The 72,089-nt window shown below is 41.5% G+C and overlaps 1 long non-coding RNA gene across 1 annotated transcript; it reads left to right on the forward strand.

Moving 5' to 3' along the window:
* Positions 1-15,651: 15,651 nt before the first annotated feature.
* On the forward strand, positions 15,652-30,132 carry LOC115467060. Its single transcript, XR_003941637.1, has 3 exons — positions 15,652-15,663; positions 23,943-23,947; positions 30,048-30,132. It is a non-coding gene; the product is annotated as an uncharacterized LOC115467060 (long non-coding RNA).
* Positions 30,133-72,089: the final 41,957 nt, after the last annotated feature.

Raw genomic sequence — 72,089 nt, forward strand, 5'->3', positions numbered from 1 at the left:
TTTTTAACGAGAATTTAGGGCACTTTTCCTGGACCCTGTTTTTCCACGAATAAGGCCCCAAAAAGTGCCCTAAATGACCAGATGACCACTGGAGGGAATCGGGGATGACCTCCCCTGACTCCCCCAGTGGTCACGAACCCCCTCCCACCACAAAATATGCCGTTTCACAACTTTTTATTTTCACCCTCAAATGTCATACCCACCTCCCTGGCAGCAGTATACAGATCACTGGAGCAGTGGACTTCAGGCAGGTGGACCCAGGCTCATCCCCCCCCCCCCTGTTACACTTGTGCTGGTAAATGGGAGCCCTCCAAACCGCCCCCCAAACCCACTGTACCCACGTGTAGGTGCCCCCCTTCACCCCTTAGGGCTATAGTAATAGTGTAGACTTGTGGGCAGTGGGTTTTGAGGGGGATTTTGGGGGCTCAACACCCAAGGGAAGGGTGCTATGCACCTGGGAGCTGTTTTACCTTTTTTTTTTTTTTGTAAAAGTGCCCCCTAGGGTGCCCGGTTGGTGTCCTGGCATGTGAGGTGGACCGGTGCAGTACGAATCCTGGCCCCTCCCACGAATAAATGTCTTGGAGTTATTCGTTTTTGAGCTGGGCGTTTTCGGTTTCCATTATCGCTGAAAAACAAAAACGCCCAGCTCAAAAAAAGATAAACGTCCATGTTTTTTTGAAAATACGATTCGGTCCGCCCCTTCACGGACCCGTTCTCGGAGATAAACGCCCATGGAGATAGGCGTTTCTGTTCGATTATGCCCCTCTATGAGAGCCAAACGTGCACCAAATTGGAGTTACCACCCAGTTACCGCGTGGCCCTTGCGGTAATTTCAATTTTGGTGCACATCCGCTATGAGCGTCTGAAAACTAATTTTTATTTTCTGGCGCACGTAACGGACCCGTGCCGAGTGCCATTTGGTGTGCGTAGGTCATTACCACCCAGGTTCTTTACCACTAGGTCTATGGCTGGTGGTAAGGTCCCAGACCCAAAAAGGAAACGTGACAATTTTGATTTTGCTGCACATCCATTTTTGGCAAAAAAAAGAGGCCTTTTTCACAGGCACGCTGAAAAATAGATTGGCGCGTGCCCAAAACCCACGCCTACACTACCGCAAGCCATTTTCAGTGCTCCTTTGTAAAAAGACCCCTTAGAGAACAAGGCATGCCACTAGAAAGGGTCCCATAAGACACAGAGAACTGGACATGTGCTCTCAAAGAGCTTATTACAGGGAACTACAGGATTACAGGGATTTGTAGTCTTATTATATATCATATCATCTGTCTCCATGCAAATGTAGGGTAGAACAGTATCGCTTTGGCTTGATCCACCTGTTGCCTCCCCAAACACTTCTGTCTAGAGAGAAAGAAGCCCTAATACAGGCCATGTTTATATAGTTACTTTAAATGACACCCATCTGATTTTCATAGCATCACTAGGCCCATTATTAATTTGCTTCTGGTTTCCAGCAAACTTCCTTTTGAAAGAATGTATCATGATGTGGTAAAGATGGTCTGTGCCCTGAAGAGCATAGGTACAAATCAAAGTAGGGTATACACAAAAAGTAGCACATATGAGTTGTCTTGTTGGGCAGACTGGATGGACCGTGCAGGTCTTTTTCTGCCGTCACCTACTATGTTACTATGTATGTTACTATCCAGCTTATAATCGAAAAAGAAAAACGCCTATATTGCGACCCAAATCGGGAGATAGACGTTTATCTCACAAAAACGAATAAAGCGGTATAATCGAAAGCCGAATTTGGACGTTTTCAACTGCACTCCGTCGCGGATGTGGACAAAGTTGATGGGGGCGTGTCGAAGGCGTGGTGAAGGCGGAACTGGGGCGTGGTTATCGGCCGATCAGAGATGGGCGCCTTTCGCCGATAATAGAAGAAAAATATGCGTTTTTAGCGAGAATTTAGGGCACTTTTCCTGGACCCTGTTTTTCCACGAATAAGGCCCCAAAAAGTGCCCTAAATGACCAGATGACCACTGGAGGGAATCGGGGATGACCTCCCCTGACTCCCCCAGTGGTCACAAACCCCCTCCCACCACAAAATATGCCGTTTCACAACTTTTTATTTTCACCCTCAAATGTCATACCCACCTCCCTGGCAGCAGTATGCAGGTCTCTGGAGCAGTTGTTAGGGGGTGCAGTGGACTTCAGGCAGGTGGACCCAGGCCCATCCCCCCCCCACCTGTTACACTTGTGCTGGTAAATGGGAGCCCTCCAAACCGCCCCCCAAACCCACTGTACCCACATGTAGGTGCCCCCCTTCACCCCTTAGGGCTATAGTAATGGTGTAGAATTGTGGGCAGTGGGTTTTGAGGGGGATTTGGGGGGCTCAACACCCAAGGGAAGGGTGCTATGCACCTGGGAGCTGTTTTACCTTTTTATTTATTTTTTTTTTGTAAAAGTGCCCCCTAGGGTGCCCGATTGGTGTCCTGGCATGTGAGGGGGACCAGTGCACTACGAATCCTGGCCCTCCCACAAATAAATGTCTTGGAGTTATTCGTTTTTTAGCTGGGCGCTTTCGGTTTCCATTATCGCTGAAAAACAAAAACGCCCAGCTCAAAAAAAGATAAACATCCATGTTTTTCGAAAATACGGTTCGGTCTGCCCCTTCACGGACCCGTTCTCGGAGATAAACGCCCATAGAGATAGGCGTTTCCATTCGATTATGCCCCTTCACGTGTCTTTGACATTTAGAGTTGAATTCAATAAGAACAACATGATTTTGAAGTTAAGTTGCCTTTTCAGTTGTACTGATAAAAATGGACAAAATAATTGAATATATGGAAAAGTTTTAGAAAAATCGAACCCCCCTGTTAGTGGCTGCCGTGCGGCAATGTCGACAAAGTCCATTTGAAGTGAATGTGTCTGCATTATTGCACTGGCAGCCACTAGCACAGCTTTGAAAACAGGGGGGGGGGGGGGGGGGGTAAGAAATTTAAGAAACTAAAAAGTTATCATTACATATAAAGACAGGGAGGTTTTTCTGACTTACAGCTAAGCTGCTCAGTAATAAGATTTCTGTATTTAAACATTTCAAAATCTGGCTAAGCTTCTGAAGTCTTTTCCTCCCTCTCCTTAAATAAGTATGTTAATAAAAGACTCTGCACTGACAATTTAAGTTCTAGCTTGCACATTTATAGGGCGGTGAAAGTTTCTTTCAACAGCACAATTGCTAGAATTAATTTTATGTAATGTCAAAACAACTGTTTATATCCAGCAAATATAAGGTAACTAACAGTAATATATTATTTTTCATAGTAACTTAGCGTATTACTTGTTAAACTAGTAACTAATATACTACTTCTTTCCTGCAGAAACCAGTAACTTTAATTTTACAAAGCAACTTACCTCAACCCTGAATTCTATCCACAGAACAAACTAATCTTCAAAGACAGTTCATATAGATACCTTGTGTTTGAAAATTGGTTGGGAATGTGCAGGTTGAAAAGAACACTTCTACTGTTCAATTTAGTCATAAGTACTACTACTACTTAACATTTCTAGAGCGCTACTAGGGTTATGCAGCGCTGTACAATTTAACAAAGAGAGACAGTCCCTGCTCAAAGAGCTTACAATCTAATAGACAAGTGAACGGTCGGTCCGATAGGGGCAGTCAAATTGGGGCAGTCTGGATTCACTGAATGGTAAGGGTTAGGTGCCGAACGCAGCATTGAAGAGGTGGGCTTTAAGCAAAGACTTGAAGACAGGCAGGGAGGGGGCTTGGCGTAAGGGCTCAGGAAGGTTGTTCCAAGCATAGGGTGAGGCGAGGCAGAATGAGCGGAGCCTGGAGTTGGCGGTGGTGGAGAAGGGTACTGAGAGGAGGGATTTGTCCTGTGAACGAAGGTTTCGGGCGGGAACATAAGGGGAGATGAGGTAGAAAGATAGTGAGGGGCAGCAGACTGAGTGCATTTGTAGGTAAGAAGGAGAAGCTTGAATTGAATGCGGTATCTGATCGGAAGCCAGTGAAGTGACCTGAGGAGAGGGGTGATATGAGTATATCGGTTCTGGCGGAATATGAGACGTGCAGCAGAGTTCTGAACAGATTGAAGGGGGGATAGATGGCTAAGTGGGAGGCCGGTGAGGAGTAAGTTGCAGTAGTCCAGGCGAGAGGTAATGAGAGCGTGGACGAGAGCTGTTTAATGGTTCCATACTACCAGTAAATATTTATAATCTGCTACAGACCTTAAATTAACCACTGATTCACACAGTATTAGCTATCAGAAAACAGTTTGTGAAAACCATGGAGGAATTCTAGCTACTGCAGCAGAATAGGATCTATAAAGTATGGAAAAAAAATGGGGGGGGGGGGGGGGAGGAGAGAGCAAGAAGAGAAGGCCTGAAAGGGGAGAGGGCGGGAGACAGCAGAGGAAAGTGAAATATGCCTCATCATCTGAATTTTAGACCGAAGACCAACTGTCGAGCTTTCATGAGGCAGAACTAATCTGCAGTATTACTTGAGCTCGAACCAAACTTATAGTCTTATGAACATTTAAAAATGATATCAATCTAATGCCATACCTGGTCTTGACAAATTCCTAAACTTATATTTTCTTGCCTCTGGGGCTTTTCAAAATACTGTGGGGTAAATATTGAGCTTGTTTTTATACTTCAGCTGCCACAGGCTGACCTCACCTGGATCCTGACAACGAAAATCTGAGTGTAAACAGGGTGCCAGCATTTATCCAGATACCAGCGATACTCAGATAATTAACCAAAAAGTACATAGCCTAAGGGACACTCAATGAAGATACATGGTAATATTTTTAAAATGAATAGGAGGAAATATTTTTTCACTCAATAAATAGTTAAGCTTTGGAACTCGTTGTCAGGGGATGTGGTTACAGCAGTTAGCATATCTGGGTTTTAAAAAGGTTTGGACAACTTCCTGGAGGAAAAGTCCAGAATCTGCTATTGAAATAGACATGGGGGAAGCCACTGCTTGCCCTGGGATTGGTAATATGGAATGTTGCTACTAATTGGGTTTCTGCCAGGTACTTGTGACCTGAATTGGCCACTGTTGGAAGCTGAAGCGGCTTGGGCTGTTCAGCTTGGAGAAAAGATGGCTGAGGAGAGATATGATGGAGGTCTATAAAGTCATGAGTGGAGTGGAACAGGTAGACATGAATCGTTTGTTTACTCTTTCCAAAAATACTAGGACTAGGAGGCATGCTATGAAGCTACAAATTAGTAATTTTAAAACAAATCGGAGCAAATATTTCTTCACAAAACGTGTAACTACACTCTGGAATTCGTTGCCAGAGAATGTTGTAAAAGCAGTTGACTTAGTGGGGTTTTAAAAAGTTTTGGACAATTTCCTGAAAGAAAAGTCCATAAGCCATTATTAACATGCCCTTGGGGAAAATACATTGCTTATTTCTAGGATGAGCACCATAAAATGTATTGTACTGTTTTGAGATCTTGCCAGGTACTTGTAGCCTGGGTTGGCAACTGTTGGAAATGGGATACTAGGCTTGATTGACCATCGGTGTATCCCATTACGGCAAACGCTTATGTTCTAGATGGACCATTGGTATGACCCAGTATGGCTATTCTTATGTTCTTAACTAAACACAAGGTCATGTTTACTAAAGGACGTTAGGATTTGGAGTTAACAAGGGTTTTAGTGCAAGGGTTTCTAATGCTTTTCTTTTAAGGGTATATTTATGCAGGTTGTGTGCCAACATAGTCATTAACATACAGTAACTGCAGGGATTTAACATGGGAGTAGTTAGTTACCCCTGTGTAGGAAGTGCTAAGTGATCCAGTGTTAACTCATTTATATCCAGTTAATACCACTGTTCCATAGGCGGTCGGTGGCCCAACTGTTTGGGGAGGCTAAAGGGGGTGGGGTTGGGGGCGGAGCTTAAACCCATAATTGTCACCCACCATCAAGCATCCCTTCCTCCCACCCACCTAGCACCAGGCACCCCTCCCACCCAGCATCAGGCAGGCAGGCAGGCACCCCTCCCTCCCTTCCTCCCTCCCACCCAGCATCAAGCACCAGGCACCCCACCCAGCACCAGGCCTGCCTGCCTGCCTGCCTTTCTTCCTTCCTTCCTCCCACCCAGCAGCATCAGGCCTTCCTCCTTCCCACCCACCCAGCATCAGACCTTCCTCCTTCCCTCCCTCCCACCGAGCACCAGGTCCAGTTCCCGCCCCCCTCCGAAATTTAAAACTTGATACCTGCTCGGGGTTAAGGGAAGGCGGTGTCGGCAGCGACACAGCACGTCAGCACCAGTGAAACGCGTGCTGGCTCGGCGCGCCTTCAGCTTCCCTTTGTTCTGTCTCTCAAGCGCTGGTCCCGCCCTCAAGGGCCCAGCGCTTGAGAGACAGAACGAAGGGAAGCTGAAGGTGCACCGAGCCAGCACGCATTTCACTGGTGCTGATGTACTGTGTCGCTGCCGACGCCGCCTTCCCTTAACCCCGAGCAGGTATCAAGTTTTAAATTTCGGAGGGGGGGGGGCGGGAGGCAGGCGGCAAAGGTCACAACTGGGCTGGGGAGGCTTAGGCTTAGGCTTAGGCTTATACGGGGGCGCTTATGCACTGTTCCCTATAAGATGAATAGTTCTCCAACTGCATTGCTGCCAGTGTGTGTGTGTGTGTATGGGGGGGGGGGGGGGGGGTCAATATTATGTTTTCAATTGCTAGAGACAGGCAGGTTACCTGGAGCATGGATTAATGATGCAAAGCCAACATGGATTTAGTGAAGGGAAATCTTGCTTCACCAATCTACTGCATTTATTTGAAGGGGTGAACATAAGTAAAAGAGAAATTATGCTGCTGATGTACAATGTCTGTTCGTGTTAATTTTGGGAATGAAAAGAGATTGTGACTGAAGCTGATATGGAAGTGCCCTGAGTGTACATATCAATTTATGGGTTTGGACCTTTTTCAAGTTATTGTTAAGTAAAAACTGGTTTGGAGTTTAATCCAATGGCTGCTAGTTGTTTTCTTCTGAGAGTATCCAGAGGGAGGTAACTCCATGGCTTACGCCTCACTCAACATCTAAACTCTGTTTGTATATCCTGGTGCCAGGTGCCGGACCCAAGGAGCTTATCCAATGCCTGTGAACCAAGTGAGTAGGATGAGGGTTACAAAACTGACACCCGAATGTGGGGTTTGATGAGGTTAAGTCTGGAGAGTCTGACTGTACAGAGATTATGATTTTGAGTGTTCCATGCTTGGACAAACTGAGTTACTACTCAGCCAGGAGGTAACCTCAGAGGGCAATTGACCCAACAGAGTCATGAGAGATCATAGAGGCCATTTGGCTGGGAAAGAAAGTGTTGACATTGGAAAAACTGTGAGTACTTGGGGCCAAATAGCGGGAGGAGACTCCATAGTCAATATGGCCGCCAATCCCGCTCTTGTGGCGAGGAGATAGAAGAAGACACATTATACCCTGAATATGTGTGCAGAGTTCTGGGAGCAGTTTTGCATTGGTGAAGAAATATGATTGACGTTGGATGCACATGAATAGGGCAGAGGAGAAGCACGAGGAATGGGGGCGGAGCACCATGTGAAGTTAGAGACTATGACAGAGTGAAGCAAGTGTGGGAGAGGTACAAAGAGACCTAGATATGGGAGGAGATATTTCATCACATGAGACCCGATCTGACATACCCAGTCCCTGGGCCTGAGGATCCATGATGCAAGAACATATCAATGCACAATATTGCTAAAATCAGTCATTTCTATCTCCACAACATCACCAAAATTTGTCCCTTCCTTTCTGAGCACAGTGCCAAAACCCTTATCCACACTCTCATCACCTCTCGCATGTAAGTTCCAATTAAATTGCAGACGCAAATTGGGCATGCGCACAAATTTATAAAAGTACAGTTACATGCATATCGTTTGTGAATAACTTTACCCAGACAAGTGGAGGCATTCCTGTGGATGGGGTTGGAGAAGAGTTTATATTATTTACAAAATTTAACCTTAAAAATTCATATGTGGTCAAGAGCAGGTGGAAATATAAGTGTATAAATTCCTTACTTGGATTTTCAAATCACATTTTCACATATTTTCATTATGAAAATTCATGGAAACCCACGCAAAGAAAAGTATGCTCCACTAGGTGTATATTCATAAGGTACATAATCCTATATAATAATTTGCACCTCCAACATTCTATGTCTGGATGCCTGGGTTCGTAACATCCATTCCCACTCATTGCCTTACCCTCGCGTCAAAACGTAATGACGTCAGAGGGCAGAACAATGAGGGGGAAAGGAACATTGGAGGCAAGATGATGTCAGGAGGAGAGAATCATGGGACATCGAGGGGAGGAAGGGAAGGGAAGGGCAGGGCAGAGGAGAATTGATGAACACGGATGGGATGGGAGGACAGTCATTGGCGCCCCGTATAAGAGGCTTGGTGAGGCTAAGCCTCCCCAGCCCAACCGTGACCTTCCCCTGGCTGCTGCCCCCCCAAAAGCAGGGCTGCCTTGCACAGCAGCGCTGCAGCCAGGCAGCTCTCGGATGGTCCCTCTGCTCCTTCCCGCCCTCAGCTCCCTGATCGACAGCCCTCATCTCTGTTCCTCCCCCCCTTGCGCGTGTTTAACCCTTTTACTTTCAGGCACAGCAACGGCAGTGAAGAGGACAACACAGCAGGCTCACCTCCAGCTTCTCCCTTCCCTCACACAGTGTCCCGCCTTTTGCGATGATGCATTTCCTGTTTCTGCAAGGGCAGGACACTGTGTGAGGGAAGGGAGAAGCTGTGTTGTCCTCTTCACTGCCGTCGCTGCACCTGAAAGTAAAAGGGTTTAATGAGCGGGGGGGGGGGGGGAAGGAACAGAGAGGAGGGCTGTCGGGGAGCTGAGGGAGGGCAGGGAGAATCACTGGACAAGGATGGGAGGGCAGGGGGAGATAAGAGATGGCTGGAATTGGAGAGGAGGACAGGGGGAGAAGAGATCGTTGGGCAGGAGAGGAGGGCAGGGGAGAATGGAGAGTTCCTGGACGGATGGAGGGGAGGGCAGGGGAGAGAGGAGAATTGCTGAACATGGATGGATGAATGGAGGGGGCAGGGGAGAGAGGAAATTTGATGGATATGGGTGGATGGAGGAGAGGGCAGGGGAGAATGGAGAGTTGCTGGACATGAATGATTGGAGGGGAGGGAAGACAGGAAGGAGATGCACATGGATGGAGGGGAGGGAAGAAAGGAGAAATGCTGGACATGAATTGAGGGGAGGGAAGAGAGGAGAAATGCTGGACATGGATGGAGTCTGCGTACGCTTTATCTTTTAAAAAATACTATAAATAAAAATCACAAAAAAAGAAAGATTAAAACAAAAAAAACCATAGATAAAACAATCCATATCTCATACCCCTGGAGCATATTACTCATTATACACCCTTCCCAATTATTACTTATCATGACAGAACATTTCTCGTAACGGTTCCCTTAAAAACATAATCGCCATTACATGATAACCTTGCTAGCGCCCGTTTCATTTGTGTGACAAACAGGCCTTTTTTTACTAGTCAGAGATAATCAGCATCAATAAATTTATGGAGTAAAAATGTAATATAATTTTGATTCTCTCACATTAGAGTGTTTCTCTCAAAGGAGACAATTTACATTTCCAGTGAGATGCGTAGCATAGCAAATAGCAGCTTTTGCGCAGTGTGTTACCTAGTTTACAAACAAGTGAAGCTCTAAAGAGTCACATTCACAGATTCTAGTTTTTCAGTTTTAAATTATAAGGATTAACTTGCTTTTTTCTTAGCTTTTTTTTATTTATTTATGTTGCAACTTTAAAAACAATCAAGTTCCATATCTGGCTTCTAAGTCAACTAGTGAATATTGCAGAATGCTAATTTTTACAATTTGATTCAATGGTAGTTCATGCTTTAAAACAAGATAAAAGCCAGAATAAGAACAATACCAATTCTTTCAAAAAGCTTTGCTATAAATACTTAAAGAGGCGTTTCTGAGCTTTTATTATTCAAATATATTTCTGCCTGCATCTTCTACTTACCGGCTTGCAAAATTACGTTAATTTTGTGAAAATTGAAACTACACTGTGAAACCCCATCTTTTTCACAAAGCTGAAGACTTTGTTACTTTGTCAAATGTATAAAAAGCAATGCTTAAAATAAGTTATGATGCTATTATGTTGTATTACTGCTCACTCCATCATAGTGAAATCCATTATGGGGGAAATTCTATATAAGTGGGTGCCTCCTTTTAGAAAGTCCAATGCCATGTGTTGAGAACCTGTTCTATAATGGAACATACATGCCCTGATTCCTTTGTACAGTACTAGCATAATTTGCTATTGGCAGGCCTTACATTGAGGTCCCCGCAGTTACACCAGCCATAGCCCTGGTGTAATTACGGGCATCCAAATATAGCGAAGGTACACGTATCATACAGTGTTCTTTCCTGCCGATATTCAGCCAATGGGAGGCAGGCTGGCTAAGTGCTGCTATCAACGATGAGCCTGGATTTTCAATGATGTGCTATTTCCTGTGACCAGCATCGAATATCCGATTTCTTTTCGGCAGGTTTAAACTTAACCGGTTAATATTCAGTGCTGGTCAGTTACGTTTATTGTGGGCAAAGATACTACTATTACTACTACTACTACTTCTTATCATTTCTATAGTGCTACTATACGTACGCAGTGCTGTACACTGGACATAAAGCGACTGTCCCTGTTTGACAGAGCTTACAATCTAATTAGGACAAATAAGGGATAAGAGAATTACTAAGGTGGGAATGATAAAACTTGGCTACTGAACAAGTGAGTAAAAACAGCATCAAAAAGGTGGGCTTTTAGCCTGGATTTGATGATGGCCAGAGATGGAGCTTGACCTACCAGCTCAGGAAGTCTATTCGAGGCATATGGTGCAGCAAGATAAAAGGAACGGAGTCTGGATTTAGCGGTGGAGAAGAAGGGTGGAAATAAGAGAGATTTACCCAGTGAACGGAGTTCCTGGGAAGGAGTTTAGGGAGAGATGAGAGTGGAGAGATACTGAGGAGCTGCAGAGTGAATGCACTTGTAAGTCAATAAGAGGAGTTTGAACTATATGCGGAAACAGATAGGACTGCTTAGCTGGCAAAACACTGAATATTCGCACCTAGCTGGTTATATCGTGCGATATAGCTGGTTAGTTGCTAGGTACTAAGCACTAATATTCATCAAAGAGCCGGTTAAGTGCTGTTTAACCAGCAAGGAGCCGTTTCTGGCTGATTAAATAGCGCTGAATATCAGCCGATGTAATTTCATTGCTTCACCCATGCCCCTCCAATGTTCCACTCATGTGATCATCCCTTTGCGATTACACACAATGGCAGTTATTTTTGAAACACTACTCATGTTTTACATGTGGATGTCCCGGCACGTCCATGATGAACCATCTAAACCATATTGAACTAGATTAATTAAATGGCACCCAAATTTGGGCACTGGGTAAAAAAAATGGCCACTAAGCACTATTCTATAAACGGTACTCCAAGTTGGGCTCCATTTGTAGACTAGCCTTTAGCACCAGGATCTGCGCCCAGTTTTGTATGTGAGGATTTATACCAACTGAAACCTGGTATAAATGCTAGTGCCTAAATTAGACACACATCTCCTGTATTCTATAATACTGCATTCATCTTTAATGAATACCCCTGACCCACCATTTTTACATTTTTAGCACTCTAAAGAGTGTGGGGCTATGGGAGAGGCATACACATTTTTATAGAATAGCATCTAACAAGATGCACATGTAAATTAAAATTGTTCCTATATAGCATCAATAATTGATTGTTAACGCCCAACTGTTGGCGCTAATTGGCTCGTTACTCAATTAAATTGTACACCCAAATTTTTGAGTGCAATTTTGAGCACCATTTATAGAATTTAGGGATTATGTGCTATTCTACAACATGGAGTAAAACATTTATGGTTAATTACAAAAAAGTTGAAAAAGGGAGGAGTCATGTTGGAGGCATATTGAGGGCATGTCATAGGTAATGTGCCATTTCTGATGTGTATCAATGATTTTGGGTAGTACAATGACGTTCAGGGAATCTAAGGAAAATACACCCCTGTATTGCTTTGGTATTGCAGCCTGCTCACTTGATCACCACAGACTATTCACAGAACAAAATACTGCAGATTCTTTTGGATTCATATTGGATAAATGAAACTCTTCATTAATACTTCAAAAGGAGAGTGTATAAGTCATTATTGCTTCAATCTACACAATGATTAAGAAATATAAACACTAAGTCAAATTAGGAGATATGCACACTGATTAAACCATCTAACTAAAAGAAAGCTATAAAACAGATATATATATATTTTAGTTACATTTGAACCCTGCACTTTCCACACTCATGGCAGGCTCAATGCGGCAGGCAACAGAGGGTTAAGTGACTTGCCCAGAGTCACAAGGAGCTGACTGTGGCAGGAATTGAACTCAGTTCCTCAGGACCAAAGTCCACCACCCTAACCACTAGGCCATTCCTCCACTCATGTATATATATATACACACACACATACAACATCACTGGTTCTGGAATCTCAAGCCCTTATCTCAGCCGGGAGGTCCGTTGCAGTGACGGCTCAAAGTCTCCTTACGACCAGGAACAAATCCTCTGCGCAGCACGTCTGTCCACAGAAGAACCCCAAAGCCTCACTGCAAGAGATCCCCCTTTTTATTAAGCTACAGCTTATTTTCAGAGCGAAGGAAATTTACAGGAATGTAGATGAGGTCACAGTTGCATGCCCTTGGTTCAGGCAAAGAAATCACTGGCCAGGTGGCTTATCTCCTGAACTTTGAGTGCACCTTGCCTCCCTCCTGAACAGATTGGCTCTTAAGACATTCCAATCTGTTTTTGAGATGTGCCTTATTTTAGACATTCCAATCTGTTTTTGCATGTACAAGGAAAAAGTTACTTTTGGTCAAAGACAGACGATTTTAAAGGGTATTATAGGGTATTATCGATTAAAGTAAAACTGAAAAGCAATTTTTAAACCATCCATCACAACCCCTATAAAGCACAAATAAGTGCAGTCAGAGCTTGTTTTTGACTCCTTGTGTTGGTGCTGACTGAAGGAGAGCTGATATGAGAGTCGGTGAGACCCATTGCCATCTCTGTGCACCCAGGGCTGTCTGTGTTTCATTCTTAGTGATTCTACTCCTGCTGCAATCTCTCTGGAACCCATCTCTCAACCCTCTGCGCTGCCTGTATGAACACCTCCCCTGTACCTTGTTCCCAGCCACTTGTGAGCCCCTTCAACATCTAACACTGACCCAGGCCCAAATGAATATCTTTCTGTTTCTGTCTGTCCTGCCGCAATACAGTCCCTAGCTCCACATGCTGTCTGTGTCTGTTCTTGCATGTTTCTGACTGGCTGTGAGTAGTGAGGTGGTGTCTGTCAGTGTCTTTGCTGCCGCACTATGTGTGAGTCTGGGTGTTGGTGATGGGAAGCATTCTGGATAGTGGTCATGGTGAGAGTTTGGGCCATAAGCTACCAGAAAGTTTGGGCTATGGAGGCCCTGCTCCACAAAGCACACCAGAAGGAGAGGAGGGCCAACAGGTCACATTCTTATCATATTATATAGAGTCTCAGGACACAGTTCCTTGACCTCACTGAGAAGCAGTGTATAGGGTGCATCTGCTTTGACAAGGCAGCCATTCTGCATCTTTGACAAAGGTTGGAGCTCCTCCTCTGCACCACCACTCAGAGGGGTAGCCCATGCCCATGCACCTCAAAGTCACCCCTGCACTTGCCTTTCTGGCAATTTCTAGACTGTCCTGGTAGCCACTGCAGGCCTAATCCAGTCAGCCATATCCCAGTGCATCACACAGTTCCTCTTGACCTTTCTTATATACACCACTGACAATATTGCATTCCCCCAGACCCAGCTGCAGAAACAACACAGGATGATCCAACTCTATAAGGTTGCCCACTTCCCCTCTGTACTCAATGTCATTGACTATACCCATGTGGCCCTCTGCCCCCCCCCCCAAAGTGAGAGAGAGCCCATCTACCACAAGAAAAAGGCCTTCCACTCCCTCAGTATGCAAGTAGTGCACAATGCACAGGGGGAGATCACTGACATCTTCCCATATTTCCCTGGATCCTGCCACATCTCACACATCCTGGCACATTTGGGGATACATGATTATTTTGAGAGTAGAGAGATCACTGGCAGCTAGCTCATAGGTAAGAAGCACATATACTAATACACAGACAGACACCACCAGATCCTCAGACATCAGTGTACCGGAGTCTAGCTCACAGCAGCAATGTGCAGGCCACTGGGACAGTAACCAACATCCCTGGTCACCTTCTCACCCCATGCCCATTCTTTTGCTCTCCCAATCTCACACAGGTGATCCAGACTCTAGAGAAGGTGGCTAATGACCCCTATCATCAGACCCAGTGGTGAGGCAGAGGAGAGCTACAAAAGGGCACACCATTAAACCAGGGCCATCATCAAATTCAGCTCTGGACAGCTCAAAACATAATTCATGTGCCTTGATAGATTTGGAGGGGAGCTGTTCTACACACTGATAAGGTATGCCAGATATTCATAGTCTGCTGTATCCTGCACAACCTTGCACTAAAGTAAGAGACTGGAGCCACAGGATAGCGACATAGAGGAGAAGGAACAGGCCCAGAGCATTCTTACACCAGCAAGACATTGCAGCAAGGAATGAACTCACAAACCTCTCATTTCCTTGAAGGTATATTTCCCATATCAGAACAAGTGAGGCATTTGTACAGTAGGTCATCAATATCACCCAAACAGTAACTATTCAACATCCCATCAATGAGAGTCTCCACCACCACTCATGCATGCCACTTATTGCCACTCCACTATAACTTTCTCCATCCTACTTCACCCTCATAAATGCTTCCATTCCTCCTCTCCCACCCTATACAACCACTACCTCCCTCTTCACCTTCCTGCTGCCCATTTACTTTTTCCTCCTCCCCTTCTGCTTCCCCTTCCCTTCTGAGATCTATCTTCCTCCTATTTAGACACACTCTTGCTGCCATGGGTTTCAAGACTCTAGGAGAAGCTGTCACTGCTGTCTGAGCTAGATGATGATTCATTAGCATCCATTCCAGCCTGCTGCAACAAGAAGACCAAGGGTGATTGTGGGGCATGACACTGTGCCAGTTGCTGCTGCATAGCAAGTAGTAGGTAATGCCTATCCCCTGGAACCTTTGGTATGGGCCCTGACAAGATGGCAGTCAAAGTTCTCCTGGTGACAGCTCTTGGAGCTTGCTGTTTCCCAGCCCCCATTGGTATGCCTGTCATTGAAGGCTCGCTGGTGAACAGAATGGGCTGGGTTGTTGGGATATCTCTCATAGGCCTGGGTCATATGATCTGTACTCTCATACGTTATTTCCATTCTGCAGGTCATTGTTCTGCAATAGGCTTTCCTGAATCAACGTTGAAGAGCCCGAGTTGTGTCATGGCCGCACACGCATAAATAGCAGACCACTTGCACTTACCTCGAAACAGTGGACAGAGTAAGAGTAAAAGTGAGAGTTCTAAATCAAATCTCTGGGTGGACTCCCTGCTCTCAGTCCCACATGACCGGACATGGCGAGTACCAGGGAAGCATCAACAACCACAAAGTGAGGAAGAGAGTGATAGCGCACTTATCACCAAGCACTGGAAAGTGAAAAACAGGACCCCTAGTGCGACCAAGCGAAATGACTGGTGAGTCATATTCTGCATGCTAACTAGGCACAGTGATTAAACTTATGTTGCATGCTAACATAAAGCTAAAGTTTTAGGTGTAATCTTGGAGTCATCTTTGAATATGGAATTACAGGTCAATAGTCTGATAAGAAAAGCTTATTTTAAACTGAAACAACTGTGATTGTTAAGTTCTTATTTTTTACAAGACCATTTCAGGGTTTTTGTACAACTTACCATTTTATCTCTGTTAGACTATGGTAACTCATGTGGGTTTGTCCTCTAGACAACTCTTAAGAATTCAAATGATTCAAAATTCTGCTGCCAGGCTAATATTTCAGAAATAGCAAATGGATCATATTACCCCATTATTGAAGACTTTGAATTGGCTACCAGTTCAAGCTCGAATTATGTTTAAGATCCTTTGTTTTGTTTTAAAGTCTTTGAATGGTATTGATCCTGTAGGTGGGCCTCAATCTTTTAGTTTGTTAAAATTTAGAGATAGATGTCAGAGTTGTAATTACTTAATGTAAGCATTCCCATCGATTAAAAATATACAGCTGAAAGTCATATTTTCCCATTCTTTCTTCTCAGTTGTTCATCATTGGACTGCTCTTCTTCTAGAGTTACTTTTTTTGTATAATTATTTCAAAAGGTTTTGAAAACATATTTGTTTTCTTAAGAAATGGAGTTGTGAATTATTTTTATTTGTATTTCACAGTTTTTCCTTGTTATTTCCTGAACAATTGTCAGTCTTGTTTTCTCTTAGTTGTTGTAACTTGCCTTGAATTTTGAATTAGAGAGTTGGCAAGTAATAACTTTCTCATAGCATAGCATCACAGAACATATTATGCCTGAGATATTGAAGCTATTAATACTCTGGTTTAGCCTAAATCCAGCAATAGGTGAAAATAGGGCCTTGTGCTAAGATAAGTACATAAGTGCATAAGTACATAAGTATTGCCATACTAGGAAAGACCAAAGGCCCAGCATCCTGTTTCCAACAGCGGCCAATCCAGATCACAAATACCTGGCAAGATCCCAAAAAAGTACAAAACATTTTATACTGCTTATCCCAGAAATAGTGGATTTCCCCAAGATGAAAGACCTGACTCCTCCATCCAGATCTGGAAAGGCAGAAGACCCCCAGATACATACATGCAACGAACCACTGGGGAGTTAACCCCCAAAATCTAATTGACTGCACCAATATAAACCCACCAATACAGGTCAACACAATGAGAAGGCCGAGTAGGATTCAAATATACACCAAACACAAACACTTTTAGACATACTTAAAACCGGTTATAATATCAGCTCAAAAGAAAGAGAATGTACACCTAGCACCTAACAAGTCTTCCAACTCCATTGTTTACTTCAATGCCAGGTCTGTTAGGAACAAATATGATATCATTAGAGATTTTATACAAGACAAAGACTTTGACCTAATTTGCATTGTAGATACATGGCTGATTAAGGAGGACACAATTATACAAAAATTGACTTGTCCCCATGACTACCTGATACACTCAATTTTCAGACCAGACAAAAAAGGAGGGGGAGTATCGGTCATATATCATGCAACCCTGTGAGTAGAACTGGCCAACTTAATAACACACAAATGCCTAGAGGGCATGTTCCTAAAAACTCAAACAATATCCCCAACAACTGTTCACGGAATGATGTTGCTCTACTGTCCTCCAGGACCATGGCAGGAAGTAATGGAGAACCTCAAAACATTTATTATTCAATGTTTACATCTAACCCAGAGACCATAAACATTGGAGAAAAATACACCTAGAAGACAAGGAATCCCATGAAGTTCAATCACTTCTAAGCTTTATGCAAGACCTTGACCTAAGACTAATCAGTGATGGACCTACACACTAACATGGTCACCATATTGATGCGATCTTTGTCCCTTCCCTTATATATATATATATATTTTGTTACATTTGTACCCCGCGCTTTCCCACTCATAGCAGGCTCAATGCGGCTTACATGGGGCAATGGAGGGTTAAGTGACTTGACCAGGGTCACAAGGAGCTGCCTGTGCCTGAAGTGGGAATTGAACTCAGTTCTTCAGTTCCCCAGGACCAGTGTCCACCACCCTAACCACTAGGCCACTCCTCCACTCCACACAACTCAGCACAGCAATCATGGCAATCATCCACACTCATTTGGTCTGACCACAAACTACAAGAATTTAACCTCCCCCTAATACGCTGTAGGCAAAGAATCAGAGAGGTAAGATAGATGCCATGCAACTGTGGGAAAATGAGTCTGAAAGACTAAACAAAGACCAGACTCCACAACCAAAGAACTATTGTGAATTGGAACCTGACTATCCAATCAACATTAGCACTGTGGAAAGAAAGAAAGGTCCCATGATCAACCACAAATCCATGGTACACCCAAGAATTAAAGGCATTGAAAAAATCCTGTAGGCAATTGGAACGATCCTGGATGAATACCCAAACACCACAGGAAAAAGACCTTTGTAGAACGCATATCAGAAAGTATAAAAACATGATTCAAATAGAGAAACAAAACTACGTCTCCCAAAGGATTATTAGCAGTGGTAACTCTTCCCAGGTGTTTTTTCAACTAGTGAATTCACTAACAAACCATACACAGCCTGAAGAAAATACAAATCTTTCTTCAGATGCCTTTGCTGATTACTTCCACATCAAAGTGGATAACATCTATACCACAGTTGGTGAATCAGCATAACTATTTTTATTTTCAAAAATATTATGAACAACATTGTGGGGTAGCTTTGGGGCAACAATGGTGCCCTCTATTTCCACACTACCAGTAGCTGAATTGGAAGAACAATTTATTTATCCATTTCATTGGTTTAAATTGTAACATGGAGGGGCATAATCGAACGTCGCCGGCGAAATAGACCGTAGAAGTCTGCCCAGCACTGGCTTTGCCTCCCAATTACTGCTGTTGCCACCCAATCTCTGCTAAGCTACTGTGGATCCATTCCTTCTCTTACCATTTTCATCTCCACCACCTCCCACAGGAGGTCATTCCAGGTATCTACTACCATCTCCATAAAAAATTCTTCCTGACATTATTCCTGAGTCTGCCCCCCCCCCCCTTCAACCTCAATTCATGTCCTCTAGTTCTACTGCCTTCCCGTTTCTGGAAAAGGTTTGTTTGCAGATTAATACCTTTTAAGTATTTGAATGTCTGTATCATATCACTCCTGTTTCTCCTTTCCTCCAGGGTATACATGTTCAGGTCAGTAGTCTCTCCTCGTACGTCTTGCAACACAAATCCCATACCACTTTTATAGTTTTTCTTTGCACCATTTCAAGTCTTTTTACATCCTTAGCAAGAAACAGCCTCCAAAAATGAACACAATACTCCAAGTGGGGCTTCACTAATGACTTGTAGAGGGCATCAACACTTTTCTTCTGCTGGTTATACCCCTCTCTATGCAGCCTAGTATCCTTCTATCCATGGCCACCACCTTGTTGCATTGTTTCTTTACCTTCAGATCCTTGGACACCATCACCTCAAGGTCCCTCTCCTGAGTTGAGCTTACCAATCTCTCCCCTCCTATCCAGTATCTCTCTTTTGGGTATCTGCACCCGAAGTGCATCACTCTGCACTTTTTGGCATTACATTTTAACTACAGTGGGGGAAATAAGTATTTGATCCCTTGCTGATTTTGTAAGTTTGCCCACTGACAAAGACATGAGCAGCCCATAATTGAAGGGTAGGTTATTGGTAACAGTGAGAGATAGCACATCACAAATTAAATCCGGAAAATCACATTGTGGAAAGTATATGAATTTATTTGCATTCTGCAGAGGGAAATAAGTATTTGATCCCCCACCAACCAGTAAGAGATCTGGCCCCTACAGACCAGGTAGATGCTCCAAATCAACTCGTTACCTGCATGACAGACAGCTGTCGGCAATGGTCACCTGTATGAAAGACACCTGTCCACAGACTCAGTGAATCAGTCAGACTCTAACCTCTACAAAATGGCCAAGAGCAAGGAGCTGTCTAAGGATGTCAGGGACAAGATCATACACCTGCACAAGGCTGGAATGGGCTACAAAACCATCAGTAAGACGCTGGGCGAGAAGGAGACAACTGTTGGTGCCATAGTAAGAAAATGGAAGAAGTACAAAATGACTGTCAATCGACAAAGATCTGGGGCTCCACGCAAAATCTCACCTCGTGGGGTATCCTTGATCATGAGGAAGGTTAGAAATCAGCCTACAACTACAAGGGGGGAACTTGTCAATGATCTCAAGGCAGCTGGGACCACTGTCACCACGAAAACCATTGGTAACACATTACGACATAACGGATTGCAATCCTGCAGTGCCCGCAAGGTCCCCCTGCTCCGGAAGGCACATGTGACGGCCCGTCTGAAGTTTGCCAGTGAACACCTGGATGATGCCGAGAGTGATTGGGAGAAGGTGCTGTGGTCAGATGAGACAAAAATTGAGCTCTTTGGCATGAACTCAACTCGCCGTGTTTGGAGGAAGAGAAATGCTGCCTATGACCCAAAGAACACCGTCCCCACTGTCAAGCATGGAGGTGGAAATGTTATGTTTTGGGGGTGTTTCTCTGCTAAGGGCACAGGACTACTTCACCGCATCAATGGGAGAATGGATGGGGCCATGTACCGTACAATTCTGAGTGACAACCTCCTTCCCTCCGCCAGGGCCTTAAAAATGGGTCGTGGCTGGGTCTTCCAGCACGACAATGACCCAAAACATACAGCCAAGGCAACAAAGGAGTGGCTCAGGAAGAAGCACATTAGGGTCATGGAGTGGCCTAGCCAGTCACCAGACCTTAATCCCATTGAAAACTTATGGAGGGAGCTGAAGCTGCGAGTTGCCAAGCGACAGCCCAGAACTCTTAATGATTTAGAGATGATCTGCAAAGAGGAGTGGACCAAAATTCCTCCTGACATGTGTGCAAACCTCATCATCAACTACAGAAGACGTCTGACCGCTGTGCTTGCCAACAAGGGTTTTGCCACCAAGTATTAGGTCTTGTTTGCCAGAGGGATTAAATACTTATTTCCCTCTGCAGAATGCAAATAAATTCATATACTTTCCACAATGTGATTTTCCGGATTTAATTTGTGATGTGCTATCTCTCACTGTTACCAATAACCTACCCTTCAATTATGGGCTGCTCATGTCTTTGTCAGTGGGCAAACTTACAAAATCAGCAAGGGATCAAATACTTATTTCCCCCACTGTATATCAAATATTTTTTATTTATTACAAATCATTAATCATGGATACATAAAACCATTCATTCATCTCCAGCCACAGGTTTTTCATTAATAGTGAATCAATGCTTTTTACAACAACTTAGTTAGCCCTCTAAACAGGCCAGACCACAACTTACTAAGGGCCCCTTAGTGTTCATTGAACTTTCCTTAATCAGCAACAAATATCAATTTACACTTACATTGCAGCTGAAGATTATTTCATGCTGTTATTTAAAGTTCAGTCATTCACACATCTATTGACACTGGATTTACAGTTTTTTGTGATGAAGCTTTGATTGGGGATACACAACAAGGCTGGCAGCTTGCTGAAGTGAATTGGAACTGTTTCACATTCTTCCCTGCAGTGAAAAAGAAAGAGATGTAAAGAATGAGCTGTGGCCCAACAGCCTGAGGACATGCAGAGGGGAAGTAAAGTGATATTTGTTGCAGATTAAGGAAAGTTCAGTGAGCACTAAGCAAGTTGTGGTCTGGCTTGTTTAGAGGGCTAACTAAGTTGTTGTAAAAAGCATTGATTCAATATTAATGAAAAACCTGTGTGTGGGTGGCTGGTGATGAATGACTGGTTTTATGTGTCCATGTTTAATGATTTGTAATAAATAAAAAATATTTGATATGATTATCTAGAGTTTAATCAATAGGCTTCAAATAAGTGACTCTAGTTTTAATTTAAATAACCCCAAATTTTTGATTAATTAAATTGTAATGAATTCCAGAGTTTAATTACACATTGAGTGAAGAAAAATTTCTCTAATTCGTTGTAATTTACTACTCTGCAGCTTCATTGCGTTCCCCCTAGTCCTAGTATTTTTGGAAAGAATAAACAAGTGATTCACGTCTACCCGTTCCACTCCACTCATTATTTTATAGATCTCTATCATATCTCCTCTCAGCCGTCTTTTCTCCAAGCGGAACAGCCCTAGCCGCTTTAGCCTTTCCTTATAGGGAAGTTGTCCCATTCCCTTATATCAATTTCATCACCCTTCTCTATACCTTTTCTAATTCCACTATATCTTTTTTGAGATGCTGTGACCAGAATTGAACACAATATTCGAGGTGCAGCCACACCATGGAGCGATACAAAAGGATTATAATGTCCTCATTTTTGTTTTCCATTCCTTTCCTAATAATACCTAACATTGAATTTGCTTTCTTAGCCGCCGCCGCACACTCAGGAGAGAGTTTCAACATATCATCAATGATGACACCTAAATCCCTTTCCTGGTCGGTGGCTCCTAACGTGGAACCTTGCATCATGTAGCTATAATTTGGGTTCCTCTTTCCCACATGCATCACTTTGCCCTTGCTCACATTAAACGTCACCTGCCATTTAGATGCCCAGTCTCTCAGGCTCGTAAGGTCCTCTTGTAATTTTTCACAATCCTCTTGCGATTTAAAAACTTTGAATAGCTTTGTGTCATCAGCAAATTTAATTACCTCACTCGTTACTCCCATCTCTAGTTCATTTATAAATATGTTAAAAAGCAGCGGTTCCAGCACAGACCCCTGTGGAACCCCACTATCTACCCTCTCCATTGAGAATACTGACCATTTAACCTTACTCTCTGTTTTCTATCTTTTAACCAGTTTTTAATCCATAATAGGACACTACTTCCTATCCAATTTCCTCTAGAGTCTTTCATGAGGTACTTTGCCAAAGGCAAAGTACACTTGAACTGTTTTCCTAAATTAATGCCTCTGATAATTTTTTTAGTTACATTTGTACCCCACGCTTTCCCACTCATGGCAGGCTCAATGTGGCTTACATATACAGGTACTTATTTGTACCTGGGGCAATGGAGGGTTAAGTGACTTGCCCAGAGTCACAAGGAGCTGTGCCTGAAGTGGGAATTGAACTCAGTTCCTCAAGACCAGAGTCTACCATCCTAATCACTAGGCCACTCCTCCACTCTGAGTCTCTTCTCAATAAGAATGTTTTGCTTTGCACCAATCTGTCATTGTTTGAGGGATTTTTCTTGGATTGTGCTACCTTCCTTGCCTCTGGTTTCATCTCAGCACTTCTTTTCTCAGCATTTAAATATGTGAAGTAATGGCGTAGATTTTTGGATGACATTTTCTTCATTTGGGAAGGGGATACCAAGATTTTACAGAAGTTTTTGGCTTGATTTCAGTTTACAGCTTTTTATAATAAGAACCGTATTAAGGTTTTCAATGTCTGTCTCTACAAAGCAGGTATGAAAATTTGTACCACTTTGTACCGTGAACTTGTGACCAAAAATACATTGTTGCATTTTTCTAGTTTTCATCTTTACTCTTTGTGGGCAAGTTTGCCAGTAAGTCAATTTATACATATTTGGACGATTTGTTCTACCGATGAGGACTTTGAGAATCATGTCCAAGCCTTATGGCAGTGTATTTTGGATCATGGATATCCATGTTCAGTAATCAAGAGGGCCTATTATCAGGCTAAGTTTGCTTCTAGAGATGTTTTGCTAAGCTATCAGAGTTCTCAGCATCTTGAGAAACTAGTAGCTGTGTTTCCGTATATGATGCACATTTCATTGGTCACAGCGTTATTGTATAAGTTTTGGCATATATTGTCGATTCATTCTTGCTTTATAGAAAAGTCTTTAATAGCATACCAGAGGGGCCAGACGTTGGGTGAAATCCTGACATAAAAATGTATTGATTATGGAGTCAACTTGTTGGACACGGTGGGTCGCACTACTTGTGGTAAATGCCAATGGTGTAATACTGCATTGGTGGGGCTTACGTATATGATCCTGAAAATTAATAGGTTATTAACAATGTGGGCTGACACTGTAAGTCTACCAACTTAGTTTACATGATAGTGTGCCCCTGTGATCTACTTTATGTTGGTAGAATGAAGCAACAGATTAAGGTATGATTGACTGAGCATAAATCTAGAATCTTGTGTAAGAATTTACAAGCCCCTCTGGTATCTCACTGGGTGGAGAAAAGACATGACTGGAGTGATATATGGTGGCACATTCTTGAAAAAGTGCAGGTGGGTTTTGAGGGGTGAGACATTGATAGGTTGTTGAATTATAAGGAACAGAAGTGGATTTTTTCATTGGGTACAGTCTCCCTGGGGGGGAGGGGGGGAGGTTGAATTTAGAATTGAATGTCTCTCATATGATCTGGACAATGATTAGAGTAGCTTACTTTTGATGTCGGGTGGGTTGGGCTTTTAAATGGATGTGATGGTGTTTAGTTGCCGTCTTGTAAATGAGATGTAACACTGAAGACTAGCAGCATTTTGGAACAGGTATGTTGAGATCTCTAAGTGTTTTTAGATTTGTAGTATTGTACATTGGGATTGTTGATATTATAATATAAGCATTGTGTTGCTTTTTCAGGTCCGTTGTCCTGATGCAGCTATGGTGAAATGTGGTCATGTTGACATAGGTCCTGAGTGCAAAATGAATTTGTGAAGCAATTGAGAAGTTTTGTACAAAGTTTTTCAATAAGTGATTCAGAGTGATGGGACTGTGTACCTGTGACATGCTGGGATTGAGTTTACATATATTGGAAGCCCCTGCCAGGTTAAAATTGAAACTTGTTTGATGCTTTAAATCCATACTGCTGGCAGTGCCCATGGAGAGGAAGAAACATTTTGTACCAGAGAGCATCAGCTCAGCAGACTGTCCCTGGGCCATGGAGAGGAAGAATAATCCTATCCCGGAGAACAGTATCCCAGTATAGCACCACTGGGTCTCTTTTCAACACTTTAGACTTTCAGGGATTTAGATCTGCATTGCACATATTCTCCAAGTGTTCCTATATCCTAGACCCCTACAAAACATAATTGTTTAAAGAAGCCCCTCAATCAATAATAGAACATGTCAAATGATGATACAGAACATCCTAAGTAAAGGAATCTTTCCTAGAGAGATGGGAGGCATTGTCCTATCCCTACTCCTATAGGGTAAATCTCTTGAACCACTTAATCTCTTGAACACTTCAAAATAATTATCACCCAGTGGCAAATATTCCCACATTGATGAAAATAATGGAGGCACTAGTGGCCACACAATTCCAGAACTTTCTAGGTCAGCACAGTCTTTTAGACTACTCGCAATCAAGCTTCCGCCTCTGCTACAGCACAGAAACAGTAATAGCCGGCCTCTTATCATAATCCCACCTATTGCTTGAGAAGAGCCAGCAAATCTATCATAGTACAGTTGAATCTATCGGCTGGGTTTGATCTGGTGAACCACACTTGATGTTAGTAGAAGGAGGAATCACAGACACAGGTCTTAGGTAGTACACATGGTTCCTGCGACACAATTCAGTCCAAGTAAAATGACATCATTCATTATCTTATCCTCGGACTATAAAGTGTGGAGTCCCACAAGGATCACCTTTGTCTCCAATTCTCTTTAACTTCTACTTAAAAGACATAGAAGAAGTGTTGGAGCCATTCAGGATCAAATATTTCTCCTATGTGGACAACATCATTCTTCTTCCCATGGATTGATCTACATTCTGTCTATGTGCTGATGAATGAGGTTTTCAACTCGCTGTTTAGATGGCTCTGGGAACAAAGTCTGAAGATAAACCCAGATAAAACCAGTATACTATGGTTAGGAAAGGAGATCCACGGACCACCAACCCTACTACCCAAGTTAGCAGGATCCATGATCGCCATAAAAAAAGGAAATAAAGCTATAAGAGGTCTACATAGATTCATAACTAACCATGTCTGTGCAAATAAATAATGTTGTATGCAAATGCTTCTATAAACTGAGGCTACTTTGCCATATCAAACATCTACTGAATACAAAACACTTCCAGATTATCATCTAAGCACTAGTTACAACGGTCCTAGACTACTGTAACTTAATGTATCTAGGCCTGCCAGATAAAATAATGAAGAAGTTACAGATTGTCCAAAATGCAGCAGCCAAACTAATAAGAGGAGGAAACTGGAGAGAACATACCATTCCATTCCTGTACAAATTGCACTGGCTTTCTTGCAAGGCAAGGGTTGGGTTTAAATTACTCACCATAATCTTCAAATGCCTTTACGAGATTGCCTCAAACTATTTGCAAAAACTCGTGCAAGTGTATCAGCCCAAAAGAATGCTCAGATCCTTAACTGACATCCGATTGGTTCCCCCAAATAAACAATTATGCTGCCTTAAAAGAACATCCAATACAACATTGATAGGCAAAGGAGCAGAACTGTGGAACTCATTACCACTAAAGATCAGATGAATACCAAACTATCTGAGCTTCCATAGAAAATTAAAAACATGGCTTTTTAGAAATACTATGGGCCACAAACAAAAGGGAAAGGGACTTGATATACCACCTTTCTGTGGATTTTTGTAATTACATTCAAAGCGGATTACATAGTATTTAGGTAATTATTTGTACCTGGGGCAATAGAAGGTTAAGTGACTTGCCCAGAGTCACAAAGAGCTGTGATGGGAATTGAACCCAGGTCCCTAGGATCAAAGCCTGCTGCACTAATAAGCTACTCCTCCACTCAAACTCAAGCTAGAAACCACACAAATCTCTAACATGCACTCAGTGACTCCAAAAGGGAGTTGATGGAAGGATACATACAAACTTGTCTAAGTAATGACATGGCTATCACATCAACTTGCATTTACTTTTCGACTACCTGTTCTGACAAGCACACACTTTGCTCTAATTATAACAATTTCTCTCCTTTGTTTTATGTAACAATATTTAAGTCTGTTTTAATGTAAAATGTTTTCCGGTTATTCGAGTTTCAGTGTAAAATATCTTTCTAACTGGATTTGTCCTTCACCTAGAACTTAAAGGTTAAGTGGACTATAAATGCCAAAATTGTTCGCATCACCTCACCATCACCTGGCTGAGCTGCATCTGTTCATCCACCTGTGACATATACTGCTCCATCATCACCTAAAGGATATATAGTCCCACAAATTTCCATTGAGCCTGCCATGAGTGGGAAAGCGTGAGGTACAAATGTAACAAAAATAAATAAAATATACGTGGATCTTCAGATGGTGAGCTCAGCAAAACTAATTATTTACTAACATAACACCCACTTCTTCAATGATTCATTTTCATTTACTTTTTGTATATAAATTGTTCACATTTTTAAATGTCCTTTCTAACTCATAAGTACATAAGTACATAATTATTGCCATACTGGGACAGACTACACATTCCTGTGGTTCTATGGTGTTTAATCGATGGATCCATCGATGAGAAAACAGCTAAAAAAGTTAAAAACAGTTGCAAAACAGAGAGAAAAGAACTCCTTCTGAAAAGACAAACACCCGCCTCTTATGTTTCCTATGATATTTAATTTGGCAGCATATGCTCTCAAAATGGCGCCTAGTATTCAATCCCTGTGGTTCTATGGTGGATCTATCAATTAAACACCATAGAACTACAGGGATTGAATACCAAGATACAGTGGACAGCATTTTTATAGATTGTCATTGTAAGAGTGGAGGTCTCCGGACGAAGCTACGGCGAACCTACCCAGGAGTTGCAGTGTTCACAGCATGTAGATACAAAAGAGCAGTTGACAATCACTTCGAGTTATGCTAAAAGCTAAGTAACATGTCACCATTTTTAGTTATTGAATGATAGAATTATTGTTCAACAACGGTGGAAAGGAGGTTTTTAGATCAGTGATGACTTGTTTGACCAACCACACATAGAGGAAATACCTGGGTTAAGGTCTAAATGAGGTCTTTTCCTCATATTTTTCATTTTTTCACTTTGAGATTTAATGAATACAGATAAGACAGAGCAAATTGCACTATAATACCATATAACAGTTATAGAAATCTTTCTACTGAACATATATATGGTAAAAAGATCAATTAAATAGTTGTTTGTCTCATTAATCCATGCTTTTGAATATGCTCTATAATTTTGTTCTTTATAATTGTCTCTACCATCTTGCCCATCTCTGACGTCAGACTCACCGGTCTGTAATTTCCTGGATTTCCTCTGGAACCTTTTTTAAAAATCAGCATTACATTGGCCACCCTCCAATCTTCCGGTACCACACTCGATTTTAAAGATAAATTAATATTAATAACAAAAGTTCCACAAGTCATTTTTCAATTCTATCATTACTCAGGGATGAATACCATCCGGTCCAGAAGATTTGCTACGCTTCAATTTCTCAAATTGTGCCATTATATCCTCCAGGTTTATAGGAGATTTCATTCAGTTTCTCTGACTCGTCAGCTTTGAATACCATTTGTGGCACCCGGTATCTCTCCCAAATCTTCCTCAGTGAAAACCGAAGCAAAGAATTCATTTAATCTCTCTACTATGGCTTTGTCTTCCCTAAGTGCCCCTTTTACCCATCGGTCATCTAGCGGTCCAACCAATTCTTTTGCCAACTTCTTGCTTTTAATATACCTAGAAAAAAAATTAAATAACAAACTTATCTTAATGGTAATTTCCTGAGTGTAGGCAACCTCCCAAAAGGAGGTAGGACTTGAATTTGTGGAGGACACAACCAGTCAAAAGACTGTGATCGCATTTTATTTCACATTTTGGTTATATCTATCCATATTGATCTTTGAACTTTTGCATTTACCATACATTTAATGCTTGGCCACCAAGTTACTTGTCTGGGCTGATAGCATGGGCCCTCCATGCTATTGGCTCTGGCGTGTAACATGGTGACAGTGTGTTACAATATAACATGAATTTACCCATGGTGCCACTAACAGTCCTCTTTGCACCCCTGAACACAACACCAACATCCTCATCGTCCACCCACCCCCTCAATGTCAACACTAAACCTTTCATCAGTAGCCTGACCCACCTGATCCCAACACCAACTCTGATGACACTAGCCTGACTAACTAGCAGGCTTATTTTCAAAAGAGAAGGGTGTCAATCTTTTGACACAAATCGGGAGATGGGCATTCTCCCAGGGTCACCCAAATTGGCATAATCGAAAGCCAATTTTGGGCGTCCCCCAACTGCTTTCTGTCGCGGGGATGACCAAAGTTCCCGGGGGCGTGTCAGAGGCATAGCAAAGCGGGACTTGGGCGTGCCTAACACATGGGCGTCCTCGACCCATAATGGAAAAAAGAAGGGCATCCCTGATGAGCACTTGGCCGACTTTACTTGGTCCCTTTTTCCTTATGACCAAGCCTCAAAAAGGTCATACTCTGGTTCCTTTGCAGCAGTATGCAGGTCCCTGGAGCAGTTTTAGTGGGTGCAGTGCACTTCAGGCAGGCAGACCCAGGCCCCCCCCCCCCACCTGTTACACTTGTGGTGGTAAATGTGAGCCCTTCAAAACCCACCACAAACCCACTGTATCCACATCTAGGTGCTATGGAAATGTTAAGGTTCTAAGGGCTATGGTAGTGGGGTACAGTTGTGGGTAGTGGGTTTTGGGGGGCTCAGCACACAAGGTAAGGGAGCTATGCACTTGGGAGCAATTTGTGAAGTCCATTGCAGTGCCCCCTAGGGTGCCCGGTTGATGTCCTGGCATGTCAGGGGGACCAGTGCACTATGAATGCTGGCTCCTCCCACGACCAAATGGCTTGGATTTTGTCGTTTCTGAGATGGGCATCCTCGGTTTCCATTATTGCCGAAAATCAGAAATGACCAAGTCTAAGGATGACCATCTCTAAGGTCGACCTAAATTTCAGGATTTGTCGAAATGAAAGATGGAAGCCCATCTTGTTTCGATAATACGGGTTTCCCCGCCCCTTCATGGGGCCGTCCTGCGAGGACGTCCCCAGGAAAACTTGGGCGTCCCTTTTGATTATGCCCCTCCACATCAACACCAGTTACCCTGACACCAGCCTGACCCCTCCCCCAATATAAGCATCAATTGTCTGACCCAAGCCCAACTCTCCAATGTCAACACTGAAGTCCACCAAACCAGCCCAAGCCCCCTGATGTCAATAATAATTTCCCCTACAGCAGCTCCGGGTGGGTAGAAAGGATGAACTTCCTGGAGCAGAACAGGAGGAGCCTGTTAGTGCCAGAGGCAGCAGCTCAATGAAGTGCATATCTGGAAGAGATGGACAGTCAGGGAGGTGTGGTCCTGAGTGGGTGCAGCAGCTGGGTAAGAGCCCGGTGGGACAGCTTGCTTCAGGAGGAGTGGGAAGCTACAGCCTTGGATTGTTCTGCCAGAAAGGATGGGTATTCGAGGACTGGTGGTACTGTAAATATGTAAATGCCCTAGGATTTATAAAGAGACTATTAATTTAGTAGTTAGTTTAGTAGTAGAGACTATTATAAAAGCCTCTTCCAGCAAAGTGAACTGTTTGTTAAAGAAAAGTATGACGTTTGGATATCTGCCTGTTGCAGTGTTCCATTAAAGTTGTGTGTTTGCATTGACCATAAAACCTGGAGTGGAGAGTTTCTTAGTGTGAGCGAGGTCGATTTACTCATAGACTGGTAAAGAAATAATAAAGAGTGTGGCTTAAAACCCTATGGCTTACAGGGATCAAGCCTGGCCCCAGCCTGTGCCCAGCTCAATAAATCAGAACTATTGTTTGTGGCCCTGGTTTTGGGCACCTGACCTAAGCCTGTGTTTACAAAGGCATGCTATAGGTGTGTTAGCATTTTTAACATGTGTTAAATGCTAACATGCCTATAGGAATGTATTGGCATGTTAGGGTTTAATGCGCCTTAACTTTATAGGCGAATTAAAAACGCTAATGTGCCTTAGCAAACATACCCACTAAAGAGCTAGCTGGTGCCCAGAACTTGTGTTGAGACCAGGGTTGCATTTCCAAAGTGATGTGCACTCTTTTCCGATAGCCCATGCATGCATACAGTTCGCACATGTGCAGTGGTGCAAACGTGCATTCTATTGGGAAAGAATGCTATTAGTGCCCCCTATTTGTCACAGGACCCATTGCATAAAAAAGGTTTAAACAGTTTAATTTTATTTGATTGAATCCCTAATTGGAAAAGGTGCAGCGAAGGGCGACTAAAATGATAGCGGGGATGGGATGACTTCCCTATGAAGAAAGGCTAAGGAGGCTAGGGCTTTTCAGCTTGGAGAAGAAACGGCTGAGGGGAGACATGATAGAGGTATATAAAATATTGAGTAGAGTGGAACAGGTGGATGTGAAGCATCTGTTAACACTTTCCAAAAATACTTGGACTAGGGGGCATGCGATGAAACTACAGTGTAGTAAATTTAAAACAAATCAGAGAAAATTTTTATTCACCCAACGCATAATTAAACTCTGGGATTCGTTGCCAGAGAACGTAGTGAAGGCGGTTAGCTTAGCAGAGTTTAAAAAGGGGTTAGACAGTTTCCTAAAGGACAAGTCCATAAACCACTACTAAATGGACTTGGGAAAAACCCACAATTCCAGGAATAACATGTATAGAATGTTTGTACGTTTGGGAAGCTTGCCAGGTGCCCTTGGCCTGGATTGTCCGCTGTCATGGATAGGATGCTGGGCTCGATGGACCTTTGGTTTTTTCCCAGTGTGGCATTACTTATGTACTTATGTACTAATCCAGTGGTTCGCAAACCTGGTCCTGGAGGCACCCCAGCCAGTCATGTGTTTTGGGATATCCACAATGAATATTCAAGAGAGAGATTTCCATGTGGTGGAGGCAGTAAATGCAAATATCTCTCATGAATGTTCATTGTGGATATCCTAAAACCTGACTGGCTGAGGTGCCTCCAGGACCAGGTATGGGAATCACTGACCTAATCCACATAAAGATAAATATTCTATAATTGAACATGGTTGAAAGGAATGAGCTTGTAGCATATTGTAGCTTATCTGTGGCTCATGGGTATTTTTAGCTAATACAGCATACAAGTTTCTTAAATAAATACATAAAATAAATATCTGTTGCTTTTATTTTCAGTTTGCAGCATATGTGAGCAGTTGTGTCTATATTCACTCTCTTCTCGGCACTTCCTGACAGCAATATGGCTTTGTAGAAAAAAAAGTTAATGGATCTTTTACTAGTTTATCAACAAGAGATTTACTTTCTTGTTATGTATAGGAACATAAGAATTGCCATACTACATAAAATCAAAGCATCAGCCCAGTGATCTGATTCTAATAATGGTCTATCCAGGTCACAAGTACCTGGCAAAATCCCCACTAGTAGCAAGATTTTATGCTTCCTATCCCCCAGTGACTTTCCTCAGGTCTTCCTTGACAGCAGTCTATGGGGCTCATTTTCAAGAGAAAAATGTCACAAAAAAAAGCATAAAGTAGCATTTGGACATTTTTTCCAGCTCGGATTTGAGACATTTGTCTCTGCAGTGCATCCAAATCACAAGGGAGAATGTTGGGGGCAGGGTTTTGGCATTTGGTTTTTCTGCCATAATGGAAGAAAACAAAAGTGCCCAGGGCTAAAATTTAGATGTTTTGGTCTAGACCTGTTTCAATCATGATAAAGTCACAAAAAGGTGCCCTAAATGACCAGATGACCAGTAGAGGGATTAAGGCATGACCCCCTTACTCCCCCAGTGGTCACTGATCTCCTCTCACCCCTCAAAGAAGTGAAAGAAACAGTACATACCAGCCTCTATGACAGCCTCAGATGTTATGTCCAGTCCTATTAGAAGTAGCAAGCAGGTCCCTGGAGCAGAGTAGTGGTTGGTCCAGTGGACTGTAGAGAAAGGAGTTCAGACCCATATCCCGATCTAACTGGTACACTTGTGGTGGAAAGTGTGAGCCTCCAAATCCCAGCAAAATCCTACTGTATCTACATATATTGTCACCTGCAGGAATAAGGGCTATTGTAGTGGTATACAGTTGGGTACAGTAGGTTTTTGGTGAGTTTTGAAGGGCTCATCTTGGAAATAAGAAGGTAATGGTGAGATGAGTACCTGGGACCTTCCATGTGAACTCCACTGCAGTGCCTCCTAGTATGCTCTACAGCTCTGCTGGGACCTCTGTGTGGCCAGTCTACTTAGAATGCTTGTCCCCTGTATCCCAATGGCTTGTTTTTGTGCATTTTTCCCTTCAACAGTTTTTTTTAATAGTCCTAAAATATAGATGCAGTGAGCACAAAAACATCTTTTGAGACAAAAAGTTGGACATTTTTCTGGTTTGAAAATGGCCATGTTCACTATTGGATTTTTGGACGTTTTTTGCAAAATGTCCAAAATAAGATCTACCGTATTTTTCAGACTATAAGATGCACTTTTTCCCCCCAAATTTGGGAGGAAAATGGGGGGTGCATCTTATAGTCCGAAGGTAGAGAAATTCGAGTTCCGGGATCCCCTGCCCGCACTCCCTCCCTCTGAGTTCCAAGATCCCCCTCCCTCCCTTCTTCTGAGTTCTAAAAGTAATTTTACCTAGTCAGGGCAGCAGCAGAAGCGAAACCATGCAGACTCGGCACGTCACTCTTCCCTTCTGTCTCTCTCAGCTCTGGTCCCGCCCTCATTTACTGTATACATGTATTGCAGAAGTCCTGACATGAAACATAAATCGAGCTAAGTACAATTAAATACATTTAAACCAAATTGATTGAGAATATACTATTTAAGAATGTTTTTAAATATGTTAATAAAAATGAATTAAATATGGTTAGCAATAATTGGGGACCGATGATGAGTTGTGTGAATTGCGAGGCTGTGATCCTTGCGTAAAAAGTGTCACTACTGAGGTTGTAGTAGCATGTTATGAATATGCAATAGCATTGGGATGTATTGAGTATCTATTTTTACAGAAGTGCATTTTCTTGAAGCTCAGTGTGTGCTCAAATTATAGTGAATGCTATTGAGAACATCACAACCTGAAATGAAAATCGGTTTACAATAAAACAAATAAGAAAAGAAATACTTAAGAATTGAACTGAAACAAAATATTTCCAATTTACACTGTCCTTCTTACCTCACAAAAAAATATACTGAAACTCGTAAGTACATAAGTATTGTCACAATGGGACAGACCAAAGGTCCATCCAGCCCTGCATCCTGTTTCCAATACAGGTCACAAATAACTGGCAAGATCCTGTGGCCAATACAGGTCACAAATAACTGGCAAGATCCCCAAAAAGTTCAATACATTTTATGCTGCTTATCCCTGAAATAAGTAGTGGATTTTCCCCAAGTCAATTTAATAATGGTCTATGGACTTTTCCTTCAGGAAGCCGTCCAGACCTTTTTTTTAACCCCACTAAGCTAAATGCCTTTTCCACATTCTCTGACAACGAATTCAAGAGGTTAATTACACAATGAGTGAAGAAATATTTTCTCCAATTTGTATTAACTTTACTACTTTGTAACTTCATCATTTGCCCCCTAGTCCTAGTATTTTTGGAAAGCATAAACAGATGCTTCACATCTACCCGTTCAACTCCACTCGTTATTTTATAGACCTCTACATAAATACATAAGTATTGCCATACTGGGAAAGACCAAAGGTCCATCAAGCCAAGCATCCTGTTTCCAACAGTGGCCAAGTCACAAATACCCGGAAAGATCCCAAAAAAGTACAAAACATTTTATACTGCTTATCCCAGAAAAAGTGAATTTCCCCCCAAGTCTATTTAATAATGGTTTATGGACTTTCCTTTAGGAAGCCGTCCAAACCTTTTGAAAACTCTGCTAAGTTAAACGCCTTTACCACATTCTCTGGCAACGAATTCCAGAGTTTAATTACACGTTGAGTGAAGAAAATTTTCTCTGATTTGTTTTAAATTTACTACTTTGTAGCTTCATCGCATGCCCCCTAGTCCTAGTATTTTTGGAAAGCATAAACAGACGCTTCACATCTACCCGTTCAACTCCACTCATTATTTTATAGAGCTCAATCATATCTCCCCTCAGCCGCCTTTTCTCCAAGCTGAAGAGCCCTAGCCACTTTAGCCTTTCCTCATAGGGAAGTCGTCCTATCCCCTTTATCATTTTCGTCGCCCTTCCCTGCACCTTTTCTAATTCCACAATATATTTTTTGAGATGCGGCGATCAGAATTGAACACAATATTCGAGGTGTGGTCGCACCATGGAGCGATACAAAGGCTTTATAACACTCTCATTTTTGTTTTCAATTCCTATCATATCTCCCCTCAGCCATCAGCTGAAGAGCCCTAGATGCTTCAGCCTTTCCTCATAGGGAAGTCATCCCATCACCTTTAACATTTCCATCACCCTTCTCTCTATCTTTTCTAATTCCACTGTATCTTTTTTGAGATGTGGTGACCAGAATTGAACACAATATTTGAGGTGCAGTCATACCATTGAGTGATACAAAGGCATTATAATGCCCTCATTTTTGTTTTCCATTCCTTTCCTAATAATACCTAACATTCTATGTGCTTTCTTAGCCGCCGCAGCACTCTGAGAAGAGGGTTTCAATGTATCATCAACAACGAAGCCGAGATCCCTTTCTTGGTCGGTGACTCCTAACGTGGAACCTTGCATTGTGTAGCTATAGTTCGGGTTCCTCTTTCCCACCTGCATCACTTTTCATGTGCTCACATTAAATGTTATCAGCCATTTAGACGCCCCATCTCCTAGTCTTGTAAGGTCCTCTTGTAATTTTTCATAAAAATCCTGCGATTTAACAGCTTTGAATATAACTTTGTGTCATCAGCAAATTAAATTACCTCACTAATTACTCCCATCTCTAGATCATTTATAAATATGTTAAAAAGCAATGGTCTCAGCACAGACCCCTGGGGAACCCCACTATCTACCCTTCTCCATTGAGAATACTGACCATTTAATCCTAATCTCTGCTTTCTATCCTTTAACCAGTTTTTAAGATACAATAGGACACTACCCCCTATCCCATGACTCTCTAATTTCTTCTGGAATCTTTCATGAGGTACTTTGTCAAATGCCTTTTGAAGATCCAGATACACAATATCATCTGGCTTGCCTTTATCCACATGTTTGATCACCCCTTCACAGAAATGTAATAGATTGGTGAGGCAAGATTTCCCTTCACTAAATCCATGTTGGCTTTGTCTCATTAAACCATGCTTTTGAATATGCTCTGTAATTTTGTTCTTTAAGTCTCTACCATTTTGCCCGGCACCGACATCAAGCTTACTGGTCTATAATTTCCCATATTCCCTCTGGAACTTTTTTAAAATATTAGCGTTACATTGGCCACCCCTCAATCTTACGATACCACACTTGATTTTAAAGATAAACTACATATTACTAACAATAGCTCCACCAGTTCATTTTTCAATTTTATCAGTACTCTGGGATCAATACCATCTGGTCCAGGAGATTTGCTACTCTTCAATTTGTCAAATTACACCATTACATCCTCTAGGTTTACAGAGATTTCATTCAGTTTCTCTGACTTGTCAGCATTGAATACCATTTCTGGCACCGGTATGTCCCCCAAATCATCCTCAGTGAAGACCAAAGCAAATAATTCATTTAATCTCTCCGCTATAGCTTTGTCTTCCCTGATTGCCCCTTTTACCCCTCGGTCATCTAGTGATCCAACTGATTCTTTTGCCGGCTTCTTGCTTTTAATATACCAAAAAAAGTTTTTACTATGTGTTTTCCCCTCCAACGCAATATTTTTTTCAAAGTCCCTCTTTGCCTTCCTTATCAGTGCTTTGCATTTGACTTGACATTCCTTATGCTGTTTCTTATTATTTTCAGTCAATTCCTTCTTCCATTTTCTGAAGGATTTTCTTTTAGCTCTAATAGCTTCCTTCACCTCACTTTTTAACCATGCCGGCTGTAGTTTGGTCTTCCTCCCTCCTTTTTTAATACACAGAATATTTATTTATTTATTTATTTGTTACATTTGTATCCCACATTTTCCCACCTATTTGTAGGTTCAATGTAGCTGACATAGTACCGGAGAGGCGTTTGGAGACTCTGATGTAAAGAAATACAAAGTGATGTTGTGGTAAGGTAAAGTTCATGTGGCACAGCCACATTTAGGAATCGTACAATGGAAGAGTTGTGTTATGTCCATTACGTGTTTTATTTTTTTGTTGTGTTGCAGAGATCAGGCATTTATGTTGGATTGGTAGGGTATGCCTTTTTAAACAGGTTAGATTTTAGTTTTTTCCAGACGCTTAGGTGGTCGTACGTAGTTTTCAAGGCTTTTGGTAATGCGTTCCACAATTGTGTGCTTATGTAGGACAGACTGGATGCGTAAGTTGATTTGTATTTGCGTCCTTTGCAGCTTGGGTAGCAGTGGCATAGCCAAGGGTGGGCTTGGGTGGGCCCATGCCCACCCACTTTGGGTTCAGGCCCACCCAGTAGCAGCATACCTATGATGCCCCACCAGCCGAAAACTCCCAACAAGTGACCCTCCTGCTTACCTTGTAAGTAGCAGATCTTCACCTGCAGTGAGCAGTGACATACATACTGCTCGCACCGGCCCCACAGTCTTCCCTCTGATGTATTTCTGCCTAAGCGGAAACAGGAAGTAGTATCAGAGGGAAGGGTGTGGGGCCAACATGAGCAGTATGTATTAGTTGCTGCTCGCTGCTGGTGAAAATCTGCTATTTAAAAGGTATATGGGAGAGGGGGGATGTTTGAGAGACCATATGGCATGCAAGTGAGAGAAGGAGAGGCCAAATCACGTATGGGACGGGGCGAGGCTCTTCTGCCCACCCATCCTGGGCCCAGGCCCACCCAAAATTGGGTGTCTGGCTACGCCCCTGTTGGGTAGTGCAGATTTAGGTACGTTCGTGTTGATTTGGATGTGTTTCTAGTTGGTAGGTCGATCAAGTCTGTCATGTAACCCGTGGCTTCACCGTAGATAATTTTGTGAACCAGAGTGCAGATTTTGAAAGCAATGCGTTCTTTGATTGGGAGCCAGTGTAGTTTTTTGCGGAGGGGTTTTGCGCTTTCAAATTGCGTTTTTCCGAAGATAAGCCTAGCTGCCGTGTTTTGAGTGGTCTGAAGTTTCTTTAATGTTTGTTCTTTGCATCCCGCATAAGTTCCATTGCAGTAGTCTACATGGCTTAGTACCATTGATTGTATCAGGTAGCAAAATGTTTCCCTCGGGAAGAGTTGTTTCACGTGTTTGAGTTTCCACATTGAGTGGAACATTTTCTTTGTCGTGGATGCCACTTGGCTGTCTAGTGTTAGGTTGCGGTCTCATGTAACGGTTAGGATTTTCAGGCTGTCTGAGATAGGGAGGGTGTAATCTGGGGTGTTGATAATTGTGGGGTTGTCCGCGTTGTGTTGGGATGAGAGGATAAGACAGTGTGTTTTTTCCTTGTTGAGTTTTAGTTGAAATGCGTTTGCCCAAGAGTCCATGATGTTCAAGCTGATCTTGATTTCGTTGGTGATTTCTATCAGTTTAGATTTGTAAGGAATGTATATTGTGACATCATCTGCATAGATGAAGGGGTTAAGGCCTTGGTTGGATAAGGCCTTGGCTAATGGGGTCATCATTAGGTTGAAGAGAATCGGTGATAGCGGTGATCCTTGTGGTACTCCGCAGTCTGCTTTCCATGGTGATAAGTTTGAGTTTGATTTTACTTGATATGTTCTTGTGGTTAGGAAACCCTTGATTCAGTTAAGTATGTTTCTACCAATCCCGAACTTATCTAGTAATCTTATTAATATATTGTGGTATACCATGTCGAATGCACTAGACATGTCGAATTGGAGTAGGAGGATGTTTTATCTTATTGCTATTTCCTGCTTGAATTTGGCTAGGAGAGTGAGTAGTACTGTTTCTGTGCTGTGGAGGGGGCAAAAACCTGACTGTGAATCGTGTAATATTGAGAATTTGTTTATATAATCTGCAAGTTGTTTGGCTACAATGCTTTCCATCAGTTTGACTGACAACGGGATGGATGCTACTGGACGGTAGTTAGTGATTTCATTTGTTTTTTTTCTTGGTGTCTTTTGGTATCGGGGTGAGTTGGATATTACCATTTTCCTTAGGAAACAGACCTTGCTGTAGCATGTAATTTAGGTGCGATGTGAGGTCTACTATAAAGCAGTCAGGGGCGGATTTCATTAGGTAGTTGGGGCAGGTATCTAGTTTACAGTGAGTGTTGGAGAACCTGCTGATCGCCCATGCAACTGTATCGATGGTGAGGAGGGCAAAATTTAACCAGGTTCAGTCAGCCGGGTGTTCTCCAGTGGTTGGGTCCAACTCATTAAGGAAGTTTTCGATGTCAGTGTTGTCCTGAGGTAGCATGTTCTGTAGGTTTACAATTTTTTCATTGAAATACTTAGCAAATTTATCTGCAGATGGGATGTCTGATTTCGATGTAGTGTCTTGGTGAGGATCATGGATCACCTAGCTCTGGCTTGCCTTCTTTCTGTCCCTTGCCCATTATTCTACAATTTCTTCATATCCACTTGCTCATTGACCTCATCCTGCTCAGTGATCTTATTCTTCTTCCTTACTCCCCTGCTCACTCTTCTCATCCTGCTGAGAAAGGAAATTGTTTCCTTAATTGGCGGGCTATATATTTTCATGAATTAATTTAAAAAAATAGATCCTTCTTTTTTTTCCCTTGCCCTGTGGGCTACTCAGCTGTCACACTTCTCATGGCACACTGGGTCTGTGAGCCCTTGGGCCACTGCCGAGGAGCGGCAGTGACAGGCAAATCACCCAAACAGGAGGCAACGCAGACCACAGACAGGCAGGCGCAGGCTGGACTGGAGCAGCTGGACTGGAACAGAAGCACTAAGCAGCAGCAGGTAAATAGTCTATGAATCAAGCAGAGTCTTACCGGCAGGCAGCAAAGCAGCAGGGAAACCAGGAACCACACAGAGTCTGTAGGCTGGCGGCCTAGTGTATTCTCTAAAGTATGCCTAAATTTTACAGAATAGGCTTAAATTTCCACTTGGTATATAGAATATGCCGAGCGCCTCTCCACGCGACCAAACTTGGTCACATCCATTTAGGCCATGTTTTACTTGGTGTAAATCTTGACGCCTATATTAGGCGCAGAGCAGGTGTATTCTATAATAATGCGCATAGAGTTTTTAAATGCCCACATCATGCCCGTTTCATGCCCATAACCACACCCCTTTTCAACTATATGACATGAAATTTACATGCACCACATTTCAAAATACACTTACCCCCGGATTCTATATAGTGCGCTTAGAGATCTGCACTGAAATCCAGATGTATTCTATAACAACGCACATAAATTAATTGGCTTAACAAGCTAATTAGCATTTCTAACAGCACTTAACAAACAATAATGAACACTAATTGACAATAAATTAGAATTTACATGCACAACTCATTAAGCATATTCCTTATCTCAGTGCGCCAAACCTCTAACTTGCGCAGGCAAAAAGGGGCATGGTTATGGGCAGGGAAAAGGGCATTGTGTGGGCATTCCAAAATTTACATGCATTGTTATAGAATATGGCCCTCTGAGCCTAAATCTACGTGCTGGGATTTATGCCACATTTTGTTTGGTATAAATGGAGGCATATTAGGTGCTGGGATATCAACCGAGCATATTCTATATACTGCACCTAAATCTAGATGCCACTTATAGAATGCTCTTAGGTGAAATTTTTTTCCACGCGTAAATTATAATTAATGCCAATTAGTGCTGATAATTGCTAGTTAACATCCAATTGACAGTGCTGATTAGCTAGTTAACCAATTACATTCCGAGCATTGTTATAGAAAGAATATGCTTTGATTTCCACGTGATATAGAGAATTTGGGGGATTGTGAAGAACTATTTTCTCCATTTTGTTTTAAATTGAGGTACTTATGTGATCGGAGTGGTGCCGAGTATTAAGTGTGACCAATCAATCTGGGTCAGTCATAGATGGGGACTTAAGTCCGGATTTTGTAGACAGTAAGAACTGCAGTTTGAGTTTACACAGGAACAGATTTTAAGTTTGCAGGTAAGATGAACTGGAGCTGAACTGGGGTCATACTAAAACTGCAACTCTTGAGCTGGAATCATCAAGCAGGTAATAAGGCTGGAAGAATGGCTAGAATTGAACCAGAACAGCAGATGTGGAACGTGGAATTGAAGTCAATGAGCAGGTCATAAGGCTGAAACAAGATGTAGCAAACTAGAACCAATAGTTTAAAGCTGAAAAATATGGCAGTAAATTCTACATTTAGAAGTTTCAATGGCAAAATAGCTGGTTAGCTTTTGGGTTGCTGCAAATGGCTTCCTGCTTCCAAGTAAATTGTGTTTTATGGGGTTAAATGTTTCCCCAAGTTCTGTCTGGTAATGCCATTTAATTTCCCATTTACCAGAGAGAACCTACAGAAGGCTAACTATATGATCATCTGACTCCATATTCAGATGAGAGTGTGGAACTTATCCCTAATACCCACTCAAACCAAAAGGTTAGTTACAGAGTGAAATAAGAAGGAGAGAAAAGATTAGGTTCAAAGATATATAGCTTTATTTGACAACTTACCAAAGTAATACAAGATGACTAGATACACGAGCAGGTGTGGAGGACCGACGGGCAGCATGGCACGCCTTTGGAGTTCTCCGCCCTATTTATATTTGCTGTCAGTTTTTATATCCTCTGGCTTGCATTCAAATCAATAGGCTCTCATACACCTTTATGATAACCTTGTTTACGCAGATGAACCCCCCCTTTTCACACCCAACCACAGATGCTCCGGGAAGTCTCAAAACAGATGGTCCAAACTGTTTCTGACCACAACTTTTTCCAAATTTACCTGTTCTGCTTCTTATCTCTAAACTTCCTTGTTCTGCTCCCAACATCTGGTAATCTTGGGTACTTTCCAAGTCTTATTTTTGACTTAGGGACATTTCACAACTCATCAACCGTCAACTGTAACTGTGACAGCCAAAAACTTCTTTTAATTTCTCTGATACAGACAGGCTATTTGATTTCTAGCTTGACCAAAGTCTCAAAGAGGCCCTGTCCTTCAGGCTTGGCCTCCCACCTTTTTTTACTTCTACATTTGAATTATTGTAACCTCTTCCATTGTTTTTTTTTTTTACATCTCTATGCTATGCCATCACCCTGTTGTTTTCAATTTATTTTCTAATGAGTTAACCTATTCTGTTGTTTATCTGTTATAACCTCAGTGTTTCCCTGGAAAATTCTAATTTTCAGTTGCCTTTGCCTTTCGTATTGATTTGTTTATCTTCTCATTTGCTTCCACTCTAGCTGCTGACATGTGCCTGTCACTCACTTGACCTGGTCTTCACCAATAAATTCTATTCATCACCCCATGAAATTATGTATTTTCCCTTTATAGGCCATGAATGCGTCTTTATTTTATTTTATTATATTTCTCTATCTCATGAATCAGTATTGTTTTGTACTATATTCTGCGTTAACTTTAAAATTATTTACGCCAAAAATGTTTTTTTCTTTCTGTCTCTTGCTTATCAGCACTTTTTGCTAATATGATCCTTCCACTTATTTGGTATATTTCTTCATGAATTAATATTTTATAGAGCAATTACATATCACAAAAAGCAATATTGTTTTCTGAAGACAGAGTGATTGATAAGGCACACAAATGCCCTGCACTTTTAAATGCTTTCTCTTTATTTTGCCTCTCACCCACCCCCCCCCCCCCCATACATTATTATGTATATTTTCTCACCTCCTGAACTTCCTGCATCTGAGGAGGACAAGTCTGTTCTTGTAACTGTATCCTTTGCATTCTTTTGAGGTACTCAGGTTCATCGTTATTGACCAGTTCCTGTTGCATTGACATAGATGATATAGCAGGCCAAATAAAAAAAGCAAATTGATAAGCAAACAAACATGTAGACAACTTCTTTGATGTTCCATTGTTAATTTCTCATCTAGCATAACACCCAAGGTCTTAACTGTACGATCTAAAGAATAAAAGTCGCCATTAATATTAAATTGTGAGTCTATATTTAAGCTCTGCCTATTCCCTAAGAGAAGAAAATTTGTTTTTTCCTTATTTAATTTAAGGTAGTGAACAGCCATCCAGTCAGTAATGATAGTAAGACAATGATCAATAATAGTATGTACTTCCCTAAGATCGTAATCTAGAAAATAAGGACACATCACTAAAACGAGCATCAAAGTATCTGACTGAAGGAAACAGCAATCACTGAAATAATCAGGATGTTCTACAGAGGAAAGGCCTCGAGAAGCCCCCAGCGTACTACAAGCTTTGGGGACTGGACTTCTTCATAATTGGCCAGAAAACCTCTGTGGATGTATCTATTTTTGATTTTTTATAAATCACTTAGTGCATTTAAGTCCACACCAGATATTTTGTAGCTTTATCAGGTGTTTAAATGTGCGGGTCCTTCTTATACTCCGACCATGACCAACAATGGCTGCCGTTTCGAAGACCTGCCTCAGGGTTCAGTGGTCCGTGTATAATCACACAACCTCTACTAAAAGCGTTCACTAGCGCCTCCAGAGCAAGAGACAGTCGCATGCTGACAACCACACATTGCTCTGAAAGGACCACTGAACCCTGAGGCAGGTCTTCGAAACAGCGGCCATCGTTGGTCATGGTCGGAGTGTAAGAAGGACCCGCATGTTTAAACACCTGATAAAGCTACGTAATATCTGGTGTGGACTTAAATGCACTAAGCGATTTATAAAAAATCAAAAATCAAAAATAGATACATCCACAGAGGTTTTCTGGCCAATGATGAAGAAGTCCAGCCCCTGAAGCTTGTAGTACGCTGGGGGCTTCTCGAGGCCTTTCCTCTGTAGAACATCCTGATTATTTCAGTGATTGCCATTTCCTTCAGTCAGATATTTTGATGCTCGTTTTTGTGATGTCTCCTTATTTTCTAGATTAATTTCAATTGATTAGGGAGATTACCTCTTCGTGATATTTATAGTCTTCCCTAATATCTGTCATAATAGGAAAACTACCGTTATATCATCTGTGTAAATATAAACAGGATAACCTTCCCTTTCCAAACATTTGCCCAATGAAGACATAAGAACATTAAACAAAAAAGGCGACAGGGGAGATCCCTGGGGGACACCAGATGGCAATGACCATCTTTTTGAAAGCAACCCTTGCATCTTCACTTGATAAATTTGAAATATAAGAAAGCCTTTAATCCAAGATATTACCTTGCTCATAATACCAAAATCATCTAAGATTTCAAGTAATCTCTTATGACTGACCAGATCAAATGCACTAGAAAGATCTAACTGCATTATGAGGCCCTTTTACAAAGGTGTGGCAGACCTACATGCATACAGCATGCACCAAATTGGCACTACCACCCGGCAAGTATGTGAGCCGGGCGGTAATTCCTAATTTGGCGCTTGCCAAATCCTGCGGTAGAAAATAATTTTCTATTTTCTTCTAAGGGCCATTTACCCAGCCGTAAACTGCAGTTGGCACATGCTGCATGCTTACTGTGTGGGTAGCATGTGAGACTTTACCACTAGGTCAATGGGTGGTGCTAAGGTATCAGGCCAAAATTGATGTGCGCTGGTTTCAATTTTAGCGCATGTCCATTTTCTGGCCCTTCAAAAAAGGCCCCTTTATTTTTTAGATGTGGTAAAAAATGTCCCGTGTGCCCAAAAGATGAGCTCACACTACTGCAGGCGATTTTTTACTGCGGCTTAGTAAAAGCACTTTCTGACCCTTACTCAGGAGACATCTGACATGGTTCAAATAAAGTTTCTGTTCTATGGTTAATCTGAAATCCAGGCTGGGACCCATGGAACGACTCAAATTGTTCCAAGTAAACCGCCAGCTGTCTAGTCACCACGGCCTCTATTATTTCAACAAAGTATGGTATTGAAGCAACTATTCTATAATTGGTTGGATCACATTTAGAGTTTAAAGAGTTTTTCAATATTGGAGTAAGAATAATCTCAGCGAAGTCCTTTGGAAAAATACCAAAAACAACAGAATCTTCAATCCAAAAGAGCAAGGCCTTCTTAAAAATTTTTGGTGATATTCTCATTAGGCATGTCGGACATTTATCAAATATAAAAGTGTGACTTAGCAAGCTTCATACATAAAGATTTAATTCTTTCATGAAAACACTGGAAAACTCATTCCAGGAGCGATCAGCTGGACAGCCATCTTTATAATGGTTATAACTGTTAACATTATGATTATGCAAAGTGACAAAAAGAATCTCAATCTTCATTTTAAAATAATCAGCCACCTGATCAGCACTGGGTGATAGCTCTTCAGATTTCTTATGAATATGTTAACATTAATTAGACTATTTACTATCTGGAACAATTTGCTCGTATTGGAGATATCTCTAATAATAACAGTAGAATAATACTCCTTCATTGCAAGGGCTATGGCCTGCTTATTTATTACTTTCCTACACTAAACCTTGTTGAAAATTGACTTTTCATTCCGCCATATTCTCTCCAATATTCTACATTCTTGCTTTAATTTTAACAGTTCTGCTGAGTACTATCTATTGCCCAATTTCTTAATTTTCTTTTCATATATAGGAGCTATATCATCCAGTATAACCAAACAATTCTTATTCCAGTTATTCAACCAATTAATCTGTTCATCTTTCAATACAAGAATCGGAGATGAAATAATATCCCAGAATTGAATCTGATCAATTTTTAAATGCTTCATATTTGGTCACGCTACATGACAGCAATACCTCCTAATATCCTGTTCTCCAAGCACTAAAAATGTTCTCTTCTTCAAATAGTTTAATGCTTTATTTTCCTTCAAGACTATTCCTATATGGAATTCCCTACGTAGAACAATCTGCCTGGAACTCTCCTATCTTACCTTTAGAAAAAAAATGAAAACCTTCCTATTCGACAATTAATGGCCAATGAGAAATTGTGAACCATCCTGCGTATTACTGACTAACATCTTCTGCAAAATGTAATATGTTTATACAGAATGTAAAATGATGTAATTCTAAGGAAAACCACTTTGCTGATGCGAACTGTGGTGAACCCTTTTTGGGTATATGGCAGTATATAATCAATAAATTGATATTGATTTGTGTTTCTCTGACTGGTTTTCGTAAACTATTCTTTACTTAGCAAATGAATGCACTCCTCAAAGTCCAATTGGATTCTTTGAGCATACTGTAAGTGACTTGGAGAAATTCTATCATCATGACATCAGTAGCACACCTGTAAGATGGCAGCATGTTTCTGAGTTAGCTTACTCCATTTTTAAACTTAGAAATGCTGAGCATGCTGACCCTATTATGTGCTGTAAATTAAAGTGTTGTTCTTTATATTGGTTTCCTCTGGCATAAGGTCTAATTCAAGGTCAGGGCATAGCTGGTGGAAGAAGGTGAATTTTTTGGATCAATACTCATTTTGAAAAGAGGACAGACTTCTCTGAGTTTGCACCATCACTTAAAGGGAAATGATCCTTTCATTAGTTTTCCATCTGCGTCTCAGACCTTTCTTTTAACTTGCATTGAAAATAGAAAAATAATTTTATAGGCATTTTTTTGTAGTATTGCAGGGTTAATTATTGACACTGGTTTCTGATCAGACATCTGATTAAACCTTCTAATACTTCTCTATCACAAAGATTATGTTGGGTGCATTCATTTATTTTATAATTCCCTCTTTTTTAATGTTTTACATTATAGTGTGATACAAAACTTTTTGTGATTTTTTGTTAACATATTTGGACTTATACACACCAATTGTGTTCAGCTGAGAGTTAGTTGTCATCCACCCTATTAAAAGGATAGGCCAAGTCGGGGGGGGGGGGGGGGGGACGGATGGACTACTCTGTCTAGCCACTTGGAATGTTTGACAGGTCCAGTCATTTTTTTTATGTTTGGGCAGCCCAAATCTGTCAAACAGCTTCTGCGTATGTGGAGAGTTATAGGCTAAGATACAGGGTCATCAGAGTGAGGCTTGGATAGACTCTGGAGTGAAGCTTGGATGCAGGAACATTAGAGTGAGGTTTGGATAATCTCTGGAATGAGGCTTGAGAAACAGGGAAACAGGCAACAATGGTATCAATGCAGGGAGAGGCAGTCTGGAGAAGCCACAGAGTCCGACCACCAGAAGAAAAAGGGTAGTCTGGATGCGGGGCACGACTGCAGCCATGACAATAGAATTTTATAGCTTGCATGATATGTTGTCATCGTCAGCAGGTGATTTTCATTTGCCGCAACATCAGCGTTGTGTTTGTAACTTCTTAAATTTGCTACACGTGAGGCTACAGAAGCAGAATCTGATTTGGCTTATAAAAAGCTGAGCCTGCGATAAGTGGGAAAGCGTGGGATACAAATGTAATAAATAAATATTGTTTGACTTTTGCCAAATGCCGAGCATTATGGAACAAACAGTCACAAAGTGTGCTGTCTGCTGAGGTTATTGAACAAGCATTTTCCCTCCATTTTGTTATTCCTAACCAGACTCACTGTAACTCCATCTACATCAATAGAACAGCCAAACTGTCAAATCGCTGAAAAAGGCTTCAATGTCATGAATTCAGTCTGCAAAAAGTTCGATGCTGCGGAGTTTCATCATTCATAAATCATGTTTATTGCAGAATATTTCTCTGTAATGAAACCCTTGACGCAAGCTTTAGACATTCTTCAATGTGAAACTAAAACATTCTTGGCCTACCTTGCCCCGACTCTGGTTTTGCTGAAAGAGAAACTGCAAGCATTTGAGAAAAACAACACACTTCAGACTAATAATAAGAGGATACTAAGTGTTATACAGAAACGCTTTGAAGAGCAGTTAATGGGTGAGAAACTTATAGCAGCTATAATATTACATCCAAAGTTCAAGACTGCATGGATTAAGAACCCGAGGCAGAAATTGCTAGGAATGGATTTGCTGTTGAAAACAAAACCAAGCTAAGCGTTCAGTCACAGTTAACATTACAGCAGGTGCCACAGTGGATCTGACACAGTTGGATGTGGATAATTGTTTCTTCACTCTCAACATAGCAGACACCAACACCACTAGTGGAGAAGCTATTCTGTCTGCCTACATGAACAATGTAAATTCTGTGTCAGAACTGGTTGGATTTCCTGTTCTCAAAGACATATTTTCCGAACTAAACACTGCTTTACCAGCCAGTGCTACATGTGGGCATTTGTTTAGTGTTGCTAGGCAGTTGTTTAATACAAAAAGAGGTAAAATGGCTGATGACCATTTTGAACACCAGCTACTGTTTGGCCTTAACTCAGCATTTGATTAACAAAAAATCAAAAAATAGGTGCTGAGGGCAAGATGGCGGCCTAAAGGGAGTAGAGCGAAGTCGCTCTTATACTGACCTCTGCCTTCCTTGAGAACTGAAGATTTTTCCCCTTTTCCATATGCCTAAGAGGAAGGGCAGACAGCGCGCGAGCTCCGCGGCACCAGTCTCACCCATGGTAGGGGCGTTAGACCGCTTCTTTGCTCCAGGAATAACACAGGGAATGGTTTCGCTGCTGAAAAGCGTGGGGAGAAGTCTGCCATGCTCCCAGCCAGAAGCAGAACTCTTGTTCAGTCCCGAGGTACGGAATCCTCCTCCTATGCCAGCGGACGCATCAAGAAGGGACCAGGAAACCCTTAGCTCCCAAGAGGTGATGGGGCCTCCTGACACGGGCGCCAACTCGAGTAATGCAACACTAGACACTTCTGCACAAACAGCTGCAGGCTACAATGAAGAGAGTGCTCTTGGAAAAAAACAGCGCGACGAGGGAGACACAGCCGTCAAAGGATCCAATAGTCGAGTCTGGCATATTAAGTCTTTTTGGCCAAAAAAACAGTTACAATTACTTTTGACACTATCTGGGAGGCTCTAATGGGCCTAGAAACTTCCTTCTCACAAAAGCTTATTCCCTTAATTCAATAATCTCAAACCCTATCATAAAACAATTCCTAAAATAGAAGAAAAGATTGCCACAATGACTAAAGAGATTGGGAATAACTCTGAAAATATACAAAACTGTCAACAAAGCCAAGTAAATCTGATAAAAGAGAATATGTATCTTCAGAATAAGATTGAAACCTTGGAAAACCAACAGCGCTCTAACACATTGAGATTAATAAATTTTCCGAAACAGGTTTCAATTGCTCCTCTTATAACTTTTAAAAAATACTTAACTGAAATTCTGAAAATCCCAGAACAGGCATACCCCCCGATTTCAAAAACTTATTATCTGTTACCCTATGTAAAAAAGGACTCTGAACAAGAAGTAGGGACGGAAGTACCCTTTGAGACTTTGGACTTGAATATAACTCAAACACTTGAAGATGATAATGTGGGTTTAACAGCAGCAACAGTAATAGTGACAGTTATACTACAGCCCGATAGAGATTGGATATTGAAGCAAATTTTCCTTCATAGACAACAACTTTTTTTGAATTGTAAAGTTAGAATGTTCCCAGGCGTTTCTAAAGTAATTCAAAAGAAACACCAAGAGTTTCTTAAATTACGTCCAAACATTTTACAACTGAGCACTCTTTTCTGGTTAATTTTTCCTTGTAAATGTTTATTAAAGCTAAACTCAATTAAGTATTTTTTGGTCCTAAACAATTAAGTTCCTCCTTAGATTCTAAGATAGCTGGGACATCCTCTTCCCATCCAAGAGTTGTAATTACTTCGACTCCGTAATTAGTATTAATAGTCCTGGAACCTCTTTTCAAGCCTTCTAATCCTTGTTGGTAGAGTTTTCTCTTTATTATTTCCACTATAATTGTGAATTGCCTCCTTTATTGTGGACTATAGATGAGTAAATTGATAATGTCTGTTTGTGACAGAATTTGCTTTGATAATTGTCATCTTTTCTGTTTCAAGAAATGTTCTTGAATTAATGTAAATGCTTTAAAATAAATAAACAAACATCAAATAAGAGACTAAAATAATGTTGTGTCTGAATTGGGTGAGAATGACAGATTTTTGGCCAGTTTGTTAAAAAGCTATTAAACTTGTAATTTAATTTATTATGTTTCTGTTCCATTGTACCCTCAACGATCTAGATAGATCTTTGATTGATATGTACATATTCACACTACAGTACTGCAGCTTGTAAACATACTAGATTCTGTGGTCTGACTTGTTACATTGTAGTTTAAAAAAGACTAGTTTTAAGAGCTGTACTGTATTACTTTTACTTGAGTATTTTGTTTTTGGATAAGATTTTCTACTATTATTTCACTACTTTTGAATCCAGTACTTTTACTTCCTACTTCAGCACTTTTAAAAAGTAACAAAACCATCTCTGTGTGACTGTAAATATGCAGTTCAATAAGCATAACTATGTACTTAAATTTGAGCAAGGAAGCTAAGGAATTTGAAAGTTGGTATATTCTAATAAAATTTAAAAAAAAACCCTGAAAACAGAAGTTGTGTGTTTGTTGAAAATAAATTCTACGTTGTTAATAATAGGAAAATTAACATGCTAAATAATTTTGTACCAATGTAAAAAACCTTTAATATTAAATTGAACAGGTGAATATAAGCAGTTAGCATTCTGACAGTTGGAGTGGAGGAGTGGCCTAGTGGTTAGGGTGGTGGACTTTGGTTCTGAGGAACTGAGTTGGATTTCCACTTCAGGCACAGACAGCTCCTTGTGACTCTGGGCAAATCACTTAACCCTCCATTGCCCCATGTAAGCCGCATTGAGCCTGCCATGAGTGAGGAAGTGTGGGGTACAAATGTAACAAAACAAATATGCTAAAGAATAACATATCAGTGGTACTTGACAACAGAACATTTGAATTTAAGGTCGCCAGGCAAGGCAGTACACAAAACAGGTAAGGCTGCACTTCCTTCATCTTCCTCACTAAAGGGTCCTTTTACTAAGATGTGGTAAGTGTACCATGTGCTTACTGCAGGTTAAAATAGCTTACCATGGGATGTGCTCAGGCATCCTGCAGTAAGTTCCAAATTGGAATGAGCTATTTTAAAAGTTTTGTTGGAATGGGGCATGTCTGGGAGTGGAGAGTGGGCAATTCCTGTGCTACTCAGCATAGCTATATTACCACATGGTAACTGTTTAGTGCAGGATTTTCATGTGAGACTTTACCATCTACAAAATAGGGGTCAGTAAGTGCACTAATGGTCAACACCCAATAACCAGTGTAAGCCATATTATCAAACAATAACAATAATCATAATGTGATACTGCATGACTCCATGGGTTTCATTTAGGACACTGCTTCAGGGACTTGGGTGAGCTCCTTCCAATCCAAAGATTCCTCTTCAAAATGGTGTCATGGCGTTCATGCTCCCAGAGGCTATAAACACTTCCTGGAAATCATGTTAAGGCAATGAATCAACTTTAAGCACACGGACGGACAAAACCAGCAATAATCACAAAATAAGTGTAGAAAAGAAAATAAACTGAAGAGATGATAAGTTGAATGTAACTTATATAAAACCCACCCACCATTCCCAAAATGGCACAGTTAAATACATTAACACAAAAATTGGATAATTGGCCATTTTACTGCTGCGGTATAAAAAATGGTCTTAATACACAGGAAAAACCTATGCAAGGGCTCACTAAGGTCACTTTTTACCTGAAAATGACTCTTTTTCTAATTGCTGTTCACCAATCATCCATCTCTTCCTCACTTTATTCCATAGTATGTTTCCCTTATTTTATCATCCTTTTTAACTTTTTTTTTTGTAAACAGAATTTTTCACAAGTACAGACACTTTTGCTTGAGTCAGCTGAATATCGAGGCAACCTGCATAAGCCCAAGCTCCTCCCCAACATGCCCCCTGGCCCGCCCCTGACCGGCCCACTTTTTTGGGCCAGTCAGAGGCGATATTCAGCGGCACTGCCTGGTTTTGTGCCACTGAATATTGGCGGTTAGGCAGGGACAGGTGTATTAAGTGGGCTAGAGCCTCTCCAGTCTGCTTAAATCACTCTGAATATCAGTCCCTAAGTGCCCTCAGTATGGGACCTATTGTGACTGACTGGGTTAAAAACTGGTTAATTGGAAGGAGTCAGAGGGTAGTGATAAATGGAATTTTCTCCAAGGAATAGGATGTTATCAGTGGTGTACTGCAGGGATCAGTCCTTGAGCCAGCTGTTTTTAACATTTTTGTGAGTGATATTGCAGAAGGACTGTCTGGTAAGGTTTATCTCTTTGCGGATGATACCATACTCTGTAATAGGATGAACATCCCAGAGGGTGTGGATAGCATGAGGAAGGATCTAGCGAAGCTAGAAGAATGATCCAATAATTGTCAACTAAGATTTAATGTTAGAAATGCAGAGTCATGCACTTAGGTTACAAAAATCCAAGGGAACTGTACACTATAGGGGGTGAAGAGGTGATAGTGCCCTTGTATAAGTCTGTAGTGAGGACGCATTTAGAATACTGTGTGCAATTCTGGAGACTGCACCTATAAAAGAAATAAACAGAATGGAGTCAGTCTAGAGGGCAGCTACAAAACTGGTCAGTGGTCTCTATCATAAAACATGTTAAAGTTTGTTTGTTAACAGTTCTCAAGTCACAAAAACATCAAACATAAAGCAGCAAGTACATACAGAACTAGGATGACTAACAGGGCAGGGCACCATTTACTAATGCAAAAAGTTGGTTTACATGAGTATACATGAGTACATATCAAGTTTAGAAAATTCACTAGTTACAGGTGTATGTCTGTGGAATGTAAGGATTTTTTTGTGTGTGGGGGGGGGGGAAGCATGTTCTAGGCATGATTCGGGTGGAGTCTAAAATTATTTCCTATTTTAAAATGACAAAATATATATACATAAGAAAAATGGACCCATCGCCATTTACACTTGCTCTGAGGCATTTAGACCAAGGCTTTGCAGAAGTGATTTAAGGAACAATTATGCTCACCTTTCTGATATCAAAAAACACCTCAAGAATTTAAACAGAATTTAAACAAGATTCACTCAAAAGAACACTGTCAGTACAGGAAAAAACCCATGTTCTTTTGAGTGAATCAACACCACTTAAACGAGAGGCACTGTATCCCGACTCTGTTCGGTCATTAATACATCTCTAGGAAAGCCATAATCAGGAATTTTCTGACCCCTGAGGTAGGCACTTGTGCGCCAAAACACGGCCCCCATCGGGTCATTTCCGCAATAAAGGAGGACACTGATTATCTCAATCCTGAAGGCCCAGTGTTGCTTTTTTTGTTTCTGTACTGGTTTGTAAGCTGTTTTACCCTCTCTTTTGTGTTTCCATTTTCTATTGACCCCATTATAATGTGATCCCACATCTAATGCAATGATATTTTATGGACCCCAATCATCGTGTTATATCGGGTTTCCACTGTGTATATCTATATCTATCCCCCTCTAGACAGACAGATAGATAGATAGATAGATAGATAGATAGATAGATAGATAGATAGATAGATAGACACATGTGTAAGTGCTTACACTTACACAAAAAAAAAACCCCTCTAAGTGAGGCCTCACTTTTATTGAATTGTTTTAGTCACATATAATGACTGCATATATCACCATAATACAAGTATTTGTATTGCGGCACAGTTTACATTTTACGAAAGGCTCCAAGTTCAGTGAGCCTTTGGTAAAATATGCTGCAAATTGTGAATATCTTGAGTTCCAAGTCCAACTGGTGTTAAATCTGAGAGAAACAGAGGTGTTTGTTTAATCCTCTTTGGTGATTTGTCATTTTCTTTATCAGCTGATAGACTGGGTGCTTCTAGTTGTACAGCAATTCAGGGTGAGGCCAATCAAATTATGGACAGTTACTTTTGTGCATGAGAGAGAGATAAGTCCTTCCACAGAGAAGATACTTTATGAAGAAGGGTAGTCTTTTCTGTGGTCCCAAAATTCTTTTATTTTTTCTTAAGTTTCTGTGCAAATTTTTGATACTTTTAGCTGTTAATAGTTGTATCCTTACAGATCATACTCATCTGGAAAAATGTGTTATTGATTTTCTGCAGCTGGAGTGCAGTAAATTGTCTGGGGGTAGAATATTATAATGAGCTCAATGGATAGTGTGTCATGACTCACTTTTGTTTTCCTGATTGTTGTAAGTTTCTAGTTATACTAGTATTTCTCTATGATATGAACTGATTGGTGTTTATCACCATTTGGCTTTGTTATATTCATATTTCTTTTTCAACATCTCAGTTAAATTAATTATGGATACTGTGGAGATTATGGGGTCCTTTTACTAAGTGGCAGTAACCACTACTGCCTGTTTCCCACATGCCAAAATACACTACTGCAGGGTGCGCTCAGGCATCCTGCACTAGTTCAGGCATCTACGCTCACTTCCCAGGTGTTAAAAAATGCTTTGTATTTTTTAGCACCCGGTGGCATGTTTGGGGAGCAGAGAGTAGATGAGTTCAGCACTTCTTGTTTGGGGAAGCTACATTGCTGCACGCCAACTGATTAACAAATAGTTAGAGCATGAGCCCTTTCTGGCTACTAAACAGGTGTCCTAAAAGCTCACATGCTAATGGCCACAAGCTAACTTGGAAATTAGTCCCTGGCCATTAATAGGAAAAATGGAAATGCAGCCATTTTGCAGCCACACTAAGTGGCATCAGTGCTTGGGGAACCCACACGCTAATCATAGAGCATGACCCATTTTAGAGGTCCTTGTACAAAGGAGCGCTGAAAAATGGCTTGAGGTAGTGTAGGCGCGGGTTTTGGGTGTGCGCCAACCCATTTTTCAGCACACCTCTTGTAGCAAATCAAGGGTTCAGATATTGCTTTAAAGATTGTTTATTCACACATCAATAGGCACCCACATATTACATAACACTCTTATGCAGTATACATACATCACCACAGGATTGTAGCCTTCATCTGAGCTGCAACATCAATCGGGGAAGCACCGATGACCGCCCAGAGATTCTGCGGGACAATTCCACACTGGAAAGTGGCGTCCCTCCAACCAGGTACAGAGCTTCTGTTTCAGCCAGGGCTTTCCCCTCTTTTTATAACAGCTCACAAACAAGTGTGCCTAGAACAGAACAATGAGTGGCCAATCTGCATTCCTCTCTCCCAGGCACCCTCTGATGAAAACACCAGCCTTTGGACTTGTTTCTCAGCACAGTCCTGTAGTGAGTTACCCACCGCAACGGAGCGTTGTGGTAGCAACCTGTCAAACAAATATTCTGGTAGCAACAGGTCAAAACAAACATTCTGCATGTCAGAAAACAAATATTCTGGTTCAGCATAAGTATCATATCATAAGTATTATACTCCAACACACCTCTAAAAAAGGTCTCTTTTTTTTCATGAAAACAGACAAAATTGCTGCACGTCCATTTTGGGTCTGAGACCTTACCACCAGCCATAGACCTACTGGTAAAATATTTGGGCAGTAATGACCTATGTGTGTCAGATGCCACTTGGTGCACGTCTGCTACATGCGCCAGAAAATAAAAAAATATTTTTCAGACGCGCGTAGCGGAGGCACGCCCAAATTGAAATTACCGCAAGGGCCACACGGTGATCAGGCTACAACTCCAATTTGGCATGCATTGGGCATGCATAGGCACCTACGCAGCTTAGTAATAGGGGCCCTTAGTGAGCTATTGCTTGCTTCTGCAGTCCCAGTTTTGAATGTGATTGTTTACTTAACATTTTTTACTTAGGACTCTGAGTAGATGGCATATTAGCGCAGAAAACAGCAGAGACACTAGACCCCCACACTCCACTGTAGATCTCCCACATTCTTCTATCCTGTCATACAGTGGGGGAAATAAGTATTTGATCCCTTGCTGATTTTGTAAGTTTGCCCACTGACAAAGACATGAGCAGCCCATAATTGAAGGGTAGGTTATTGGTAACAGTGAGAGATAGCACATCACAAATTAAATCCGGAAAATCACATTGTGGAAAGTATATGAATTTATTTGCATTCTGCAGAGGGAAATAAGTATTTGATCCCCCACCAACCAGTAAGAGATCTGGCCCCTACAGACCAGGTAGATGCTCCAAATCAACTCGTTACCTGCATGACAGACAGCTGTCGGCAATGGTCACCTGTATGAAAGACACCTGTCCACAGACTCAGTGAATCAGTCAGACTCTAACCTCTACAAAATGGCCAAGAGCAAGGAGCTGTCTAAGGATGTCAGGGACAAGATCATACACCTGCACAAGGCTGGAATGGGCTACAAAACCATCAGTAAGACGCTGGGCGAGAAGGAGACAACTGTTGGTGCCATAGTAAGAAAATGGAAGAAGTACAAAATGACTGTCAATCGACAAAGATCTGGGGCTCCACGCAAAATCTCACCTCGTGGGGTATCCTTGATCATGAGGAAGGTTAGAAATCAGCCTACAACTACAAGGGGGGAACTTGTCAATGATCTCAAGGCAGCTGGGACCACTGTCACCACGAAAACCATTGGTAACACATTACGACATAACGGATTGCAATCCTGCAGTGCCCGCAAGGTCCCCCTGCTCCGGAAGGCACATGTGACGGCCCGTCTGAAGGTTGCCAGTGAACACCTGGATGATGCCGAGAGTGATTGGGAGAAGGTGCTGTGGTCAGATGAGACAAAAATTGAGCTCTTTGGCATGAACTCAACTCGCCGTGTTTGGAGGAAGAGAAATGCTGCCTATGACCCAAAGAACACCGTCCCCACTGTCAAGCATGGAGGCGGAAATGTTATGTTTTGGGGGTGTTTCTCTGCTAAGGGCACAGGACTACTTCACCGCATCAATGGGAGAATGGATGGGGCCATGTACCGTACAATTCTGAGTGACAACCTCCTTCCCTCCGCCAGGGCCTTAAAAATGGGTCGTGGCTGGGTCTTCCAGCACGACAATGACCCAAAACATACAGCCAAGGCAACAAAGGAGTGGCTCAGGAAGAAGCACATTAGGGTCATGGAGTGGCCTAGCCAGTCACCAGACCTTAATCCCATTGAAAACTTATGGAGGGAGCTGAAGCTGCGAGTTGCCAAGCGACAGCCCAGAACTCTTAATGATTTAGAGATGATCTGCAAAGAGGAGTGGTCCAAAATTCCTCCTGACATGTGTGCAAACCTCATCATCAACTACAGAAGACGTCTGACCGCTGTGCTTGCCAACAAGGGTTTTGCCACCAAGTATTAGGTCTTGTTTGCCAGAGGGATCAAATACTTATTTCCCTCTGCAGAATGCAAATAAATTCATATACTTTCCACAATGTGATTTTCCGGATTTAATTTGTGATGTGCTATCTCTCACTGTTACCAATAACCTACCCTTCAATTATGGGCTGCTCATGTCTTTGTCAGTGGGCAAACTTACAAAATCAGCAAGGGATCAAATACTTATTTCCCCCACTGTATGTTTCTACAGCATCACCAGGAAACTCCACATCTGCTGGAACTCATCAACACACACTGGTGAGAAAGCACACCTCCAAAGCCACACCAGGCACTTCCTCAGCCTATTTGCCCTTTTTGATCCTACTGCCAGCTCTGTGATTCCTCCACCCCCACAATCACAACCAGGACACTCCAGTCTGACTTGAGATCATGTCCTTATTCCTTGAAAATAAGTTGCTATCGTTCCAATATGAAAATAAAAATAAAAACAACCTCGGATCCTCTATTTCCGTCCAACTATCGTCCAGTTTCCTATCTTCCTTTTATTTCCAAATTAGCTGAGAAGATTGTCTTTGATGAATTATTCTCCCATCGTGAACAGTCATCCATATTGCATCCACTACAAACAGGTTTTAGGAATCATCATAGCACAGAATCTACTGCTACAGCATTTCAGAGTGAACTACACTCCTCCCTGGATGGGGGAGATATAGTTTTGGTCATCTCTTTAGACCTCTCTTAACCTAGTTAACCATTCCCTTCTGCTTTCCCATTTATAAGAAATTGGATTGAGCAGTACTGTGTTAAGTTGGTTTGCCTCTTATCTCGCTGACTGGTCTTTCCTAGTTTTCACCCCCCCCCCACCCCCCTTTGTTGCAGAGTCCCTCAAGGCTCCATTCTTTCACCTCTTCTCCTTAACATATATCTCATTCCCCGTCCTACATTAATTCAGGATCTCAATATACATTTTTTTCCTATGCAGTTGATATTCTGCTCATTTTTTCCTCCTCTCCTATCAATCCTGACCTTCGGCGATTGCAAAACTCCCAATCAAGCAACTTTGTGCTGCAGACATTTGCACAAACTACTCGATGTGCTGTCAACATCTTGTGTAAAAGCAGAAATATATATTTATATGAATATCTGGGTCTATCTACTCTATCATTATATTGAACGTGAATTTTTTGAGTTGTGTCCTCTTTTCCCTAAGTCTATGTTCTTCTCATGCAGAGAGCAGAATGTTTTTTTTTAGCAGTATATAAATGGAGCTGTCTAGCCTCTATCTTTCCTTGTAAAGATAAATAGAGAAATAACAAGGAAGGGTTGAGAACAACAATGTTAAATGGCCCTCTTTTCATTAGTATTCACAGGACCTCCCTACCCTTAGCAACAAGGGAGCAATTTCTAAGTACTGTCTCAAATTAAATCTACCTCACTGAAAAGGTGATATTGAATCATCTGGACACAATCAATGTGAAGAAAGCAGAACACCCAAATAAGATACACCCAAGGATGCACCACGGAATGAATGCACTTATGTGCTCTAATTACCAAATCATTTAATTTTATTTTTGAAGGAGCCATTACAGTACATCAGACAACTAGTACAGGATATAAATGCTCCTTTCTGTAGATCTATGAACAATAATTCATTACAGTTGAAACCCTATTGTACTAGATGCATATTATATATTAATGGAGGGAGAATTCACATGATAATACATTAACCACTCCTGTTTATTAAGCCGCGCTAGCGGCTGCCATGCAGCAATTCTGACACAGTCCGTTCAAAGTGAATGGGCTGTGTCGGCATTAGCGCACAGCAACTGCTAGCATGGCTTAGTAAACGGGGGGGGGGGGGGGGGTAAGTTCTTAAAGCAGATATGGGTAGATGGAGGGTTAGCACACACAAACAGTGGTAGCCAGTCTAGAGCTGTGGCACAATTGTATAGGAAGAATCACCATGGGGTTCCTTTCCTAAAGTGTAGTAAGCAATTACGCGCTGACTCTAGGGCAGGCTTCTACATGGAATGTTGCTAGTGGAATAGCAACATTCCACGTAGAATCTCAAATAGTAGCAACAGAATCTCAATAGTAGCAACATTTCATCTAGAATCTCCAATAGTAGCAACAATCCATGTAGAATCTCAAATAGAGAAAGGGAAATGGGACTTGATATAGTGCCTTTCTGAGGTTTTAGCAACTACATTCAAAGCGGTTTACATATATTCAGGTACTTATTTTGTACCATGAGCAATGGAGGGTTAAGTGACTCGCCCAGAGTCACAAGGAGCTGCAGTGGGAATGGAACTCAGTTCCCCAGGATCAAAGTCCACTGCACTAACCACTAGGTTACTCCTCCAGGTGTGATAGAAGTGAATCAGATAAGATCCAGCTGTGACATCTACTGTGGGGGCAGTTTCTGTGCACTAGGGGGTCCTTTTACCAAACTGCCAGGTTGTCCGATTACTGCCAGGTTATCGCCACGCAAGGCACTACATGCCAGCAGAATCCTTCACCTCAGTCGCAATCAAAAGGAAGTCTGTAGTTAACAGACTGCTCCTAGAATTCCCAAAGAGACAAAGCGATCCTACGCTCCTGCCCATGCAGTCTCCACTCTCCGTACTGAAAATGGCTTCTCGAGACTGCTGCTGAAAGTTACTGCAGTCACTTTTTTAGTATGGAGAGTGGAGACTGCATTTTTTTTGGAGATACGGTGACCAGAATTGAACACAATATTCGAGGTGCGGTCGCACCATGGATCGATACAAAGGCATATAAAAACAGCACCATATTGTGATTAATGTCCAGTGCAAAGGTAACTGCCAAAGTAAATCTTTGAGTAATTAAATCCAATGATGATTCTAAAATTTTTGTCAAATCCAAAGTGCAGTATTTCATACATATGATATGTAAAAAGACATATAAAGAGCATTTTCTTCAATGGTGCAAGTATCAACAAACCGAATGTTATATTGCAAGTAGAACCACAGATGAAACCATAGCCATGCTGCGAAAACCAATATTGTTGCTTGACAGTTTTGGCAGTCTGCGTGAGTAATGACATTTGAGTTATATTGATGTTATTCATACTCACAACATTAATAATAATAGTAATAATAAATAATAAAAGTTTACTTACAGCCCGCTATATCTGGAACAATCTAAGATGGGAACAAAACCATATACAAAATAAAATAATATAAACATACCATTAAAGGGAGTGGGGATGGGATATACCACCTTTCTGTGGTTTTTGCAACTACATTCAAAGCTGTTTACATAGTATATACAGGTACTTATTTGTACCTGGGGCAATGGAGAGTTAAGTGACTTGTCCAGCATCACAAAGAGCTGTAGTGGGAATTGAACCCAGCTCCCCAGGATCAAAGTCTGCTGCACTCACTACCACTAAGCTACTCCTCCACTCATTACTATACACAATTACAATTTAACAAAAACATACCATAATGTAAATTCAGACACCACTGTAAAACGAAATAATGTCATACATCTGGTGATCCATATGCCAGAGTAAACATATGGATTTTAAGGCTTTTTTGAACTGGGCAATAGGCAGCAAGTTCTATAACTTAGGACAATTAATATAAAAGATAGAAGATCTACATTCTTCTAAACAAACCTGCCAAAAAGAAGATACTTCAAGTAGTTGTTTTTGAGATGATCTTAAAGAGCGAGAAGGTTGGTAACACCTTAAAGTGGCAACGAGTGTTGAGGAAATACCACCATTCAATATTTTAAAAACCAACAATACGATCTGAAATTTTATAGGGAGCCAGTGCAAAGATTTTAGAATTGGAGTCACATGATCATAACGTTATCCCACTTTAATTACTCTCACTATAGAATTTTGAACAACTTGAAGGGTTCTCAACATATTACCTGAAATTCCTGTTAACAAACCATTACAATAGTCCAACATTGGACAGATTGGACAATGTTATGGAAATTTTTCACTATAACCAAAGGTTTAATGCATTTCTTAATCTTTAATTTATAAAAGACCTTTGAAATCACATTTTGAATCTGATTTTTCATAGACAACATTGTTGAAGGGGGTCAGCATCCAACAAAAAGATCTAGGTGCCGTTGTAGATAAACACTGAAATCTTCTGCTCAATGTGTGGTGGAGGCCAAAAATGCAAACAGGATGCTAGGAATTATTTGGAAAGGGATGGTGAATAAGACTGAAAAGGCTATAATGCCTCTATCGCTCAATCGTGCGACCTCACCTTGAGTATTGCATTCATTTGTGGACGAGTGGCCTAGTGGTTAGGGTGGTGGACTTTGGTCCTGAGGAACATAGTTCAATTCCCACTTCAGGCACAGGCAGCTCCTTGTGACTCTGGGCAAGTCATTTAACCCTCCATTGCCCCATGGGAGCCACATTGAGCCTGCCATGAGTGGGAAAACGCAGGGTACAAATGTAACAAAAAAAAAAAGATATAGTGGAATTAAAAAAGGTTCAAAGAAGAGCGACCAAAATGATAACGGGGATGTAACTCCTCTTGTATGAGGAAAGGCTAAACAGATGAGGAATCTTTATCTGGGAAAATAGACAGATGAGGGGAGATATAATTAAGGTCTACAAAATCCTGAGTGATCTATAACGAGTAGAAGTAAATCGATTTTTTACTTATTCCAAAAGTACTACTACTACTACTACTATTTAGCATTTCTATAGTGCTACAAGGCATACGCAGCGCTGCACAAACATAGAAGAAAGACAGTCCCTGCTCAAAAAGCTTACAATCTAATAGACAAAAAATAAATAAAGTAAGCAAATCAAATCAATTAATGTGAACGGGAAGGAAGAGAGGAGGGTAGGTGGAGGCGAGTGGTTACAAGTGGTTACGAGTCAAAAGCAATGTTAAAGAGGTGGGCTTTCAGTCTAGATTTAAAGGTGGCCAAGGATGGGGCAAGACGTAGAGGCTCAGGAAGTTTATTCCAGGCGTAGGGTGCAGCGAGACAGAAGGCGCGAAGTCTTGAGTTGGCAGTAGTGGAGAAGGGAACAGATAAGAAGGATTTATCCATGGAGCGGAGTGCACGGGAAGGGGTGTAGGGAAGGACGAGTGTGGAGAGATACTGGGGAGCAGCAGAGTGAGTACATTTATAGGTTAGTAGAAGAAGTTTGAACAGGATGCGAAAACGGATAGGGAGCCAGTGAAGGGTCTTGAGGAGAGGGGTAGTATGAGTAAAGCGACCCTGGCGGAAGATGAGACGGGCAGCAGAGTTTTGAACCAACTGGAGAGGGGAGAGGTGACTAAGTGGGAGGCCAGCAAGAAGCAGATTGCAGTAGTCTAAACGAGAGGTGACAAGGGTGTGGATGAGGGTTTTGGTAGAGTGCTCGGAAAGAAAGGAGCGGATTTTACGGATGTTGTAAAGAAAGAAACGACAGGTCTTGTCAATCTGCTGGATATGAGCAGAGAAAGAGAGAGAAGAGTCAAAGATGACCCCAAGGTTTCGAGCTGAGGAGACAGGGAGAATGAGAGAGCCATCAACAGAAATTGAAAACGGGGGGAGTGGGGAGGTGGGTTTGGGGGGGGAAAATGAGAAGCTCGGTTTTGGTCATATTTAATTTCAGGTGGCGTTGAGACATCCAGACAGCAATGTCAGACAAGCATGCTGAAACTTTGGTTTGGATGCAAGGTGAGATATCAGGGGTAGAAAGGTAGATTTGGGAGTCATCAGCATAGAGATGGTAGGAAAATCCATGGGATGAGATTAATGAACCAAGGGAAGAAGTGTAGATAGAAAAGAGGAGGGGACCAAGAACAGAACCCTGAGGTACGCCGACAGGCAGAGGGATAGAAGTAGAAGAGGATCCACCAGAGTGAACACTAAAGGTGCGGAGGGAGAGGTAGGAAGAGAACCAGGAAAGGACAGAGCCCTGGAATCCAAGTGAGGACAAGGTATCGAGAAGTATGCTGTGATCGACAGTGTCAAAAGCAGCGAAAAGATCAAGAAGAATGAGGATGGAATATTGACCTCTGGATTTAGCCAGTAATAGGTCATTGGCGACTTTAGTATGCACAGTTTCGGTTGAGTGGAGAGGGCGAAAACCAGATTGTAGTGGGTCAAGAATAGCATGTGAGGAGAGAAAATCAAGGCAGCAGCGGTGAACAGCACGCTCAAGTAATTTGGAGAGAAAAGGAAGGAGGGAGATGGGTCGGTAATTAGAGGGACAAGTAGGGTCGAGTGAAGGCTTCTTAAGGAGAGGTGTGACCACAGCATGTTTAAAGGCAGCCGGGACAGTCGCAGTGGAAAGTGAGAGGTTGAGAATGTGACAGATAAAAGGAATAAGAGCAGGAGAGATGGCATTAAGAAGGTGGGTGGGAATGGGATCAGAGGAACAGGTGGTACATTTTGAGGAAGAAAAGAGAAGTGTAGTTTCCTCAATAGTAACTTCAGGAAAGGAGGAAAGGGAATGAGGGGAAGGAGAGAGAGGGTAACGGACTAGTGGAGGGAGAGGTGGTGAGGTAGAGAAAGCAAGGTTTATCTTTTGAACCTTGTGAAAGAATTCAGCAAGGGTCTGAGGAGATAATGAAGGGGGAGTTGGGGGAGGGGGCACCTTGAGGAGAGAGTTCAATGTGGTGAAGAGAAGTCGAGGATTAGAGCCAAGAGAGTTTGTCAGTTGGATATAATAATCCTGTTTGGCACGTAAAAGAGCAGATTGGAAGGAGGTCAGCATGGAATTAAAGTGTAAGAAATCAGCAAGGGCCCGAGATTTCCGCCAGAGGCGTTCGGCGGAGCGGGTACAAAGATTAGGGGGCACTCAAGGAAGTTACATGGAAATACTTTTAAAGCAAATAGAAGGTTATGCTCTGGAACTCTTTGCCGGAGGATGTAGTAACAGCGGTTAGCGTATCTGGGTTTAAAAAAGGTTTGGACAACTTCCTAGATGAAAAGTTCATAGTCTGCTATTGAGACAGACATGGGGAAGCAACTGCTTGCCCTGGGACTATTAGCGTAGAATGTTGCCACGATTTGGGTTTCTGCCAGGTACTTGTGACCTGACTTGGCCACTGTTGGAAACAGGATACTGGGCTAGATGGACCATTGGTCTGACCCAATATAGGTACTCTTATATTTTTATGTTCTCATATTCATATGTTTTTATGTTGATTATCACGACTTTAGCACTTCCACATTTATTGGATTGCATATTTATCCAGTGATTATTTCAGAACATATGTTCAGATTCCTGATGCAGACCTTATATATGAAACACAGCCATGTGGAGTCAATCGAAGATTTTAAATAAAGGCATCTTAGTTCTTTTTGTAGCCTCCACTGTGATAGTTTCTTAACACATTTTGCAGAAAGCGTTTTGTTCCACATTAAGCATGTATTAGCACTTAACATGGTTTAGTAAAAGGACCCATAACTAACCAAGGGGCCCTAAGAACATAAGAATAGCCAATCCCAGGGCAAGCAATGACTTACAGAAAGTCTATCTCAATAGCAGACTATGAAAGTAGTAGTGAATATCACCTGCATTTGTTAAAATTAATTGATTTTGACAGGTGATATGCCCACTTTTGGGTTCTCAGCCAATCAGAAGCAAGGACATGCCCAATCCACAACCACCCCCTCTGATGACATCACAGTTCACACCCTGCCCAAGCCAAGCTCACTCCATATGAACATAACATAAGCATTGACATTCTGGGACAGACCGAAGGTCAATCAAGTCCAGTATCCTGTTTCCAACAGTGGCCAATCCCTACCTTCTTTGATGACATCACCAGATATGATTTCTTGACCCTGCCTATTTTGCATAGCTATGCCCCTTGCCCGCATTATTTGCGTAGATACTCCCCAAACCCTGCTCCCTCTTGTATATCCCAACCCCCAAACCTTTTGGTGATATTATGGGAAGTTGCATCATAGCTAGGCCCCTTTTCCAAGATGGTGTCCACTACTGTATACATTGCATCACTTCCTGTTTCCATTCCAACCCACATCATAGATGGGGTCACTTGATAAAAAGTGATGTTGAAAAACCCTGACACTGCCCCCTACAGCTGTGAAGGAATGTGTGCAGCTTAACCTTTTTTTTCTCATAGGAAAAGAAAAACAGGCATTTATTTTCTTTTTTCTTTTTCTATCAAAAGGATACCTTGTGCTTCAGAATGACACACTGATTGCTGAATGACAGCCATTTTAGGCTTTAAAACAAAAGAATCAACCCCTTCTCCTCTTTGTTTAAAGGGCACATATTGACAAAAAGCTAAGCTGTTTTAAGATTAAGTTACACAAGAAACCATAGGGTTGGTGGTCTGTCTCATCAGGCTTTCAGACCCGTTCATCTTCCTTTTTTTCAAAGCTGTTGTAGGATTAGATTCACAAGAAATTGGAGGATTTTTTTCTGAATAATGTTGCAAAAAAGGTTCAAACACAACTCTCAAGGAAGAGCGGTGATGCTTTGTGTGACAAACCCTCCTTCCTACCCCTTTCTCCTACTCCCTTCTGTTTTCGAGACATCTGAGTGAGGTCAGTCTGATTTTTCTGCAGCCAGTCCAAAAGGAGAAGGTGGGGGGGGGGGAGGGGGAGCTATCCTTTTGCTTTGTGATCAGTGAATTTTACTTTTGTGACTATTTTTGAAAAAAAAGTCCAATGGGAAAATGCACAAAAACAAGCCATTAGGACATCTGGGGGCCAGCATTCTTAGTAGATTGGCACCATATACATCCCAGAAGAATAGTGGGGCACCCTAAGGGGGGGGCAGAGGTGGACTTCACATAAATGGTCATAGGTGCACATTTCACTGTTACCTTCTTGTATTGTATGGTGAGGACTCCAAAACCCACCAAGAACCTTCTACATCTAACTCTACACCACTACAAAAGCCCTTATGGCTGCAGGTGTCACCTATATATGTAGGTTTTTGGTGGGTTTTGGAGGTCTTACAATTTCCACCACAAGTATAAAAGTTAGGGTGGGAAATGAGTTTGAGTCCAATTCTCTACAGTCTACTGCTCTGATTTTTAGGATTTTAACACACAAGCAGACACCCTTAGTAAAAGATTCATCAATAAAGGTTACCCAACAAGATGTATATAGGATGGATACAGGAAAGCATTATCTAAGGACAGATCCACTCTATTACAACCTGTTGGCCATCGGGTGGTACCAGATATTGTGTGCACACTCAGGTACTCTCATCTTGCAAAAGATATACAGAAAACCATAAGACGCCATTGGCACATTTTGAATGATCTTAAGTGTTTTATAGAGAAGAGACTTGTAGTGGCCTACTCAAGAGATAAGAATCTTAAAGAACATTGTGTACCTTCTTTCTGGCCAGAATTTGAAGATAGACCAATCTAGGTCACCGCCGCTGTGGAAGGTGCAGCCTATGTAGCCATTCGATGGACATGTCCACATTTGTACACCCAAGGACTAAGATATCACTTAAACCACACCTCATCTTGCAATACGTCATGTGTGATCTACCTCATCCAGTGCCCATGTCCTATGTTATACATAGGCAAAACCATAAGAGCAATTAAGACTAGGATAATAGAGCACAGAAGTTGTATTAACAGGAGAATTGAAAGTGCACTCATGGTGGACCACTGGATAAAGGCAAATCACAATATTTCAGATCTGACGTTCTTGGTTATCAAAGTCTTTAAAGTAAACAAAAGAAGAGGCAATATAGATAGTCTTTTGTTGAGAGAAGAACGGAGACTCATTTTTGATCTGCAGACACTTACACCTATGGGCCTCAACAATGACATAGATTTTACAGTCTTTTTATGAAAGCCCCATGCTCCCTCAAATGATATTACTACTACTACTACTACTACTACTACTTAACATTTCTAGAGCACTACTAGGGTTACGCAGCGCTGTACAAATTAGCAATTAAGGACGGTCCCTGCTCGGAAGAGCTTACAATCTAAAGGACGAAATGTCAAGTTGGGGTAGATAAGTTTTCCTGAGAAGAGGTGTAGTGATTAGGTGCCGAAGGCGACATTGAAGAGGTGGGCTTTGAGCATTGATTTGAAGATGGGTAGGGAGGGGGCACGGCGTATGGGCTCAGGGAGTTTGTTCCAGGCATGGGGTGAGGCGAGACAGATGGGGCGGAGCCTGGAGTTGGAGGTGGTGGAGAAGGGTACTGAAAGGAGGGATTTGTCTTGAGAGCGGAGGTTACAGGTAGGGACGTAAGGGGAGATGAGGGTAGAGAGGTACGGAGGGGCCGCAGATCGAGTGCATTTGTAGGTGAGTAAGAGAAGCTTGAACTGTATGCGGTATCTGATTGGGAGCCAGTGAAGTGACTTGAGGAGAGGGGTGATATGAGTATATCGGTTAAGGCGGAAGATAAGACGTGCGGCAGAGTTCTGGATGGACTGAAGGGGGGAAAGATGGTTATATTACCATGTATGGACTGAAGGGGGGAAAGATGGTTATATTACCATGTAACGTTCTATTTGACACAGTGACTGAAGGTGTGTGGTCTATATATTGTTTCTTTTTTTAATTTAATACGATATACATTGGAACACTATTATTACATTATGTTTGTTTGTTCTTTATAAGGTTTTCAAAGGTAACAGTACCCATGACCCCATTTTTATATGAAGACACCTTTTAAACCTAAGAGTGAGCTGTTTAGTATTATTGGGAAATCATGCAATTGCGTCACTGTGGACCTGTTTAAATGCGTTTGACTATTTTATTCTATTATTATTTTTGCTTCATTTTTTTCTTACATGTTCATACTTATTCTTCACACATTCAGTACCTTCCTATTAAAACCATTTGGAATGCTTAGTTTATTTCCCTATAGCCAAAATGAACCACATTGCAGATAGACATATAACCTTAGTATCAAGAAGCAGCACGCTGCTTTTCTGAAATATATGCCAATGATGTTTGTGCAACTATGACTATTACAATGGGTTTCAAATAGACGGAGATTTCTGTGGCTTGCAACATGTTATTTTAATAGCACGGTCGTCCATTTTCATTCCAGTTCTATGACGAAGCCCTTCTAATGTCATCTCATTTACATGAGATGACCTCAGTTCCATCAGTTTTTTTGGCGCCAAATTAAACTATTTAACCGCTGCTGTACTTTGTACACACCTTTCGCTCATTATTGATGCAGGACGACACACTAAGCGCTTTACCGTCTTTATATCGCAAAAGGTCTTTTTTAAGGTAAGCTCTTCTTGAAATTCATTTATAAAGAAATCTGGCACTTATAAGAGGGAAATATAGTTGTCTCTTGGGTATGGTCTCAGCAGCTGCATAAATTTATAATTAATAAGACTTCGTTCTCTTTGGCTTCCTTAAGCTGCATAATGTTTATTCGGTGGGTACTTCTTTTACTTTTATTTTTTGACAAATTACTCGATATCACATATATTTAAATTTAAAAAAATGAGGACTGTTGCCTGGGATCGTGTAGTACTCGCCAAAATTACAACCCCGGCTTTTTATAGAAAATCCACAGAAGGTGCCGCTCTCGCTAGGTCCACATTTACTTTATTTGTTGTATACTGAGGGCTTTTATCTCCACCACATTATGTGAATATACAGCTCTTTCTTATTGGTCTGTGAAACTTATACTTACGGACTTTTTACCTTCCTTGTAGACCAGTTGTATCAGGACTGTATACACGGAAAAAGAACCACAAAGGTTTGTTTGTCATAGACTTCTACCTGTAGAACAACCTTGCACATAATTTAACACCTTATGAAACCCTTTATAATAGCTTTCAGTCTGGGATACTTCACGTACCCTTTGATATATGCTTGGCAAACACCGATTAAGGGATATTACTCCCAGAACACTAAATTTCAGAATCTGCATAATAAGGCGATTCATTTCTACGGTAATCAATAAGTTCTTTTTTTTAGGGCTCTTTTAATGGTATTCCTTTCAATATACAAAGGATCAACCACCCCTTTTCTTTTAATGTATAAAACTTTCATATGTGAATATAAGAATTATGTACTTTTTATTACTGTATGTCTATTTGTCACACAATTTGAAAGATTCATGGTGCACTTAACAATCATGTCGTACTGGCTTCATACTATCCATTTTCAAAAAGCCGTTCTATAGGTTACCCATGTTACATTATGCCTATGGTGATGAATACGTCATTTTTTAAGGTTCTTTTAATGTCATTTCTTTTCTATTATGGAAAGGATAACCCCCCCCCCCTCCTTTTTTTAAGTGCACAAAACTTTCATATGAGTATATAAGAGTTATGTAATTCCTTTTTACTAATTTTTATAGATGTATGTCCATTTTGCATGTGACTCTTGTTCCTGTGTTTTGATAATCTTGTTTCATCCTCCTTAGATTTTATTTAAGCTCTAGAATATTTTAAGCTCCATTTTTTTGATATATTATTGCTGTGACTATTGATTCATTTACACTTGTATGTATATTTTGAGTACTATTTTGATGTCTTTTGATCACATGAACACTATATGTACGTTGTCTGTGATATGCATATTCTTTATTTATATCTTTAAATATTCTTTTAAATGTTTTTTAGACTCCTGAGGCAGGCCTGTGGCCGAAACACAGTACTGTGTCGAGTCTACATTAAAATTTATTTATCATACACCACTACTGTCACAGTCTCCTGGAGTCATTGGCTTGCTGCTCTAATAGGACAGGCCATAACATCGGAAGCTGTCATAGATGCTGGTATGTATTGTTTCATTCACATCTTTGGGGGGTGGGAGGGAAGTAAGGGTAGGAAGGGGGTCATGAATTAATGCCTCCAGTGGTCATCTGGTCATTTATGGCACCTTTTGTGACTTAGAGGGGCATAATCAAACGGCGCCGGCCAAATAGCTGGCCGGCCATCTTCGGGGCCGGCGCCGTAAGTGGGCGGAGCCAACTGTATTTTCGAAAAAGATGTCCGGCCATTTTTTTTTCACTAATATGGTTGGTCCCAGCCAAATGTCAGAGTTCGCCGGGTTTGAGATGGCCGGCATTGGTTTTCGGCCATAATGGAAAATAATGCTGGCGATCTCAAACCCGGCCAAATCCAAGGCATTTGGTCGTGGGAGCAGCCGGAATTTGTAGTGCACTGGTCCCCCTGACATGCCAGGACACCAACAAGGCACCCTAGGGGGCACTTCTAAAAATTAAAAAATAAAAATAGCTCCCAGGTGCATAGCTCCCTTACCTTGGGTGCTGAGCCCCCAAATCCCCCCCCCCAAAACCCACTCCCCACAACTCTACACTGTTACCATAGCCCTAAGGGGTGAAGGGGGGCACCTACATGTGGGTACAATGGATTTTGGGAGGTTTTGGAGGGTTCCCATTTACCACCACAAGTGTAACAGATGTGGGGGGGATGGGCCTGGGTCCACCTGTCTGAAGTGCACTGCACCCACTAAAAACTGCTCCAGAGACCTGCATACTGCTGTCATGGAGCTGGGTATGACATTTCAGGCTGGCAAAAAATGTTTTTTAATTTTTTTTTGGGTGGGAGGGGGTTGGTGACCACTGGGGGAATAAGGGGAGGTCATCCCCGATTCCTTCCAGTGGTCATTTGGTGAGTTGGGGCTCCTTTTTGAAGCTTGGTCATTGAAAAAAAAGGGGACCAAGTACAGCCGGCGAAATGCTCCACAAATCTGGCTTTTTTTTCATTATTGGGCAAAGCCGGCCATCTCATGAGCACGCCACCGTCCCGCCTTCACTACCCTACCGACTCACCCCCTTGATGTTTTGCCGGCTCCGCGATGGAAAGCCGTTGAACCCGGCCAAAATCGGCTTTCGATTATACCGATTTGGCCGGGTTCAGGAGATTGCCGGCCATCTCCCGATTTGTGTCGGAAGATGGCTAGTGATCACTTTCAAAAATGAGCTGGATAGTCATAATTGAAACAGGTCTAGATCAAAATGTCTAATTTTATCCCTGAATGTTTTTGCTTTGTTCCATTATGACATAAAAATATCCACGTTTTGGGAACATCCAAATCCCACTACTAACACACCACCTTGTGATTTGGACATACTGCAGATGAACTGCATAGAAAAACATCTTAAAATGGGTTTAAAACATAAAGATTTGGACAATTTAGACAAACAAAAGTTAATCTGGTGTTTTGTGCCACTTTTTGGATATTTTTCTGTTTCAAAATATGTAGAACCTTTGCAGAGTGTCAGATTCAACTCGTGCCATGTTGTTGGGCAGACTGGATGGATCATACAGGGCTTTATATGGTGGCATTTACTATGTTGCTGTGTAATCAGAACCTTTCTATAAAAATGTGCAATACTTTTATGTTATTCCCTCCAAATCCTGGGAACCCATTTAAGGGTTTGAAAACTAGGCTAGAGTTTTCCATGTCAATGCTTCTGTTCCTGAAACCATTTTGTGACTTTGAATTGCAGATAGTGTGGGATATAAATTTCTGCCTCTCCCTATGTTCTTCCTCAGCTCTTTCCTTCTTTGGAGTGTGGGCTTTTTTCCCCATTTGCCAGCAGATTGCTTAATCAGCCCCAGGTGCTTAATTACTTTCCACTGTGCAAGTCCTTGATGCTTTCCTACTACATCGTCCAAACTGCTTGTTTCCATGAGTTCATTTCCTGTCTGTTCAAAGCTTCCAGGGTCTAGCTCCCAGCATTCTATGAGCTCACCTTCTATTGGAGTTCTTCTATGGTCTCTGGAGCTCCCTCTTGCACCTAATTGAAGTCTAACCAATGACACACTGCTCATTGATTTACAGTAGAACAAAGCAAGTTGCACAATTCAAATTACCAATTTTCTCAAAGCAACGTTAGAAATGATAATATGCAATAGTTAATAAATAATAAATAAAAGATTGCTAACAAAAAAGTAAAATGTGATAAAATTTCAGATAGTGTTTTGAATCCATTTTCAAATAACTCATAACACTTTAAACCTGGTCATTCAAAAATAGTAACAACACTTGAGTCACCTCTCAAAGGCAGTTTTTCTAAAGCTTTGAGATTGTTTTTTTTTTATTCAACACATTTCTAAATTGTTTTATTGATTGAAAGACTGCCCAAAGCAATATACAGATTAAAATGTGATCCATAGAAAATAAATTGGAATAAAACAGTAAAGCACTCATACAATATAGCCAAGTGTAAAATGACATTTTGGAGTTCTAGCAGTATAAAATGGTTTGCTGTGTACTCTTATGGTTCAAATTGTTACAGGCATCCTTTAATGTTTTCCATTCTTTTAGTTTTGTGTGTAGAATTCTAATACCTTGATATGGTTTACTTTACATCAAAAGGCAGACAATCTTAAAAGAAAAATAATTCAGCAACAAATCGTTTTCTAAACAATTATGCTG

The sequence above is a fragment of the Microcaecilia unicolor genome, chromosome 3 (genome assembly GCF_901765095.1).
Source record: "Microcaecilia unicolor chromosome 3, aMicUni1.1, whole genome shotgun sequence".
NCBI lineage: Eukaryota > Metazoa > Chordata > Amphibia > Gymnophiona > Siphonopidae > Microcaecilia > Microcaecilia unicolor.